Source organism: Panthera onca, chromosome A1 (genome assembly GCF_046562875.1).
Source record: "Panthera onca isolate mPanOnc1 chromosome A1, mPanOnc1 haplotype 2, whole genome shotgun sequence".
NCBI lineage: Eukaryota > Metazoa > Chordata > Mammalia > Carnivora > Felidae > Panthera > Panthera onca.
In genome coordinates, this window is record NC_138339.1 from 100,508,669 (window position 1) to 100,580,757 (window position 72,089).

At 43.0% G+C, this 72,089-nt stretch overlaps 1 long non-coding RNA gene across 1 annotated transcript; it reads right to left on the minus strand.

Annotated features, from left to right (window-relative positions):
- Positions 1-1,102: 1,102 nt before the first annotated feature.
- On the minus strand, positions 1,103-33,207 carry LOC132681262 (uncharacterized). The gene is made up of 3 exons (XR_009610968.3): positions 33,114-33,207; positions 30,993-31,213; positions 1,103-2,181 (listed from the first exon to the last, which is right to left on the minus strand). It is a non-coding gene; the product is annotated as an uncharacterized LOC132681262 (long non-coding RNA).
- Between the last annotated feature and the right edge of the window lie 38,882 nt (positions 33,208-72,089).

Consider the following 72,089-nt stretch of genomic DNA (forward strand, 5'->3'; position numbering starts at 1 on the left):
GAGAAGAAAGTTCTCACATCCCTTGCCATTAAAAAAGTATTTATTTATTCATTCATTCATTTATTAATTTATTATTTGTTTTTAAATGTTTATTTTTGAGAGAGAGAGAGAGAGAGAGAGAGAGAGAGAGTGCAAGTGGGGGAGGGGCAGAGAGAGAGAGGGAGACAGAGGATCTGAAGTGGGCTCTGTGTTGAGAGCAGTGAGCCTAATGCAGGGCTCAAACTCACAAACCATGAGATCATGACCTGAGCCAAAGTCAGACACTCATCGGTTGGAGCCACCCCGGCACCCCTCCTTGGCCATTTCTGCCCTGACTGGTAGCACTCCTCAGCTACAGGAAGAAGAAAGCTTCAGTGTGGAGGGAGAGAGAAGTTTTGACTTAAATAAAACTTTTGTTTTTAATACCTGAAAAGATTTTAAGTGCCACCGTGAGGCTTGTTGATAGAGGTGGAAGCAGCCCAGAAAGTTCTAAGGTGAACCCAGGATGCTGTATGGGGGCGAGGGGGGTCTCAGAGAGCTTGGATTGGCATAAGGATAAGCGGGATTTCTTTTATATTCCAACGAGTCCGTTAGGCTGCTTATGTGCCAGAAATTCTGTGCTCACCACAACCTAACACCAAACTACTGACCCTTTGCCTTGGCCTTGAATCTTACCCGAACATTCTTCAGCAAGGAAAACGATGTTGACTTGGTAACTGGTCTCTGAGTATGGGACCATCCTCTCTGAACGTCATCTTGAAGATGAGAATGATGGTACCTGCTCTCACGGGGTTAGGAAATGCTCAGGCGCCCAGCACACGCTTATTTCCCTGCCCTTTCTTTACGGGCTAATGAGCATACAAATATGGCACAATCAGAAAAATGTGAAAATTCTCAATTTTGCATGAGTGATGCCTGTGACTCAGCCTCCCAGCCTTTCTTGGGGTGGCTCCAGCCCACTGACTGCTGGGCTGAGCTCGCAAGTCTGTGTCTAGATGGCGAGCCCAGCCCTTTCCTCGGTGTCTTCAGCGATGTCTTATGCTCATGCTGAAAAGGGCGAAGGTTGCTAGCTCAGCTTCCTCCTTCAACTCTCACATATTTAGATAATAAATATCCTAATCAATGGATGTTGATGTAGTATTTATTTTAGCATGATTACTGTATGGCCAAAGATTACCTTTGATACTGGCTCCTCTTTTGTTCCGTACATACTACTTTTCAGCTCAAGGTCGAGAACATTGGGCTCATTTTTTCCATCCGAGTTAGTGGGAAGGATGAACTTTCCATCGAAGACTCACTGGACGCCTACCTGGAAGTTTGTGAATCCACTTTTACGAGCAGGCTGTGCCTTTGGGCCTGAGTGTGGTGGGAAGGGAATATGTTTCTATTTTCCTTGCTGTTCATTGCTCTGCATTAAAAAAAAAAAGAAAATGCCTCTTGACCCCTTTGACCAGAAAGTGGTGTTTCATTAAGACAGAGCACATATTGATTAGGCCAGCAGCAATCAGCTTAGGCCACACCAAATCGCTAGCTTCTCTGTGAGGGGACAAATGGCCTTACATCCCTTCCCGCTGGATATTCTCTCCCTGCCTACTTTACTCACCACTTCTGCTTCTGTCCTCATTTGCTTGTTTGGTTCAGAAGAAGATGGCCACCCCACTTCTGTGAGACGTGAATGGGAAGACCATGGAGGTGGCCAGGAAGCTAAAAATCACAGGGTAGCAAGTAGCATAGGGAGGCAGGGATATCAGAATGGTCTTGGGACCCCACATGGAGGACTGAGGTGTGAGGAAAGCTGAAATAAATAAGTGCCGTGGTCCTTCCTTAGCTAAACTTTTGATCTGTGATGGGAGGGTGACCACGAGTTTCTGGGTGGTATGGAAAGGCCCATTCTGGAGGTTCCTTGGTATTATTTGCCCACTGCCGGAGACGATACCTAAGCTTTGGGGGTGTGTCTGCTAAGGAGTCCCTATATAGGGGATGCTCTCTTTGGTGGCCAGATCTAACAAGGCACTGGTGTATCAGCCATATTGTCCTCCTCTCCCCCAGCTCAGAAAGGCTGAAGGAAAACAGCTCCTCAGGGTGTTTAAGCAGGTCTGATTCCATAAGGGTATGTGTTGGCCTTGCCTCAGACCGAGTCCTCTGGGAGCCAGAAGTCCTGAATGATGGTATTGTTGCATTTGAATACCTCTGAGAAGCTGTCTGAAAGAAAAGAAGAGATAAAGTTGAAATGTTAAACGTTTCCAACAAAAGCTATTAGGGGAGAATTTCCTGACTCAGCACTTGTTGACATTTTTTGAGGGTTTCACAGACAACAGAAAGTTACTCTTTTTTTGCGTGTGGTTTTTGTTGTTGTTGTTGTTTAGGATTTTTTTTTTTTCCGTTTTTAAAGCTTATTGGTTTTCATTGATGAGAGGGTTGTGCAACCCAGGGCCCAAGGCACTGCCAGGAAATGCCAGTAATCAGTGGGTGAGCGCTCATTCTTGGTGCCAGAGAAAGCCTGAGCTGGCCTTTCTTTCAGCCTCTGCTGAAGTTTGACCCACCCTTATCTGAAGACACCAGAGCTGTTCTCCAGGTAGCTCTGAGTCTCACCTCTCAGGAATTCATTTCCTCCCTACTCCTGTGGAGCTCTGGCTTCTTAACCAACAGGCCGTGTGGCCCTAAACTTGTGTTATGGGATGAATTATGTCCCCTTCCCACATTCATATGTTGAAGTCCTAACTGCCAGTCCCTCAGATTGGGACTTTATTTGGACACAGGGTTTTGGGAAAGGAAAAAAATTGTCCCTGCCCTTCAAGATTTTCCTGGCTGGTCCAAGAATCAAATTGACATAAAACAGATTAACAGGAGAAAAGGAAATTTAATTAGGTATGTGCAGGGGCTCCATAAGAATATAAGGCCCACAGACAGTCAGGCAATTAAGGCTTAGAAGGAGAGAAGGGTGTAGGGATTTGGGAAGGAAGACGATCCACAGAAAGATGAAAAAGAGTAAATGTTTGGTGAACAAATGTTGGCTGGGCCGTACAGACACAATGGGGCAAAGAGAGGAATTTTCACAGACTTGGCTATGTTCCTCCCTGTCTACTGCCCCTAGTTCATGTTATACTGTACTTATATCTGTGGTGATAGCTCCCTTCCTGGAGCAGGACTTCTATCTACGTTCTTTCAGGCAGTTAGGAGGAAAGTCGAAGTGTCTTCCTGAGTATTTTGTTTCTTAAAAATAACCAGCCTAAAATAGTCCACATGACAGAGAGACATATTTGAGGGTGGCAAATTTTGCTCATCTACAGGGTCTTTATAAGAGGTAATCGAGTTAAAATGAGGTCGTGAGGGTGGGCCCTAATCCAATGTGACTGGTATCCTTATAAAAAGGGGAAGTTTGGAGACTGACCCACACACAGGACGGAATCCGTGTGGAAGATAAATGCAGAGATCAGGAAGATAAATGCAAGATAAATGGTGTTTCTACATGCCAAGGAACGCCAAAGACTTCCACCACACTGCTAGAAGTGGGTGAGAGGCCCAGAATAGATTCTTCCTCACAGGCTGGGAAGAAAGTACGCTGCCATCTTTGACCCTGTTAGGTCAAAGGACGTTGACCTTGGACTTCTAGACTCCAGATCTGTGAGACAACAGACTTCTGTGGTTTAAGCCACCCGATCTGTGGCACTTGGATACAGCAGTCCTAGAAAACTAACGTTTTTCTCCATCTTCCTACTTATGGTTTTTCCCTCTGTCCCTCCTTTTCCCTCCCTCTTCTCCCCAACTCCTATTACATCATAATAAATTAGACCATGCTCTGGAATCAGACTGTGTTCAATTCAGAGCTCTGCCATTTACTAGTATTGTGTCCCTAGACTCTTGTCTGCCCGTGTTTCCTCGGCTGTAAAATGGAAATAATCATAGTAATACTGACTTCATAGAATAAATGGAAGAATTGACGGAAAGCCTGCTTTAAACATGAGAAGAGTCCAATCACTGTGCGGAATCCTAGTCTGAAGACTTCACGTCTTTTATCACTCCTGGGACTTTATACTGTGATCAGAGACATAAAACATTTGTGTGTGTGGGGGGGGGGGGGGAGGGGAAACAGGCACCAAAAGCACATTTGTGGGGGAACAGTTCATGAAGCAAGGCTTTATGTGATGATGGGGTCACAGGATCTTTGTGCCGGCTCCATCAAGAAGTTCTTGATCACAAGACCCCACGGGTTGTGCTTTGAAAACAGACTGCTGCCCGGGCCCTTTCCCCAGACCGGCGACAGAGTTTCCGAACCTTAAGCGAATTGACTGATGAGCCTTCGGAGCTTCAGTTTCCTCATCCGCAAAATTAGGGTGACACGTGTAGCCCGGTTTCTGAGGGCTGGGGTGATAAGCCGTGGGCGTGTGCGGCCGGTTGTGGTGCTGTCACAGGGCAAACACTCAGTCACATGCGCTCCTCTTGGTGAATAAACGTTCAAATATTCTCCCTGGTAGCCTGTGCCCCAGCTTGACAACATGTCTGTGATTCCTGCCGGTTTGACAAACTCTGGCGTCTCTGTCGCGTAAAGGCTGTGGCACTTTCAGAGTGCTTAACACCGAGCGTGTGGGCTGGGGGGGTCGCCTGGCTAGAGGGTTTGTCCTCAGGAGCAAAAATGGGACAACAACCTGTGGGTCACTGTTGAGGAGCTCCATTCTCTTTTTTTTTTTTTTTTTAATTTTTTTTTTAACATTTATTTATTTTTGAGACAGAGAGAGAGCATGAACAGGGGAGGGTCAGAGAAAGAGGGAGACACAGAATCTGAAATAGGCTCCAGGCTCTGAGCTGTCAGCACAGAGCCCGACGCGGGGCTCGAACCCACGGACCGCAAGATCATGACCTGAGCGGAAGTTGGGCGCTTAACCGACTGAGCCACCCAGGCGCCCTGAGGCTCTCCATTCTTTAGCACGTTCCAAGGCAGCACAGAGTTCCGGATCTTAATTTTCGGTCTTGTTCCGCATCTCTTGTCTCCTTCTTCTTCCTCACTTTCTGGGCCTCCTTTTTTTTTTTTTTTTTTTTTTTTTTTTGTCTCTTCATTCTCCAGCAACACGGCTAGAGGCTGAGAGAAAGACCTAGGCTCCAATTCTGACTCCTACCTACTCCGATCCTACCAGCTGTACAGTGGAAAGTGAGGCTCCCAGTGGCTCTCAGCTTCCTTGCCCTTATGAATGAGGAATTTCAAGTCGCACGTCAAATGCCTCTCTTTTGATATTGAAATGAAAGGCTGAGAAGCCCTGTTAACCCAGTGGACACTGCTCCGTCAGTGTCATTCACGATCACTCATGTGGCCTAACTCTGGTGGGGACATTTGAGGCCAAAAGGTGCTGCTCTTGGTGGCTGGGGCTCAGAGGCTATCTTTGGATAAGGTGGGTCAGCTCTGCTAAGGTGGCAAGGAGGGACTGAGCCTTCAGGAGGCTGGCTTTTGTGAGACTCCGGCTGAGGTATCTCTTTCCCAAGAATCTGAAGCGCTCAGGCCGGCACGGCCTGTGGATTCATGCTTTGAAAGAGATACAGCAACAACAGCTTGTTTGGGCCCACATCTTACTCCCGTATCTCCCACCGCTGGCCTGTGCCAGTACGATCAATTGTCCCTCTGTCTCGTTTGGTAACTTGGAAACTGTGCTGGGCATCTACGATAACCATTTTGGCTGGAACTAATGTCCTTTTGGAGGTGAGGAGGGAAAAAAGGAAAGCGATGTGACATAGACAAGGGACAGACGATTCTGTAAACGTTGGCAGGAGGGGACCAAGTTTTTAAAAGCAAGCCACTAGAAAGAGAATATTGTTCTACTTCATTCTTTTTTCTTCCTTCTCTGGGCTCACATTTCTAGGAGCTTTAATTTTCAAAATTTGAACAAGAAAGTGTATTATCTTAAATGTCTCCCATTAATCACCAAGTCCAGCCCAGTGGCGAGAGAAAGATGACTCATTTCCACAGTTGATTTCTTGGTAATGGTGGGTCAAGGCTTGCCCTTACATTTCCCCCTCCTGTCTAGCTAATGGGGAAAGCTTCCCCTTAGGAAGTACCCATCCTGGAGCAATTTTTCAAAGGAAAATTGCAGACGGGAATAGCCACTGACATGAAAATATTTCTCATAGGGAAACAAGGTGAGCAGAGTAGCACAGTGATTATAAATACGGCCTTACCTTAGAGACTTATAGGATTAAATTGGAGGACCAAATAAAGTGCAGAAAGTCTCATTTAGCAAGGTGGGATATGTTGAGTAGGTCTCAATAAGCAGTACATACTTACCATTCCCCTTCTATGTGCCAGACCCTGTGCTAAACATGTAACTTTTGGCATTATATGATCCTCATTATATTTTATGTGACAGGTGTCATTTCCCCCTAGTTTATAGAGAGGGAAAGCAAGATGCTAAGTGAGCTGTTTAAGGTCACTTATCTAGTAACCTATGGAATCAGCATCTTTTCCCATATTGTCACACTATGTTATTGTAGAATTATGTACCTTCTTCTACTCCAGTGGCTCTGGGATCCCTGGGAGAATAGCAGACATCGACCCGTGAGGAAATTAATTGATCCTCCCTTCCCCGACAGTGCTGACCAATATGGAGGTCTTCTCTAGAAACTTCTCTAGAAACCAATATGGAGGTCTTCTCTAGAAACTTCTCTAGAAACCAATATGGAGGTCTTCTCTAGAAACTTCTCTAGAAACCAATATGGAGGTCTTCTCTAGAAACTTCTCTAGAAACCAATATGGAGGTCTTCTCTAGAAACTTAGAGTTCTACAACACTGGTGAGTCAGAGTACAGGGGTTGCTTTTAGCCCCCCCAGGAAGCATTGCAGGGGTTAAGATGCTCTTTAAATGATTTTAAAGGGATGCCCTTTCTGGCCCTGGCGAATTTCATCTCATAAATGTCAGAGAAGCTGCTCTGTCACCCTGCAGGCCGTCTGTCCCGACTCCTTGTCAGTGCTGGGTCCTGGTGGGGCAGGGGGATGGGGTGTGGGTTCTACAGAGTGCCCGGTCCAGATGTGTGCGCCCTGGGGGCCTGGGGGAGGGCTCTCTGAATGTGGGGGTGGGAGGTAGTCCTGAAAGGCTACTTCAGACTCTGGGAATACAATGAGCAGTGAAAAGGCAAGTTCATTTTTATATGGGTGAAGAGAGCCATGCCTCTAAGAACGTTGGCAGAGATGCGAGTCTAGCTGTTTCTTGAAGTGACTGTGTTCCCAACTGGCAGAATCTAGAAAAACCCCATGGGGTTGGAACGGCCCAATCTGGTGACTCTTAAGCCAGGCTTTGGTCACCCTACAAGCCATTCTGTCTGCACGCGGTTGCATGGGGGTGAGGCTGCGAGGGGAGAGCGTGTTCGGGAACACCTTAATGATGTCAGGATGCTTTTCATTGCTCATTTATCACTTAACAGCTCAGATTTGTAATGTGCTACCCGCGTTCTCCCTTTAGCCCAGACAATGCATTCTTTCAACAGTGTGCGGCTCAGGGGGAAGAGCCCTGCTGAAAGCAAAGCGGGGGTGCCTGCAGCCTGCCCCCTCGGGGAGGAGGGGCGTGTGGGGGGCAGGTGGGGACCAGATGCCTGGCTGCAGCCGGGCTGGGGGATGAGCACATGGAACAGCCACTTCTGGTTCCACTTATTCATTTCTCTGTGCTGAAAGGTGTCATATAAATGCTAAATAGGACAGAGAGAGATGGGGGCCTATCTATTTGCATTTTGTCTAATGTGAGCAGAGGCAGAGAGAAAAGCGGCTTAGCCGCGCGGCTGTTCACCTGCCCCGCCAGGCTAAAACATCTTCAGTTCCTTTCAATGCAGCCCACGGCAGTTCCGCTCCGGTGCCGCGGCAGACGTGGTGCGGGGCACAAAGGGCCGCAAGCCCTCTGTCCTCAGTGGGTTTACGAGACCGGTGGGGGAGGCAAGTTTCACCGCAGGAACCATCCGAACACAATACAACCCAGCATGTGGCTAAGTGGGAAGTCACGGGAAACAGATGAGGTACCGCGGGAGGCTGTGGAAAAGGGAGGACCACGCTTGCGGGCCGGGCGGGAAGCCTTCCTAGGGGCAAAAGGACTGGACTTGCCCCGTGACCGCTGGCCGGAGGGCAGATGGGCAGACGCGGCCGTGGAGATGGTCTGAGCATTCCGCAGGATCTCGTCATCTGTTGTTCTCCCGATATGTCCCCTCAATACCCCTTCTCTCTCGAATGCTGGGTCCTCCTCCTCTTTTAGGACTTGGCTCCCATGTGACGCTTCCAAGAGGTCTACCTCAGCCATTGTGGCAAAGTGGCAGCACTCTCCGCTGCACCACCCTCTCTCAGCGTCTCCTCCTTCTTCCTACCCCCACTTAACACAAGGGGCAATTAGGGATTTGTTCGCCACTGTCTCCCCCATTGGATCGCGCCATCACCCAGGAAGGGACTCCGCACATCAGTTTCACTCATCCTTGTATTCAGAGACCAGCACGGTGCCTACAGCCTGCGGGGCTCAGTAAATACCCGTCGAATGACAGAGTGACACTTGAGAAAAGTCTCCTTTAGCAGACGTATTTGTGGGCCAATTGAATCGGAGCTCTTGTTTTACATACCGGGAAGAAAATCTATAGATTCCGTAGGTTTGGCATGCAGCCGGATGTCTTTCAGGAGGAAGGGTTTTCATTAAAACACACAACCACAACAAAGCAAGAAAAACAGAGCAATTGATGTAAGCATGCCAGTCAGGGCTGCGTGTTAAGAAGTAGGCTAAAAAGAAATAAAAATTTATGAAGAATTGCAATAGGGCCCTGCACAAACATGACCCACGATTATGCATAATTCAACGCATGGCATTTTAGTCTTGGACCCTGTCCCAGGTGGTTTATTCCTGGAGGAAGCAGGAGAATCTTGTGAAAACACAGCTTTACCTAAAACATGGTCCCAGCCATGGATCCAGGGAACAATGTCTCAGGGAGGCTCCAGGATAGTTGTAAGACAGGAATAGAGTTCTGATTTCATTCTCTGCTCAACTTGGGGCAGTGAAGAGATGAGTAGCCTGGATTATTCCCCTTTTTAAAACCAATTGTTTTGTTTGGTGAAGATGAAAAGAGCCACGTCAGCTCGAATACGGAACAAAAATTTTTAAAGGGAAATTTCCTTGGGTATACGGTGGCTGCTCTTTTATTTAAATTTAAACCGAGAAATACTTCATTTTAATTGTAGAAATTGGAGGCCACGAAATCAAAAATATCCTCAAGTTTCCTTAAATTATTAAAAATGATCTCTCTTCCCTTTGGTAAAATTTTATTTGGGAAAAGACAGGGGTGGGGAAGGGAAGAGGGGGACGATGGAGGGAGGATGATCAGAAAATAGAGAGACTGAATTTTGAATGTTGGCTTTGTGCAATGAACATCTTGCCATTTCTTATGCAACTTCAGCGGTAGAACCGGAAAGTTAGCATGTCTGTAGAGATTACTCCTCTCCACTCCCCCACCCCCACCTTCCACTGGCCCATGAAAGTCAAATTGTTGGGAGAAATACATTCTCACACTGAAAACAATATTCTGGTTGGCCTGTGGCTGATTGTCGAAGCTGCCATCCCGCAGTCTTTTGCAGGAGCTTTGAGATTCTACAGATCAGGTACTTTATGGTTTATAGAATACGAAAAATAAGGCTGTTGGTTTGAGTTAAAAAAAAAAAATTTTTTTTTATCAGGCCTGCCTACGATCTTCTTAACATTAACTGAGAAGAAGGCCGTGTTTTTAACCATTATGTTTGGGTTGAGGTGGTGATCCAAAGTTAGGCTCCATGAGATGCCGGTTCTTGGACTGGCCCCACCCTTCCCAATCCCACCCCTCCCCCATCCTCCCCGCCCCCTACTCCCAGGCCTGAGGTGGGTTTCTCAGAGATGCTGCTACAGCCAATCTCAGGATGACTGTGAGGGATCTATTTCATCCTTGCTCATTTGTACTTCAGAGTGTTGTGTGCAGGACATCGATCCATCCTCACATTCTGTCTATGGTGTTTGTAACTGTTCCAGAAGAGAACTTTTCCCAAGTCAAATTCTACACCATAAATATATAGAGACAGCCGAACCCTGAAAAGTACTATAAACTACAGGTCATTATATAGTTTGGATAGTCATTTACAAAAAGCAATGCAATTTAAAAATTTGTTCTCTAAGCTCTGAAACTGATTCCACACCCCCCCAACCCCCCCCCCCCCCCCGCCCCGCCAGTCTTCTTTATACATTTGTCCTTTCAAAAACTGGGATATTTGGTCCATCTAAATTAATAAGAATGTTGATTATGAATGATGCATGGTCACTGGGATTTACTCAGAAGATGTTAGAGAATGGGTATCAACAGTGGGGTATCTCTATTGATGGAGAAATCAAGACTCATCCCTTTTTACTCACTGTACTTAGAATTTATTTTTCCTTTAACTGTACTCCAAATACCTAGATCCGTCTGCAGTGCAAGTGGGATCTCCAACATAGAAACCAAAGGCACCATATGCCTTCTAGCCTACCTTCCTAAAGAACCATAAGGCGCTTACCAAACTTGTAGGCTTGTGTTTCGCATCGGGACGATAAAAAATGTATAAGTAGATAGAATGTATTAGGCTCAGTGATGCATTATTTCTAAGCTAGAGAATTAAAATGAAAAAACTGAGAATAGAGAAATAGATCAGTGCAGTGGTATAGAAAACAAATGGCTCAGTGTATATATGGAACTTGGTTGTTTATGTTAGAAGTGGTACTAAAAAATCAGTGGGGAAAAGGTAACTTATTAAATTAATGGTGTTGGAATGATTTCCAAGTAGGAAAAATTCAACTGTATTCCTTCCTCATATCATACAGAGAGGTAAATTCAAGAAATAAAATTATAAAACTATTAGAAGAAAACCTAGAATTTCTCTACTACCTCAAAAGTGAGAAGGCTTTCCTTAAAGTACCAGAAGTGCGTCCTATAAAGAAAACGATTTATAGATTTGACAACATTGAATCGAAAACTCCTATATGACAGAAGACAAAGATAGGGTCAGAGGCAAGAAGTGATGGGGGGGTGGTGGGGAGGGACAGGGAATTTGCACCAGATATAATGGGCACAAGATTAATGTCCCAATTATATAAAGAAACAAGTACATAAAAGAAAATAGAAGCCACTTTAAAAATGAGCAAAGAGAAAGGCAATTCAGATTAGACTAAACCTAAATAGCTAATAAACATATATACATATGTTTATTATATTTATATTATTTATATTTATATAAATATAAATAATATATATAAAACTTTTTCTTTTTTTAAAAAATTTTTTTAACTTTTATTTATTTTTTTTAATTTTTTTTTAACATTTATTTATTTTTGAGACAGAGAGAGAGCATGGACAGGGGAGGGTCAGAGAGAGAGGGAGACACAGAATCTGAAACAGGCTCCAGGCTCTGAGCTGTCAGCACCGAGCCCGATGCGGGGCTTGAACTCACAGACCGCGAGATCATGACCTGAGCTGAAGTTGGACGCTTAGCCGACTGAGCCACCCAGGCGCCCCAAACTTTTATTTATTTTTGAGATAGAGAGAGACAGAGCATGAACGGGGAGGGTCATCGCCCCAAACTTTTATTTATTTTTGAGATAGAGAGAGACAGAGCATGAACGGGGAGGGTCAGAGAGAGGGAGACACAGAATCTGAAACAGGCTCCAGGCTCTGAACTGTCAGCACAGAGTCTGACGCGGGGCTCGAACTCACGGACCGTGAGATCACAACCTGAGCCGAAGTCGGACGCTCAACCGACTGAGCCACCCAGGAGCCCCAATATAAAACCTTTTCTACCTTACTAGTAATCAGCAAAATGCAAATAAAGACAAGGAGATACCACGTCACATCCAACAAACTGGCAAAATTAAGAAGACTAATGATAGACAGCATTTGTGAAGAATACACAAATTACATAAGTGTATTAGTATAGTTTATTAGTTCATTAGTTTAACAATCGAGAGCAATCACTAGTTTTTACTAAAACCTTTGGCGCATATAATCTAAGACTTAGCATTTCTATATCTAGGTTCTCTTCTTGGTAGGGGTGAAGAATTGAAAACCTATGTTCCAGTCAATATAGAACAGGAGGGATTTTCAAAATACTTAGCCATAGAGTAGATACAGGCTCCAACCATTCAGAACAGATGCTGGCCATCGACCCGAGGAGAGTCCTACTAGGTGACGGCAGGGCTCTGAGGACAGTATTTGCACAACAGGTATGGCTGTACTGGTAGGGATGCATGAGCATTAAGCCCAAGTAATGTAGAGTAGAAGTCGAGGGTAGGGGTTCCAGAATCATCTCCTCTGGGGTTGAATTCTGGATCTGTTGCTTATCAGCTGTGAAACCTTGGACAAATTCCTTATCTGTGGCTGTAGTTTCCTCATTGTGTACAACAGGGGTTATAACAACCCATTTCTCATGGATTTGTTACAAAGATTAAGGGAGCTAATACATAAAAAGCTCCTAGAATACTTCCCCACATGCTTATTGAGTAAGCGCTCAATATATACAGTAGGAAAATGGAAACGAATAAATAGAAGGTACTGTATATTTATATAAGAGAATATCACATAGCAGTTAAAATGATTGAACTTTATGCACTAACCTAGATAGAGCTCAAAAAACATGTTGAGTGAAAAAAAATCTGCAAAAACAATTTATTTATGGATGCAAATCGGAAGTTAAAATGGAAAGGTCTGGACCGGGAGGATACCCACCAAATGAATACCGATTATCTCTGGGGAGTCTGTAGGGTACCAAATGGATTTCAACTAATTTTTTTTTTAATCTAAATGAAGAAAATTCTCAAAAAAAAGACAAAAATTCAACATTTGTTAATTCTGAGTTTGTGGCTAGACATTTGGAATATTCTCCGAACTTTTCTGTATTTCAAAATTTTTAAAAAGACATGAACAAAAGTAGGGCCAGGTGTCAGGAGATCTGAGTGCTAGGACCAATTTTCCTCTAAATGACTTTGAGCCAATTGACTTAAACCTTTCAAGATCTTAGTTTCCTCCTCTGAAAAATCAAGTTAAGAATACTATTTATTTCAAGGGAGAGGGGGTTGAGAATTAAATGATATTTGGGGGAAGTTCTATAAATGTTAAGGCTCTATTCACATGTTAAGTAAAATAAAATTGAGTTGTTGGCTTGATAATTCCTAAGACTTCCCTAACTCTAATGGCATAAAGCTAGTAGAGGTGTTTTGAGGAAGAAGCAAGATAATGTATACAAAGCTATTAGCCCAGGAGCTGACACATAGCTTGTAGCAGAGACTGCTGGATGCCTATTCAGCAAAGAGTGTTTCCTTTTCCTCACCAGTAGAGTCTGAATTTATTCTGGGTGGTGATGTGCCTGGATAAAGAAATACTTTGCCAAGTCTCCTATGAAAAGGAGTTGTTGACTGGGCTTCTCGAAATTTTTAAGAAAGCTCCCTCAGCTGGGAGAAGTTTCTTTTTGCCCTTTTTCTACTTCCCTTTTCTGTCTCAGAAAGTAAAGATGATGGCTGACATTCCAACAGCCATCTTGAATCCTGGAGTGACCTTGAACATGTAAGACATATGCTCGGCCTGATGGAGAAGAAAGACAAAAAGTGTCTGAATCCCTGATGACTGTGGAGCTGCCATTACAGCCTTGGGCTGCCCACTTGAGGACTTCTTTTACATGAGGGAAAAGAAATGTGTATATTATTAAGTCACTTATTTGAGTTTTTGTTAAAAGCAGCCGAACCTAATCCTACCTGATATATTTTTTTTTTTTAAATTTTTCTTAACGTTTATTTATTTTTGAGACAGAGAGAGACAGAGCATGAACGGGGGAGGGTCAGAGAGAGGGAGACACAGAATCTGAAACAGGCTCCAGGCTCTGAGCTGTCAGCACAGAGCCCGACACGGGGCTCGAACTCACGGACTGTGAGATCATGACCTGAGCCGAAGTCGGACGCTTAACCGACTGAGCCACCCAGGCGCCCCTGATATATTTTTGTCATTCTGAAGCTGTTTGCTTTCCTCCAATGCATTTTGAATAGGTAAACTAATAAAGAGGAAAATAAGGGCACAACACCTGTCCCTCTGCTATATGGAAAGGACAGGAAGCCCTCAATCACTCTCCTTCTTCCTCACTCACCTGTCTCTTTGCAATGAAGCCTCTCAAGGGTGTGCCTCCAGAGGAGACAAAGCTCAGGGAAGACTGTGTCAGGCCCAGTGTACCTTAGCTGGGCACATTAGCTCCCACTAGACCATTCTTGGCCTGTTGGTGAGTGAGGAGGAACCCTTCTCCCAGGAGTCTGAGGTGGTCAGTGTTTTATTTGTTTCTCTAGGTCATACTCAAGGGTAAGACAATAGGAGACAAGATAGCTCTCCCTGGAAGTGGAAAGGTGAGGAGAGACTATGATTACAGGTTCATTTTTGTCAAATCTTACACTTTTGTGATCCAAAGCTTTCTGTGACCTGATTCTGGAAATGGCAATAATGTACCCTGTAGGGAGCTATAAAGGAATACTAATCAATATTAACCAACAGGCAAGACCTCAGCTATACTCAGGACATATGGAGAGCTAGATTATCATTTTTTAATATAGTAGGAAGAGGAAAGAGAGACACAAGATATTTCCCTAAGCGTTAGTAATAAAGAGGACATAAAAAAGATCCATCAGCTCTTTGGACATGTGTGTAATATGCAAGGTCTCCTGTGAGCAATTCTCTGGAACCAAATGCAATAGCTCCAGCATTTTTCCCCAAGCTACAGAGGTTGGTAAGCAAGTATATTGAAAAAGTAGGCAAAAAGACGGAAAGAGAGAAAGGCAGAGGGAGAGAGAAAGAGCGAGAAACAGTAAAGAAGGAAGGAAGGAAGGAAGGAAGGAAGAAAAGAAGGAAAGAAATGAGAAGTGACAAGAAGCAAAGCAAAGAAGAAAAGGTCCAGAAGCTCCGATAAACTTTCTCCATTTCCTTGAATCAAATGGAAGAGACATAGGTTTAGTGGTTCACTGATGTTCAAAGGGTGATTTCCCTGAATTGGGGAGAGAGCCCAGGAGAGGTGAAATTTATTCTAACTAGAGCAGTGGGACTAACTGCGTCTGTACACAGGGGATTCTAAGTCATGTTCTTAGGGGTGCCACAGAATCTGAGGTGCTCACCTTCAGGAGGTAACTTGAGCCTTGTTCTTAGCCTTATCTGGGTTTTAATTCAGATGCTGCCATTTGTGCCATGGGCAGGCCCCTGAGCTTCTTGTCATCTGTTTTCCCCCATTTCCAAATACTGGGATTAGAACCCCTCATGCGGGGGGCACCCGGGGGGCTCAGTTGGTTAAGCATCCGACTTTGGCTCAGGTCATTGATCTCATGGTTCGCGAGTTCGAGCCCCACATTGGGCTCTGTGCCGACAGCTCGGAGCCTGGAGCCTGCTTCGGATTCCGTTCCTCCCTCTCTCTCTGCCCCTCCCCAATTTGTGTTCTGCCTGTCTCCCTCAAAAATAAATGAACATTAAAAAACTTAAAGAAAAAAATGAATCCCTCATGCGAACAGTTGTTGTGAAGCATGAAGGCTCTGTTGTGAGTGGAAATGCCTGGTGGTGGGCTGGACACAGAGCAGCTTCTCAATAATGTGACTCCTGCCCAGTACCTTTCCTCCTTACTCTGGTCCTGTGTTGGTGCACATGCCCTGGGCTGCCCCCACTGAGATGATCCCCGAGTCTGGACTCAATGGGCAGAGAATAACAGGCAGAGGCATATAAGGGTGAGGCCATGAGATTCCATCCTGATCTCCGCGACAGGGGATTGAAATGCGCAAAGAATTTAAAAACAGTTATTAAACCAGCTAAAATGGGCTTTGCTACCACCTTGGGCTCCCGATTCAAAATAATGTCACGATAAAATATCCTCCCTGAAAAAATCTTGTAATGATCTAAATTTGAAACAATAGCTGCGATTATTGTTGGTTAAGTTTTAATGCTATGTGTAAGCTTGAAATCAGCATGTTTTTATTACGTATTCTTTCATACACATTATACTTTATACGAAAGTAAATTCAGAGACTTCCTGGCTTTGTGGGAATAAGCTACATGCTTTTATTTCATGAACCAGTTCCTAATGGTTCGGAATCGGTTGAACTTATATATATCTGTTTCCCTACACCATCATACCACACATTCCTGTGTCACAACACTAGATTTGGGGTGCCTGGGTGACTCAGTCGAGTGACTCTTGATTTCGGTTCAGGTCAGGATCCCAGGGAGGTGGGATCAAGCCCTGAGTTGTGTTGAGCGTGAAGCCTGCTTAAGATTCTCTTTCTCTCGGGGCACGTGGGTGGCTCAGTTAAGTGTCTGACTCTCTATTTAGGCTCAGGTCATGATCTCTTGGTTTGTGAGATCCAGCCCCTTGTCAGGTCCTGTGCTCTCAGCTTGAGATTCTCTCTGCCCCTCTCGTGGCTCACATTCTCTCTCTCTCTCTCTCAAAATAAGTAAATAAACTTAAAAAAAAAAAAAAAGATTCTCTCTCTCTCTCCCTCTGCCCCTCCCCCACTCATGCACAAGTGCCCTCTCTCTCTCTCCATCTCAAAAAAAATTAAATTAAAAACACCCACTAGAGGGGCGCCTGGGTGGCTCAGTCAGTTAAGCATCCGACTTCAGCTCAGGTCATGATCTCACGGTCCGTGAGTTCGAGCCCCACATCGGGCTCTGTGCTGACAGCTCAGAGCCTGGAGCCCGTTTCAGATTCTGTGTCTCCCTCTCTCTCTGACCCTCCCCCATTCATGCTCTGTCTCTCTCTGCCTCAAAAATAAATAAACGTTAAAAAAAAAGAATTTACAAAAAAACACCCACTAGATTTGAAGTAAATAATGATTTCAGAAGAAAACAATTTGAATTATCTCATTTCTCTCATTGTCTTTGAGCATTTTGAGTGTTATTTCTGTTTGAAATTTGAAACAAGGACACTGATAAACCTGTGGGGTATAATGTTTTTGTTAAGTGTAAATTTTAGTTTGTACCTGAAATATCTTACTGAATGTGAACAATATCTTTAAAATTGAAATGTGGTCTTTAAAAAAATTTTTTTTAATGTTTATTTTATTCTTGAGAGAGAGAGACTGAGCGTGAGCAGGGGAGGGGCAGAGAGTGGGAGACACAGAATCCGCAGCAGGCTTCAGGCTCTGAGCTGTCAGCACAGAGCCCAACGCGGGACTCGAACTCACAGACTGCGAAATCATGGCCTGAGCCAAAGTTGGACGCTCAACCGACTGAGCCACCCAGGCGCCCTGAAATGTGCTCTTTTAAAAGTATGATTGTTTTTAAATGAAAGAGTGAATCCAGTAAATAAAATGTCACCACAATGTTATCATTTCATAGTTAGCCAATTTGTACTTCTTGCAAACATTTTGATTTGATTAAAATTTATTTAGAAGCTAGTGAATGATTCTTTATGTAAAGTAATATTATCACATATTATAAAGAAAGGATCAAAGTTCAAACTGTGATTTGAATGTAAAATTCTTGGACAAAAAGTGCTTTTTCCTTTTACGTACATACAGTAAACTTTTTCTTTTCTTTTTCTTTTTTTTTTACTGGCAAATTATAAAGTATAATAAAGGAAAATTTTCACTGCCTGTGAGATTTTCACTGGCTTTTCTGGCAATGCTATTTTTAATTTTATTTCAAGATTTTGATGAAAATAATTCGGTTGAATGGAGGAAGGGATGTTAACAATGATCTGTTTGGGGGATTAAATACACCAGGTAAGGCCAGTGATCATGTCCTGAGCATGGAATACCCGAGGTGGCTGCTGGGGCCAAAAGCATAGGGCTTCCCAGCTGCTTGGAGAGAAAACTCTTTCTTGTTTCAGGGCACTGGTTTTTCACAGTCCTGTAGACTCTAACCTTAAGGAAAATAGCAGCAGCAGTAGTCAAAACAAATAGCTTCTCCAGGCATCAGGCAGATATTTCCATCATTTTCTTTCCCAAATGGCCCAGACTCAGACTTCCTTTAGTCTCTTTCAGACAATCTAACAGTCTCACCTTAAAACCCACCCACTCAGCCATCTATGCAGGAAGGAGTGGCCAAAGCGTGACCCTTTCTCAGTGAAGTTCACTGATTGCTCCCTCTGGTCCTGTGCTGGGCTGTTTTTCTAATGCCCCCTTGACACTGAATTAAACTTTAATTCTATCTGGGGAGGAAGCTCTGGGTTGGGTTGTGTGGCCCTGCTGTACCATCCACGAGACCGTCTGGGAGTTAATTATGCTGTAACTCTTGCTGCTTGGAGCTCATTAATTCCCCACCTCCTCAGCCCCTTCCCTTCCAAGCTGTTTAGTTATTTGCAGCTGAAGCTGCTCATCACGCTGAAAGAGTCCCTAGGACTCAACTGCACCTCCAACAGTAACGAGAGCTCTTTCTGCCCCTATCAATGCTCTGCTTTGCTGGAGATGGCTCTTTGGGTGATAGAAGCCTGGATTTGCATGCAGCCAGGTCAGTGCCCTCTGTCAAGCTGTCCTGGGCCAGGCTAAGGGGATGCATCGAGTCACTGGCAGCCGGCAGCTAATCTACCTCCTGCATACCATTAACATAGGTGAACACAAATCCACATCAAACCTGGCTCCTTTTTAAAAGGCCATGTTTACAGCCCATTAGTAGTCAGGGCGAGTGAGAACAAGGCTTTTGGTGGCAAATATGCAATCCATCATAGTAATTAAACGGGGTTAAGTACGTACAGCACTAACCTGGAGAGATACAAAGAGTGCTCTTTTGACATCCCAACTTAAAAAACTGAATAATGGCAAGGAAAAGTTCTTGTCTATGCCCCCCACCCCCATCGGTCTCTCTTTCAGTCTATCTCTGCTTCCAGCACCTCTCTCCATCTTTGTTTTCCTCTGTGTTCCGGGTATTTTTGAATCTCACTCTCTATATCTCCGTCTCTCTTTGTTTTTCCAGCAGATTCCTTTCTCTTTTTATAAAATCCTTCTTCCTCGATATAACATTACAACATGTAATAACTTAAGTAAAGTCTTCCAGAAGTTAAAACAAAACAAAACAAAACAAAACTTCACCCCGCTGCCCCTGCTCTCAACACCTTGTGCCTTATTTTAGGCATCCTGCCAATTCTAGCCAGAGTAAGGCACTTGCCATGTGGTTAGATTTTTCCTCAAGATTTCAGAGAAGTCCTGGTACCGCCTTCTATCTCACCTCCTTTGGTTCGGGTTTTTTTGGCTCACAGGCAAAATTTCAAGCCACTCAGCTGATTATATCACCCATCCATCCCCAACTTGAACTTCCCCATAAAATATGGATCTCTGGTGCTTACAAAAGAAGTGACCAAAAGCGCATCTCCAGCCTGGAACATATAATTTCTACCTATACTCTGGAGCGTGTCATAGACCCTAGTGCTGATGTGCTGGGGTGGCAGGGATATTAGACTCATTTCACAGGGCCTTGTTTAATACACAAAGTAGTGCACACCAGTTTAGGATGGGAAAAGAAGAAGTGGACCATATCCAATTGCAGCCATGGTTGGGGGGTGGGGACTGGAGTAGACAGGACGTCATCACCTGTGATACACCTCTCTTCCCTCTAACATCGAGGAAGTTTATAAATTACTTCTCATTAAAAAAATAAAAAATTGCATGTGGTCATAATGTCAAGCAAAGCTGGATTACAGACCAGCTTTAAAATTTGCCTCTGTAGAAGAGATGACTCCGGGAAGGAGAAAGCAAACACTACGAACCGCATTTCTGAAGGTCCTGCTCCAGGCAGACGAAACAAAGCAAGAATTTAGCATCTTCAAAAAAATATATGCGGAATCAACTTATTTTCCATAAACACATATTTTATGCTACAGTAGCCGTGGTATACCCTTCTTCTAAACTGACAAGTTTTACATTGATTCAGGGGGCTTCCCTATTAATAAGTGACTGCAAGAGGGGTCCCTCTGTCCATTAAAATGGACTCTTTAATTAGGACGATGATGTCTGAATTTCTTGTGACATTTCTTTTATTTCCTTAAGTTTATTTATTTTGAGAGAGAAAAAGACAGAGAGGGAGAGGGAGAGAATACAGCTGATGTGGGGCTGGAACTCATGAACTGTGAGATCATAACCTGAGCCTAAATCAAGAGTTGGATGCTTACCCGACTGAGCCATCCAGGCACCTCATGACATTTCTTAACCATGAGTGTCTGTCCTCAGTTTTTTTCCCCTTTACCTCTTTAAAAAGTTATTAAATATAGATACTTATAGAGAAGTGCACAAACTATTAACGTACAGTCTAACAAAGAATGAAGAGGAAACTGCCTTGATCCATTTCAAGGAATGGAACAGCATTACAACCCAGAAGTCCCCATACCCCCAACCCTCTCATCTTTCTGTGGAGGCTTCTCTGTTCTTGCATTTATGGGGATCACAGCTGCCCTTTTCTTTATAGTTTGATTATATGTATATATGTATATATCTATATATCTCTATCTATCTATCTATCTATCTATATATATCATTAAATACTATAGTTTAATTTTGCCTGCCTTGAACTTTATATATAGAAAATCATAAGAGTATATATTATTTCATGTCTTGGCCTCTTTCAGTCCACATGTAGTATCCCACTGTATGAACATACCACAATTTACCCACTCCCACTGGCTCTTTACTGCTATGAACATTTGTGTTTGTTTCCTGGTACACGTGTTTCTCTAGGATTTTTAATCTAGTCTTGATGATGCTTGATCTGGAAGTCTTAAAAGATCAGGAGGAGTTTTTAAGGCCCCCACAAGAAAAAGGACATTCCAAGCACAGGAAACAGGGTGTGGTAAAGCACAGAAGAGTGAAACCACATGATATGTTGGGGGAATCACAGTCCTGTATTATCGGGGTGTGACACAAGTAATTCCAAATGGAGTTCCCAGTATGAGCACGGCAGTAAGTGTTACAGGTGCATTTATAATCCAGGGTAATAGACACATGTCGAGTCTTCATGGTGTGAAGGGGGACCATGTAGTTTGACCCAGTTCTTGTAGGACCAAGATCAATTCTGGGCAGTCTTATATGCTAGGGATCATCAGATTTTAAATGGCAAACAACATTCATCTTGTAGCCAGGTCTGAGCTGGTAAGCAGGTGCCCAGAATACGACGTTTTGAAGAGTCTGAGGCTCTGTCGGGCATCAGCCAGAAAGTCTTGACTGATGGTGTGGAGGTCATGTGTCACGGATGTGCTGACTTTTATTCAAATGCCCCTCTCTGTGGTAGTTCGGGCGCTGCGGAGGAGCGCTTCAGAACAGCTCATGCTGTTTCACATATTGTTTACTTTACTGCATGTATAATGCTGCTCTATTCACCAGAGTTGCCATTATAAACGGCATCAGCCATCTGTGTGCCTGGAAAGAACAGCTACTGGGGCAAACTAAATTTGACCCCCTCCCCCGGCTTTCAAATGACAGGACTAGGAGGTACTGAATATCAAGGTCTTATTTAAGGAATAAAACGATAAGCTTTGAGCCTTGCGTGCTCTCATTAGAGCAACCGCATTTATTAAGAGGCGAACAAACAACAATTTATGTGTTGAGCCTCTCTCTCTGTCTCACTCTTAAACCAAAATGATCTCAACACTCTGGCCCACAAGCCGAAACGGTACAATGCATTTATAGCAGGTGGCTTGGTTCACTACTCTGACATTGTCAATTTTCGGGTATTAAAAACAAGCCCTCTGAATTCGAACAAGGCTTTGCCTCAGGTAACCTGGTTATGGAACACGTGTGCCTTGGATTCGGTGACCAGGAAGAAACAGGTCTATATGCTAAATTAATATTATCAGTGGGTTATTGGCACACCTATGGAAGGCAAAGAAGTGGCAGCCACACAGGTGGACAGACCACAGTCGCACGAGATGGTTGGTGCCTGGCAAACCTAAGGGATCTTTGACTTAATAGAGACAACAAACGAGACACTTGCAATGCCATATGAGCACGTCTAAGAGTAGCTCCTGGTCATGGTAGGAAAGAAAGGTCCCAAACATTTTAACACTGATATGCAGGCCCAAAAATCCCAGTAGAAACCATTCTTTGTTATGTGAACTTGGATGCATTCTTCGTCATCACTGAATTTCACTTTGCTTGTGTGTAGAATGAGAAAAATGCCTCATAGTGTTAAGTGAATCTAATCAAAGGAGATCATGTATATAAAAGTCACCTTTAAATTATAGAGCACTGAACAATATTAGGTATTATTATTATTATCTCATAAGGTTATTGCAACGTTCAAAAGAGATTATGTACAGGAAATCACTTGGAAAAACCTGTCTGGAAGGGTAGAAACATAAGGTGGTAGTTGCAGTAACAGTATCAGAGCTTTTAGTTATGGGGGGCTAGAGATACTGTGAGAAGTACGTTAAAGAGGGCAGAAGAGCATTGTGGGAATAAAAAGTTAAGAGCATTTTTTAAAATGGGATACGAGCCCTGGAATTTTCCAGAACGGAAGCATCGGTGTCAACAGAGCTGTACACAGGTTAAAAGTCATCATTCAGCTGAGTCCATGTGGCATCTTATATTTAATAGGCACTTTTGATCATAGGAAAGGGAGACTGACTCAGGTTACAAGGAAGAAATGGAGATTCATTGATGGCTACATGCAGGCAGAAATCTGTACCACACCTCATGGGAAACTACAAAGAGCCAAGTCTCATGGCAAATGGAATGTATAGCAGGAACTGGGAGGTTATGCAGGATGAAAAGCAACTCTAGGAAGTGGATTATCTTGTTGCCCTAGAGCGGCAGGAATTGTCTAATTTCTGCTGTTCGTGTCACTACACAACCGAGTAGCTCATCTTCTCTTCTGTATGTCCCTTGGTTTCTGCTTTCTAGTACTCCAGACTTACCTTCGCTCCTGCCTACCCAAGGTTTCTCTTGCCTGTGGCTTCTGCTCTTCTAGGTTTCTGCTGTCAGCTTCTGTTTCCTTTCCCACCTTCCAACTCATGAATCTCTCTCTCTCTCTCTCTCTCTCTCTCTCTCTTTTTCTTTTTCTAATTCACAGACTCTTCAGGCATGAGAATCTGAGAGGTTCCACTTGTCCCCATTGTCTTTACTGGCTGTGACTTTTGTATCAGGCCAGCTCAGACTGACTGCTCTTAGGTCAGGCATCTGTGCCTGGACCAGTTACCTGTGGTCTAGGAGGTAGAGTCACATGATAGGAATATAGTAATTTATGCTTCAAGAACCTATTAGCTCGGGCCTCTTAGTGGGACCCTCTTGGATCAGTGTGAATCAGGGGTGTGTTGGTGGGCATGTATTCCAAAGCTTCAGTATGTACGTGAGGGAGCTAGGAGTTCTGCGGTTTACTTCTCATTACTAAGTCAATCGGAGCAGTGCGAGGAACTTTCTGTAAAGACAAACAAATGAAACGCCCCCTTCCCCATACAAAAATATGACGACAATAGTAAAGAAGGTGAAGAAGAAGGAGGAGGGAAAGAGAAGGAAGAACAACGTGAGGCTTCTGAGGTATCTTGTGGGATAAGCCTTTCTATGAAAGCCATTCTGGAAAGAGACAGGAAATGCGTGCTCTAAAGTGTTAGGAATGGTGTACTTGGCCAAAGCCGAGCATTATTTTGGATTCCGGTTATTTTACCTAAAGTAGAGTCTAAATAGCTTCTTTGACATTGTTAAGAATCCCAGAATTTTGGAACAGAAAGAAAGCTCAAGGTAACCCCCTTCTCATGTTGCATGGCCTATCCCCTTCTCTTAGAGAAATGGAAGTAAGGGTCTCCAAGGCTGAGTGGCTTGAGCAAACTGAGGGTGCCTCTGCTCTGGGACAGCAGAACAAAGGAGCGATTTCAACCGAGCGATTCTCTGCCCTAGAACTGCTAACTCTGGTCAGCTGGATTCCACTTGGGCCCCTGTAGAGATGAAAACATCATCGGCTTGAAAAAGTTACCCCTGCCGTTTGGAGCAGCTGGCCTGGAATTCTTGTCAATATCGCCCGTATAAAATAGAAATCTGCTTTTCCTGTAAGAGTGTGGCATATTTTCTATGATTTGCCTTCAGCTCTTGAGTGTTTACATGCCATTTCTGTATGTCCCATCCTCGCCTCCAATACTCAGCCTCAAAGTTGTTACCGGAAGTCTAGAAGAGGAAGCCATCTTGATTTCCGGGTGCTTGTGAAGGCTGTGGCCCCTCATAGCAAAAGCAAACCAAACAGCAATAGCAAAATGCCCCTGCTGGCTTAATCAAACTCTCAAATTTAATCACACAACAATGGCTATCCTGGGCGAACCTTTTTCTAAGTTTTGCATTCTGCCAAAAAAAAAAATTTTATGTATATTATATAAATTATTTATAGTAAAAATTATTATATAAATTTACATATTATATATATATATATATATATATATATAATTGAATGTATTATAGCAGTAGCCAAGGTTCTCATTATTCTAAAGTGATAAACAAAACAACCACGATGTGTGTTAGGTATCTGCTCTTTTAACTGTGTGGCCTTGGGCAAGTTACCTAGTCTTCGTGATTTACTTTGTTTCTCATCTGAACACTGGGGTATTTATTTTCTTAGCACTGTGCCTGGCTTATAGGAAATGCTTAATAAACATTGCCTAGTAATATATACCATTTCAATTAGTCATCATAAGAAGTTTATGAGGAACACAGCTCATACGACATGAAGTAATTTGCTTAATTTCTAGAACATAGTAAGGATGGAGTTAGACTAGGGAACTAATTTTTTTACTGCAGTTAGGTGGTCTTTTTGCTTCAAACACCCCCTATAGTTAGGAGGATGTCCTGGAAAAGGTCTCAGTGCTGGAAGATTTATTTCTTCCCAAAGTGGGCTGGGCAGGGGGAATGCCAGTGAACAATCTGGATCTGAGTCTCTTCACCCAGGATTCGGGAACCCCAGTGTAGTCCCTGCCTCAAGGCCCCTCTCGTACTCGGCACTTGAGGGCTTCCTGAATGCTCACCACCCCTCTGCTCTGACAGGTGGAAGGATCTGGGACTCTGGAGGTATTTGACGAGAGCCGTGCTCCTGCTCCACCTCTGCCTATGGTTTGGACTGTCCACCATGCCCTAAGGGGCCTCAACACTTCATGCCACACAATCTAGGCTCCTCACCTTGGAAAATCAACACAGTTGATTTTCCCTTTCTTCTTTCGGTAGTTAATGTGCGTGGAATCACTCAATGAGATTTACTGAGGGCCCCCCCCAAAACTTGATAGGCTTTTCTTAGGTGACAAAAAAAGGTGGCCTGACTGGGGAAAAGCCACACTGTTGGCCACCCAACACTTTGTGGACTAAAGTTCTGAAAAGTCCAAAGCATGGCACAGGCAGGATTTTATTGGCACCTGGAAATAGGCCGATCGGCAGCTTGTTCTCAGAAGCCAGAGGCTGATCTGCCCGCATTTGGTGCCCTGGGAGAGAGGAGTGAAAACCTAAGTGAAAGGAAAACTGGGATTCGGAGAAACCAGGAGGAGTTTGGAACAGGACTTTTGTGTAGGTCATCTGGAAAGTGTGCCCCGTTAGGACTTACGCATAAAAATAGCCTCAAGAAGAGGATAGGGGCGGGCTGGGGTGGAGAAGTGTCTGTGTGCCCAGAAATCCACCCAAACGCACACATGGCCACATGCAAACACCTCAAACAAATGTGTCCCCAAGGACTTAGACTCCAGCTTATTATGTAATCGCTGAATTTGTGGGCTTGCTTGTCTAATTCAAGGAAAGATTTAGACTATTTCCACTATCCTTCCAGAGACCGTGGCTAAATGACCAGATGGGAAAAAGCCTACTGCCTGACCTAACTGCCAGCAGCCCATGAGTGTCCCAGACGGTGCAGATTTGTAGCAAAAGAATTATTATTACTCCTTTTCCTCCCATGAAGAAACAAAAGCCTCCACTCTTGACCTTGGCATTCCCTTGCTGCTGTCTTCTCTTCCGTGACACCTACACTTGATTTTCTTTATCTGAGGTATTCCAGTGAATATTTGCTGAATTTTAATTTAGATTGAATGAAATTCAGAAGGCTGAAGCTTTCCGAATTTCAGACCTGCTGAGAAAGGTGTGTGTGTGTGTGTGTGTGTGTGTGTGTGTGAAAGAAAAGTTCTCAGCTTGTCTCATCACTGAAAGTCCTCCTGAGACCTCTGAGCTCAATTGGAGGAATAAGGCAGATTGGTTACCCTGTCTGATGGGTTTTATCAAAACGTGAGAAAACATAGTAATGAAAAATGGTGGGCTGAATTCCTTATCATTCAGGGAGGGGTTCTGTACAGGTAAACCAGCCCATAACTCACTTGCCTCACGACAGTTTTTATTGCTCTGTTTCAGTGCAGTTTTGAGGAGGGAGGAGAATTGCCCGAGACAACAGATGTGGGACTCTTTTCTTTCTCCCTGTCCTGCGGATAGGCCTAAGGCTCAGCCCAGTGACTCACTGTTGTGGTATTATATGGCTCAAGATTAAGTGTGTGCTGTGGAAAGTGTGGGGCAGGATTTATCAGTGAGAGTTCTTCCTTTGAAGTATCAGGGCAGGCTACTTTGCTGATGGTTTCTGGAACCTGGCCAAGCCCCAATATGCTGTGAAAATAGCCGTCTTAGGTTCTCTTGGCACATGAGCACATTTGCACTTGATTCTCAGACCTCCACTGCTTTCTGATGTTTTCTGAGGCGAGTGTTCTTGGGAATTAGGGCCCGGGGCCAGATTGTAACCCTGCCTGTTTGTGCCTCTTCACATGCCCCATCCAAACATAGTTTTGATGGCTCCAGATACGGGTTGTAACATCAACTTGAAAATGACTATCCTTGAGTTCCAAAGTGCAGGCTTGCTTTGAGTCGCTTTTGGGCATTTAGGTATAAATTTCTCGATAACTCACATTTCCTGCTGCCCTGCCCCCCACTAACAAAATGTTGACGCTTAAGGGGTTTTACTGCAACATTGCTTTCCACCGCAATGTGTCTTTGCATTTCCAGCTTGAAACTAATGCAATATGCATGATGGAGAAAAACCTCAGCGATGTCATTACGACTCTACCAGTAAATTAAGAAGAAAAAAAATCTATCCTTCTCTGGTGAAAAATCCATCATCTATCTGCCTGCATCTTTCTCCTCCCACCTCTACCCATCATCATACTGTTATTAATTTTGAGAACAAAGGACATAAAAAGCTAATTATGTGAGATTCCCAGACACCCTTCCAGAGGTTAAAATATCAGCCACATTTCTCATCACCCAGCTATGTGTAATAAATAGCTTCCTTGTAAATGCAGATTTCCCAATAGACTCCCCACTTCAGGTTTCCCTCTAGCCTGGGAACCAGACTCTGTCCTTCATCTAAATCTTGCCAGCCTGTGTTGAAGAACCCATGTGTAACCTTGCTGAGCATTTATTTCTCTCACCTTTCTGAGAGGGCAGACCCTTTAATAAAAACAACTTGGTGTGACAGGGCTTGAATCTTAGAGAGGGCTCAGGCAGCTGTCAGGTCTGTATCCGTGGACCTCCTGCTTGAAAACATAATTGAATGTAGTTGCAGGCTGAGTTCTGTTGTGAGTTGAGTTGTGTCCCCGGCCTTCAAATTCACACATTCAAGTCCTAACCCCAGTACCTCGGAGTGTGACCTTCCTTGGAGATAGGATCTTTGCAGAAATAATCAAGCTAAAATGGAGTCATTAGGGCAGGTCCTAATCCAGTATGACTGGTATTCTTATTAAAAGGGGGAATTGGGGGACATTCACACACAGGGAGAATGCCATGTCCACATAAAGTGGTCATGTACAAGTCAAAGAGAGAGACCTGGAACAGATCATTGCCTACAGCCCTCAGAAGGAACCGACCCTGCTCATACCTTGACCTTGGGCTTCTAGCTTCCAGAACTGGGAGACCATACGTTTCTGTTTTCTAAGCCACTCAGTCTGTGGTACTTGGTTACGGTGGCCCTAGCAAACTAAAACAGGTCCCTTGGGTAGCAGACTGAGGAAGGGGTTAGCACGAAGGAGGTTTGTAAGGGAGTGCTCTGGGGATACATTCCTGTGGAAGAGAAAGAAGCAGACTGGGAAGGAGGAGACATCAAAGTGGGTTGTAGTCCCAGGGAAGGCCTCAGCTGACTCCACGGGAAGTTCAGATCTAGGATGGCACTTCATAGTTGGAACATGGGTCTGGGCCTTTGTGGGCTCCTGTCGATCTATCATTGGGTGTGGGCTTCCTCTGGAAGGAGGTATGACCTTAGCTAAGGCAGTTTTCTTCAGCTGAGGTAATCCGTGAAGAGGGCTGACAGTGGGAACTGTCTTTTGGGAGCAGTCCCAGCGGGTGGAGGCATGAGTCAGTCCTTCCTTCCTCCGGAAGGACCTGGGTGGCACTTCACAGCATCCACCATGACGCCCGTTATAATAGATTCGTTGACTGAACGATGGCTTGTCGAATTTCATGATTTTCAAAATGGAGTTTAGCTTTCTAAGCTGTGGTGCTTTGTTGAGTCCTCCTTTCCTCCTCTGCCTTAGAGATGAAGCAGGCTGTGGCTCCCTGTCCTGGAGCCTCTTCTGGGAGAGAGGTGGGCTGTGGGAGAGGTATCACTCAACATCTGGACAGAAAGACAGAAACTGCTCTGGATGCTTCAGACAGAGAGGGATGAATAGAGAAAAAAGCTTACAAAGGTGCTGGAAGGTCTGGAGGGAGCGCGAAAGGAGGGAGATATTCCCCAGAGATCAGGAGGCTGGTTTTGCCTGGCGTTGGAACCTCGAAGCTCACACTCTCTGCCCGGCTGCTGCTGCCGTCACCGCTGCTATCGGATCTTGCTGTTTGCTCTGAACAAGAACTCAGGACTCCGCATTTTGATGTTGGTGAGATGAGGCTGACACTGCCAGAGCTCAGATTTACCTGGAAGCTTCCGGACCCCATGGTTGCTGTTCCCATTACTACTGCTGTTAGTGGTACCACCAATACCAGACAAAAAAGCCTCTTTTTCCCCCTATCTTCTAGTTTCCCTTGTTTCCAGGGGACAGGTTCCCAGTCTCCTGCCATTGAGAGGAAATCATGGAAGAAGGGGCAGGCATCTGGGACAGCAGACAATCATCCTCTGAGGGGCTAGTCTAAGAGACATCGGTCAGCGGATGGTCCTGGGAGGGCAAACCAATGACTGGAGCACTGCAGAGAAATGACCCCTCCCCAGGAGCAGTGTCCAGCTCTGGAATTTGACTGATCATCTGCTGCTGTCTACTTCCTGCTCCACATCCCTCTACTCCCTCTGAGAACAGAACTTGCCCAGGATATCTCATGCCTAGGCCAGCTTGGTAAAAAGGAGATTTGTTTCTTTTCTTTTTTTTTTTTTTAACGTTTATTTATTTTTGAGAGAGAGAGAGCATGAATGGGGAAGGGTCAGAGAGAGGGAGACACAGAATCTGAAACAGGCTCCAGGCTCTGAGCTGTCAGCACAGAGCCGGATGTGGGGCTCGAACTCACGGACAGTGAAATCATGACCTGAGCTGAAGTCGGCCGCTTAACCGACTGAGCCACCCAGGCCCCCCGAGGAGCTTTGTTTCTAGAGATGTTAATTACGATCTGGTAGAAACCAAGTTTACCAGCGCTCAGCCAATATGCTCCTGACCATACCATGTCATTGCTGCAGCAGTGGCAATGACCTTCCTTTTCCTTTCTTTCTGATTCCTGACAGGAATGCTGGGTCACCAATAAGCACAATGGGACATTGACCACAAAAGGGCCAACTGGATCAACTAAACTACCCAAGTACTTCAATACCTGGGCAAGCTGATGTCTCAGTTGAATTTATGGTTATTTGATTGAATTCACCAAATAAATGTTCTCTGGACATATTCATGTCTCTGGGACATTAATAAACTAATAGCATCTACCTTATCATGAATAAAACTTCTTGTGTTTATTATCTCTTAACTTTTTTGAAGTGATTTTGCATCATTTTCGCCCTTGTTTCAGCAGCCTTATGATACATCCTAAGCTGTCCTTCTTCATTCATCCATTTGTGCCTTCAGGAAATATTTACTGGGTCCAACTATGGGCAAGGGTTTGTGTTATGTATAGCAGCAGCAGAAGAAGAAGAAGAAGAAGAAGAGGAGGAGGGGGAGGAGGGGGAGGAGGAGGAAGGGGAGGAAGAAGAGGAAGAAATATCCCTACTAAGGAATTTATCTTCACAAAGTAGGAGTCTGCTTTTGCAAATAAAGTACCTAAATTCAGAAAGAAAACTAGGCACTGATACCAAGACTTCAGATTGGCAAACCCAAGCCATTCGAAATAACTCCCTTCTTACTGAAAACTAACACGACACATTCAGTAAGCATTCAACTCTGAAGATTCTAGTTGATGTCTCTTGGTATCTCAAATGTCATCTGACTATAGATTGATACGCATTTGGTATCAGGTTGCCATGATGCAATTTCATTTGTCCTCATGGAAGGTGACCAAGCAAGGCTTGGTGTTTTCCACATCGCTCAGCTTTGTAGATACAAAATAAGCAATATATTGTATTCCTTCTGCCTAAGCATGTGGTTGGTATAATTTTTTCCACGGATAGCTGAATTCAACAGCCTGTGCGTGGCGGTTCAAGATGAGTACGAAATGGTAGGCGATGAAAGCTGTTAGAGAAGATCCCTGGGCTTCACTAGGCATTGCCACCGGAGCCAGTCAGATTACATGGCGAGGTCAAAGGTGCTGCCAACTCTTACATACCAGATTCTTCTCTCCTGGGAATTTAACCCACAACCAGACCCCCCATCGCTCCTGAATTTAAGAGATGTGGTGAGAATTTTTATCCAACCAACACTGTAGTTAGTAACTTGTAACTACCACCAAGCATCTTGTTCTAGCCCCCTAGCAACTTCTTTAAATCACGGAATATTCAGGATATCTCCTCCAATCATACTCCTGGCTTAAAATAATAAGCAGAACCCATTCTCCTCCCTTTGGAACTGCTACTACGCTCAGCAGAAGCACTGTTGTCATCATGGTTTCCTTTTGATGCAGGTGTTACAAAGGGGAGAGAGAGAGTGTGGTTGGAGGAGGCAAAGAATAAGAAGGAAAAGGGACTTACTTCGATATTCCTTGTCTGTAGGGTGCCAGCAAGATTTCCTCCTGCACGTTGGGGATGAAGGCCCATCTGGTGAAAGGTCATCCTTGGCAATAAAAGCTTTGTTCAATTCACTTAAAAATTGTGAAGTGTGTCCTGTGCGCCAGGCTTTTTTTTTTTTTTTTTTTTCATTTTAGCTCCTAGAATTATCGACTAATTTTTCCCGATACATCTGGGATGTTTCCCTAAAATAGCAAAGAAGAGAAGACAATTTTGTGGTGCCACGGTTGTATATGGGCTTAATTTGAAACTATTAGTTTCATTAGTCTTTATATTCTAATTATATCTCTACATTTCACCCTGTAACACTCTGTTGCTCAAACAAGTTGGCTCAGAAAATAATTGCCATGTTCTTGCACAGCGAATATACAAAACAAAGGGCCATTGTGCCAGGGCTGGAAGGAGTGTTTTTTGATTGTTTCTCATTCCCTTCAGCGTTTTCAATAGGAGCCAGCCCTGAATGTTCAGTAAGGCCTCTGCGCAATTAATTGGGAGCCATCAAGCAAACCCTGCCAGGGTGTGGGCTTACCCGGACAGGCTTCTGACTAGTCATCTGCTTCTGTCAGGACTTAAGGACATTTATCAAAGTTGTATTAGGCTGTTGGAAAATCTGTTGTCTAATTCTCGGATGTTCTTTCCTTGGTAGAGGTACCTACATGTTGCCACCAGGACATTTGACTTTGTAACCATCCCCCTTCATCTTGTAAGTCAGAGGAACGCAGCAATAATGTAATATGTTGTGTTTGCAAGATGATGGAACTCTATAAGAGAGTTAATCTTTACAGAGCCACAGACTAGTAGGGAGCCTCCATTAGAACCACTTTGAAATGAAGAAAATATAACAGGAGAAAAGGAATTAATCTCTTAGAATCTCTCCATTCATGATTTAGTTTTGATATGGAGTTCAAGAAGAATTAATTATCCCAGTGCACGTTGGCCATTTCTCAAGATACATTCTCTCTATGAGGATCAACATAGGGCATCACCTCTCCATGGCCATCTTTGGAGACCCTAGGGTTCTGCTTCCAGATCAACAATCCATGATATTTCTCGAGCATCTGAAATGTGTCCAGCCTTGTATTTGATGATGTGGCAAAGAGACGGAAAACATTATTCTTAATCTTTAAAAACATCTCTAGTCTGGCTGGAGAGGTAAGGTTTATGCAAATGAATTAAGAAAACTATCAGATAGTATATAAACCAGTGCTACGTGTTCATGGGTCAGAGTTTCTTCTCTTGCCATCAGAACAGAGAAAGGGCAGAGAACATAAAGGCTCAGAATAACCAGGGAAGGCTTCTTGAAGGAGGAGAGGCTTGAACTGTAGAGAAAAGAAAGGTCTAACAGGTTCTTTAGATTTGTGAACTTCCAATTTCCTCAATGCCACAGTGGAACTTCATTTCTCCCATCAGCCAGAGTGAACCGTGGAATACAGAGAGTTTTTGCCTCTGTAGTGATAGGCAGAGAACACAAGGCCATGTCGAGATACAGATGATGGCAGGCTCCCTCCTAGTTGGTGACTCACACCTCCACCCCGGGGGTGCAAGGCTCAGATCCGTGACAGAAAATTACAGGCTATGGGCTTTCCAGCTTTCTCCTGAATAGACGAAATCAGGACTATTGTATTTCAAGATGGGGAGATTTTCATGTAGCACAGAGGGCATTCTGATTGAGAGTCTGATCTGGCTAGAAAGGAAAGCTCGTATAAGAAAGCAGTAGGAACCAAGGTTTGCTGGGAAGGGTGGTAGCCTACTGCTAAAGGGTACCGAGGTTTGACAGGATGCAGTGATTAGGGGAGATTAGTACCTTTTGCTGGGCAGGCTAGTACATGGGCAAAGAAGCCTTTTAGATATACTTGAATGGAAGCGTCTTACTAAAAGGACTGGAGGCAGGGAGGAAGCCAGAGTCAGGGAGATGGCTTAGAATGCAGGTTGTAGGAGGGGGTAGAGACAGCAAAGTCAGAAAAAAAAAGGGCAATCAGCAAGATTTTGCAAGTAATAGCCTTGACGACCAATGTACACAGTGGATGAGGGAGACTATGAACAAAAAGGAGGAGGGTATGGAGCAGGCCTTGATCTTAGCGTCACCTTGCAGCTTCCCAGTGCTCTGTCTTCAAAAGCGGTTTTCCCACCTTGCACACCTGCTGGGTGACAATTCATGTGCCACTCACGATCCCAAAGTAGTATTCTGAAAAAAAAAAATCTTTAGGGGTGCCTGGGTGGCTCAGTCGGTTAAGCGTCCTACTCCAACTCAGGTTTGTGGGTTCGAGCCCCGCGTCTGGCTCTGTGCTGACAGCTCAGAGCCTGGAGCCCGCTTGGGATTCTGTGTCTCCCTCTCTCTCTGCCCCTTCCCTGCTCGTGTTCTGTCTCTCTCTCTTTCTCTCTCAAAAATAAATAAGCATTGAAAAAAGATTTAAAATTAAAAAAAAACAAAAATCTTTAAAAATTTTTGGTAAAATACACATAACATAAAATGTACCGTCTTATCTGTTTTTTGAATGTACAGGTCAGTAACGCTCACTCACACTGTTGAGTACCTGATCTCCAGAACTGTTTTCCTATTGCAAAACTGAAACTCTCTAGCCATTGAGCTGCATTTCACTCTCCCACCAGCCCCTGGACACCACCTTTCTACGTTCTGCCTCTATGAATTTGACCATTCTCATATAGCATTTGTTTTTGTGACTGGTTTCTTTGACTTAACGTAATGTCCTCTAGATTCATCCATGTTGTAGCCTTTATCAGAATTCCCTTCCTTTTTAGGCTGAATATACTATTCTGCTGTAAGCATATGCCATATTTTGTTTATCCATTCATCCATTGATGGACACTTGAGTTATTTCCACCTTTTAGCTATTGTGAATAATGCTACTATGAACATGGTGTACAAATACCTTTTCAAGACACGGCTTTCAATTCTTTTGGATATATACCCAAAAGTAGAATTGCTGGATCATGTGGTAATCTTCCTTTCAATTTTTGAGGAAACTCCACACTGCTTTAGACAGCAGCTGCACCATTAAATTCCCACCAACAGTGCATAAGAGTTCCAATTTCTCGGGGCGCCTGGGTGGCTCAGTCGGTTAAGCGTCCGACTTCAGCTCAGGTCATGATCTCGTGGTTTCTGAGTTCAAGCCTGGCGTCGGGCTCTGTGCTGACAGCTCAGAGCCTGGAGCCTGTTTCGGATTCTGGGTCTCTCCCTCTCCCTGCCCCTCCCCCATTCATGCTCTGTCTCTCAATGAGAAATAAATGTTAAAAAATAAATAAATAAATAAATAAAGAGTTCCAATTTCTCCATATCCTTGGCAACGCTTATTTTCAGTTTGTTTGCTTTAGCCATCCCAGAGGGTATGAGGTGGCCCATCGCTGTATATTGAGGATGTGCAGTTTCTTTCACTAGCTGTAACTCTCTTTCTTTGCCATTTAAGAAAGTGTAGTGGAATACATGGGTTTTTGGGTGACTTTGAAAGGCTAAGCAAATTTAGTCGGTTCTAATTCAGTTTTTGTAAGGGAACTCATTCCCACACTTTGGTATTCTCTTATGAGTAATAACTTACTTGTGATCTTCCTTATCCATGATTGAGACAGAGCAGTCATTTATGACATTATGTCATAATGACATTATGACATTTATGACATTATGACATCACACTGAGAATCACTCCTCACTGAATTCTTACACACCCAGTGCAAACAACACATTCTCTCCTAGATTGATGCTACATAAAGGAAGGGGAAAAGCAAAAAGAGCCAATCACGTAACAAGATTTTATTTCTTCCCAAGCGGTTTAGTCAGAGACACTTATCAGGAACAACATCCCTCTTCAGCTACAGAAACTCTGAAGAAGGTTTGGAACCCACATCAGAGCATCTATCACTCCTCTCATGTCACTATTTAGTAATTATATTTTGGGGGAGTGATACTTACCTGTCCAACTTGGCCATATAATAGCATCCAGAGAGAAAAAAAATTATAACAATAAAAAAAGTTTTTAATTTTTTCTGAGGTGTTATCCATTGGGATAGAATTTGATTTAATGGAAATTTATGTGGGTTTTTTTTTTTTTTTTGCTTTTTTTTTTTTCCAGCAAGGAATTTACAACTGAAGAGTGCTATAGACCAATTAAATAGTATTCCAAATACACAGTGGCTTTTCTGGCCCTGCAAAGACTATGAAAAGTGCTAGACATAGCAAAAAGAAAAAAAATGGAATAGAAAAAAGATAGGCCTTTGGCCAGGGCATCTGGTGACAACTTTTTCCCAGAAATTTCTCCTCAAACCAAGGGGAAGAAAACAAGGTATGTAGGTAGGATGATGTCAGGCCAACAAGAATAGTCCGGTGGATTCTGTGTCTGCATGATTTCCAGTATTGCTCTACCTGACTGCTTTATCTGTAGTCATTGACCCCTTAGGTAATGACAATGGAATTGTTTTTTGTTTTTGTTTTTGTCTTCAGCTGTAGTTTGAGTTTTTAAGAAAGATTTGAGTTTTGAGTTTTTAAGAAACTCGAGGCTGAGTATTTTAAGGCAGACGATAGGACTATGAGATCATGACACCCCTGGGAAACTCTTCCTCTACTTACCTAGGGAAGAGAACCTAGGGAACCTAGGGAAGTCAGAGATTCTGTGCTCAGTCTGTCCCAGTGTCCTGTGTGTGGAGCATTGCTAACCATCCAACTATGCAGACGGACTTCCTTCTAAAGGCTGCCTCACTGGCCCTCCCACACTCAGCTCTGGTTCAGATTATTTTCTAAGACTGCTTGACGTTTCTCTTTACCCCGTTTTTTCCTTTATTAAAAATGTAATTTGGCTTTTAGGAAACCACTTCTGAGAATAACAGTGAACATACACTTAAGAACTACGATCCTGGAGAAGTGATATAGGGTAGTAGTTAAGAAGATGGATTCTGGGTCAACCCATTTGAGCACCTGTGCTCAAATCCTGGGTCTCTCTCTCACAAACTGTGTGACCTTGGGCAGGTCACTAAACCCTCTGGGCCACAGGTTTCATATCTATAAAATAAGGAGAGTGATACTGTGCCCTGCCCCTTCCCCCCAGTACCTCCAGCGTTGTTGTGAGCACTAAATCATGAGAAGCACTCAGAAGAGCATGTACATGTATATGTGCCATGTAATTATTAGCTATTACTGCCCTCCTGGGCCCTCAGGTCCATTTCCTCCTGCCCAGCTTGCACAGGGGACAGTATAAAATCCAACTCTATGATCTGTACTTAATTCACACTTTTAATCTCTTCATATTCCACTGAGGTGAAGTCTGAAGGTTTATTTGCCCTTAAAGGCCTCTTCTCTACCTACTCCCGAGTTATTCTTCTCTTTCCTTTTATTTATTTTCCACTTTGGTTTTTTTGTCTTCTTTTTTTGATGTACCCTCCCACCAGAATATATTACAACCTTCCCCACCCCTCTATGCCCCAGGGTTCTGGAGGAAACAGAAGTTTAACTCCAGTATACACGCTTTTCTTTACCTGAAAACTGGAGAAATTAATTTAGCTTTATATTTGTTAAATCTGCTGTACTTTTTTTTTTTTTTTTTTTCATCTCTGGAAAAGGAGAGGAAAAAGTTGCTGCCTTGCAATTAGGGCAGTACACAGAGACACACACAGCACACACATTCATGTATTTGTGTTATCCTCCTATAGAGTTGGTCCAGTCTGAGAGCCAAAGGCAACTGTGGTGGCCCAAGAAGTTCTGGCAAGAGAAGGAGACTGATGGCTCTTTCTGAGGGTGCTTTAGGGAATAATAGCACTACCTCTGACACAACCTTCCAGAACCTCCAGAACCTTCTCTGCTTCTCTGTGGGCTGCCTCTCCCCACCAGTCTCAGGGGTCTTTCAGGCTCTGACTTCCCTCCTAGCACCTCCCACGATTTCTTTGAGGTCCTACTGCTCAATGTGTCCCACGTGAGTATGAGTGTCAGTCCCGCGAGAAGCCCTACTTGCTGGCACTACCTCAGTCTCTGCCCATGGGCCTGGTGCCTGGCAACCACCCTTCCAAATATACCCAGATGGCCAGATAAGGCTTGATGACAACAGCCTGCAGTGCTGTAACAGGACTTCACCACGTGGAGGCCACTGCTTCTACACCTTGGTGCCCATTTCACATGGGGACCCCACTCAGGCAGAAGATCTGTTCTGTGAAGCCGGGGGCAGCTGAGATGTGGTCCTAGAGAACAACAGTGGGACACTCACCTCTCCAGCTCACTGCTAAGGAAGGAAAGAGAGCCTGGGAGGGTTCTCGGGATTCCCAGGCGGGGTCAGTGCAGAAGCATTACAATGAGTCAGCTTTCTGGTTGCAGACCAGGAGCCCTGCCTGGGAAATAAGCCCTTCAGTAGCGATATGACAATTGCTCCTTTCTGTCAAGTGGTGACTGTGTTGCCAGCACAACTGGGACACAAAACCCATGCATATTTACACATCTTTGTTTAAAACCGGGCATGCCGCAGTTCGTTATTGATTTACGATAAATTGAACTCTGCCCTCATTTTTAAGAAGCAAGGACGTTAGATTCTCTATTTGCACCCTCAGAATGCAAGGTGGCACCTGAAATACTGGGTCCATATGATGCATCTCTTTGAAGCTTTAGTTCTAAATGCATAAGTCACCCAAGATATTTGCCTTGGACTAACCATCCAGGTGATGTGCTAACTCTGTCTTTAGGAGATTATGGTAGAAAAGTTTAAGAAGTGCTCCTTGTGATTTGGTGACTGTTGACTTTGACTGTCTCTATAGCCATTCTTGGAAAAACAGTGATCTCTTGTGGACCCATGCCCAGCAAACTGGGAGACAGGGATTTGGAGAAAATGCTGATGAGATTCTAATCTGGTAAAATTTCCAACACACAGTTATGTAATCATAGTTATATTCCCACCATGCTGGTCAGTGTTGCTTTAATGTAATAAAAGAAATACAGATGGCCCAGAAATGGTGATGAGGTCAGCTTGCCCGTATGCTGAGAACCAGTGTTCTTCAACATGGTTCTCTCCAGATTTTAATTTTCTACACTAAGCAGAGCATATACATTCACATATGAATTATACTGCACAAATATGTGTTAATTTATGATTATATTGTGTCTGTGTGCAACCATACCATTCGGAGAACTTTCTAATGTGTGGTAAAATTGATTTCTTTGATCTTTATCTCTTTGTCAAGAGCCCAAGCAGGAAGATTTGCACTGGGTACCAGGGAGCTGGTAACACTGGGTGGTTCACATACCACGTGAATGTTTCATATTTTCACAAGCTCTAAATACTTCTTTCGGCCACCCAGATCAGCCAGTTACACACTGAGGTTCAGTTGTTGATTCTCACCTGCAGAGCAAGAAAAGAGGGCCCATGTCCGTTGTTCTCCATTGACTGGGAGGAGTGGCAGGCTCTTCATTGACAAGTTGGGCAAAGGCAGATGTGTTCTTATTTTTCACATGGGAACACTGCAGGCAGGTTTATGTTGCTGCAGATTATATGCGCAGTGGCGGCTTCTTCCCCATTCTTATGCACTGGGCCAAGCTACAGTCCTGAGCTTGTAGAGAAAGGACACATATGGGGCTTCCAATTTTTCAGTCATTTACCAGCGCATGACTTTGAGCAAGAGACTTAACTTCTTGGAGTACTGAAGAGGTGATACTTATCTTTAAATGAGATCATGTGTGTGCTATGGACTAAGCACAGAGCCTGGCACATAGCAGGTGAACCAGAAGCTCGAAGACCTCCATAGTAGATAGCTGCAACGGTGATAACATTATTTTCTTTCCCCCAAAACAAGCATAAGAAATTCCCCAAAACTCAGAAATCTAGCCAAAGCAGAAGGTTGAATTCCAGCGAATTCTGAAGACAGGAGAGAGCGTCATCTACACAGACACCATGTGACTGGTCACCCCTCTTGGGCTATACCAATGAGACATGAGGCTAAGGCTTTAGCACAATTTCCCTCTAAAACATCTGCTCATAAAGAATATGTCCATCTTCAAGTTGGTAGATACGCTCAAGGGATTTTAACTTACCCTATGAAGTGTAGATAACACCAGTTTATCTTTTAAAGAAGATACACTGCTGCCTCCATATCATCAATAATGAGGCCCTTACCACCCGAGAGTGACTTTCTCCTGAACTCTGGCAGAGCCGTAGGCCCTACAGCCGTGATTCATCTTCTGTTTAGTAATTCGGCAACTCCCTTGGTTGTGCATTGCTGCCTCAGTGGAAGGAAGAGGCAGAGAAGAAGGGGACGGAGGGGAGGGTAATGGGATGCTGGGCTCATTGTTGTATTTCAGGAAATTGTTATCCTTCGTTACCCCTAGGGGTATGAGAATAGCCCTATTTCTGCACCATATTTTATACTCAATTAATTCCTGGAGACATCACCAGAGATTGATATGTGCATACTGAATAAGCTTGGGATTTTTTTATTGTCGTTATTTGTTTAGATCATATTTTTTTGCAGACAACAGTACTATATTAAGTATTCATTGGGGGCATAGAATAGCTATCCTGAAACTATCATTCTTTATTTGATTCGGTTCATTAGTTCTTATCACAAATGCCATTGACAATGGGGACCAAGAGCTGAGGGTCCTACTTAAACCTATTTTTGTGTGTGAGATACTGAGATGTTTGCTCATTTTTAAGTTTCAACATTTTTATAAAAAATAAGGGTGAGAAATGATCATTGGACAGCCTGAAACCTTTGAGAACTCCTGATGTGAAGACACCATGGCCATATAAGACATGGCAATGGACACCTAAGTCCCCAGGCCCTGATTGGTTCAGGTGGCATCTGGCCATTTCAATACTTAGTTGGTTTCACTGCCTAATAATGTAGGAGTTTATGTGTTTTATAAATTATTATTGGACAGTTGTTGATAGGTGGTATGGAATCCATACTGCATGTGCCAAAGAAGCAGACCAGGCCCCACTTGTGAGTTTCATGTTCCCCCTGGAGGGTCAGAGGTACTGAGTGAGTCAACCACTCATGCCATTTGGGCCCAGATCCCTCCCCTTTGTGTTGGCTGTTGGAAGGACTGAATTGATAGGCATTAGAAGTCTGCACAAAGACCAATAACCTCCTCTCTAGCTGTTCCTTAGTAATAGGTTTTTTTCTCCTTCGTTTCTTGGTCAGTTGATAAAGTCAAGTTTTTGTTAAAGTTCTTGAAGGACTCATCAGTGCCTGAAAAGCTCCAGCCAGTGCCTTCTTCCACATTACCCTATGCTTTGTGGGGATACTTTTCTTCCTTATCTGGAGGAGTTAGAAAGCAAGCAGGTTTTCCCTCTGAGTTTCTCTTGCTGTCATTCTGGGTTCTATTAAGGTACTGGGTTAGATTTCAGAGGAATTGTTTCATGCTTTGAGCAATTAGTACCTTTTTAAAATTCAGACATCTTTCAGACCCTGTCCCACAGATTCCTCTGAAATGCTTTTGTTAGGATGGTTTATCTGTCCTGGATCATGTTTTGCCAGCTGCTCAGGCCAGCAGCATAGAGGAAACACTTAGGCATATGGTTCAGATGCTTGCATTTTTATCTTAGTAAAATCTATGTGAAAAGACCTCAGACTTTAAAAAGTCAATCAGAGCATATGATGTCAGAATGTTTACTGTTTCTCTCCTGGGGCATTTTCTTGGCATCCCAGTCTGATCTAGGTGTGTCTAATTGTTCCAAAGGCACAGCTGTGTGAGTTTGATTTGCCTGAAGGAAAAAAAAAAAAGCGCCATATCTTCCAACGTCATGGAACAATCTCTAACTTCCCTCTTCACTCTCACCTTTGAATTTCTATGAAAACTCCAGACTTTAAACTTTTTTCGCGGCTAAATATAAAGCATCTTTTCCCAGTCAGCCCCAGAGACTGACTTTCAGTATCTTTGAACTAGCTCTGAAGAACAAGGGCCATTCAGAATTGGCCTCATCACTTGGACTTTTAAGCACATTCATAGCTCAGAGCTAAAAGGGAGGAAAAAAGAAAGAGAAGAAAGGAAATTTTTGCTGATTTTTCTCTTTGTAGATGCTTGTGTGACCCTTTCCTGTAGGGCTTTGTGGGGGTGTTGCAGCAAAAGATAGCTTTGCTTCAGACAGCAATTCTGTTGAAACACAACAGGCTCATTTTCCTGGAGCTGAAATAAGCATTTCAACATTGATGTTTAAGGCTCCCTCTGAGCCTGATCTCAGGGAAGCAGGAAGCTACTATTTTTAGTTGGGAAAAATATCAACATAAGATGAAGAGAATTGGGTCATGGCCAAGTCTCTACTGCTTCTTCAGGTTACTCAAGGTTAATAATGTCAAAGATACTTGCTAAGCAATGGGCATAGCCCTCTGGGCAATTTTCTGACATGATTAGGTACTCAAGTAATGTAACAAAGCTGGCAAAATCCAGTGAGTGTAGACACTTCTAGGAAGAACCTTCCTCTTGAGAACTTTCTGCTTGGAGTAGTATGCTATGGCCCCGCCCTGTTACCTCCTCATCTGCTGCAGAAAGAGTTCAAGGTGTGTGAGCCTGGGAGGCTCTGCTCCAAGAGTTGGAACGCCTATGGTTGTCAACTTTTCCCACAGCTGCCTGGCCCCGTCCTCCTGCTTCTGGAGAAGTCCTCCCTTCTTGCTTTGGAGATTGCCACCCAAACACTGCTCTGACAGTGACTCAGCCACCAAACCTCCCTCACTGACCCATTTGAACTGCTGTTATATTACTTATAAAGTAAATAGCCCATTCTCAATTATCAACACTCAGAAGAAAGCAGTGCCATAACACAAAAGACACACCCAACCAATTTCCAAAAGTTTTGTTTTTGAATTGCTATATTTTCTATTGGTAGGGTGTGATCTTTCTTAAGATCAGCATAAATCCTACCAAAGCAGCCTTTTCTCACCATTTTCACGAGACATTATTATCATTTTTGGCAGGTGTCAAGAGTCAAAGAAGGCCCTTATAAAGGTTTATCTCAGGGGCACTGTGTCAGTTACAAGTAACAAAAACTTCAAAAAGGCTTAAGCAGAAAAGGGAATTTATTGATGAGATGTAGTCAGGGTATAGGAATGAGAGGCTTTGGGACTCAGTTGATGTAATCATGGCTACTATTGTCATCATCATATTTTGACTTGGTCTTCCATTTTGTTAGCTTAAAACTCTCAATTCCATGTGACAGCATGGAGTTAGGTTCAAATCCAGCAAGCAAGAACAATGACAGGACCTCCGTTAAACACCTCAGCAAAAATCTCAAGATACCTCACTGACCCTTAGGATCACGTGCCCTTCCTAAGCCAATAAGTATTGAGAAATGCAGTGGTCTGTTGGGCTGGCCCAAATGAGCCTGGGGTAGAAAATCATCTCCCCCAGAACTCCATGGACTGGAAGTAGGACATAAATAGGTTTCCAAAGGAAATAGGGACTGTTTCCACAAAAAGGGGAAGTGGAAACCGAGTGTCACAGAGAACACAAGCATGTCCACCATAGGCACGGGTACATCTCAGTAGCTATGCTCAAACGGTGCCGACTTCATGATGGACACTGGAAGTCTGGGTGAAAGGAACAAAAGAGGCAGACAGGTGCCAAGATGAATAAAACAGAATCTTTGTCAGTGAAGAACTCAGCATTTTAAATTTGGTTTGGGCCAGAGATAGCAAAGACATGGTTCAGGTGCTAACACATCTGCCTCTTGTGCCCATGGCAGACATCACCAAGGAGCCCTTCCTGTTGAGCCCGGATGTGGTTTTAGAATTCTTCACTCATTGCGCTCCTGGAAGCCGCTACAAATCAACGGATACCGGTGCCTGAGAAGATACTTATTTTGCAACCTTAGACTGATACTTAGTGAGTTGGACAAGATGAACATTTACTTTCAGTATGGTTGGGTAAAGTGGGCTGGGTGTGAGCTGGAGAGGGAATACAGCTGGTCAGCAATTTATCACCAGCCGCTAGTTGTCTGGAAAACCCTGAGGCTGTGTGAGGATAACAGCAAGCTGATTATATTTCAAGGTCTGCAGATATCTAGCTTCCTTCAAATAGGTCAATGAGTATATCACACTCATTTCTTTTCAAAGCATTTTAAATAATACTAGAGGAAAATAAGAGTGGATAACTAAGCTCTTTTTTTTTTTTTTTTTTTTTTTTTTTTTACAATTTTGTTGAGTGAGATCTTTGAGGGGTGGGTGGAAATTCTTCTTTGACATAACTATAGCAGAATTAATCTAGCTCTCTACTCTCAATATTTAGAAATCACATTCAATTAGTTTAATGGGAGAGTAAAAGGCTAAATTTTCCATATAGTGATGCACGAAGCCAGGAAAAAGGATACACAATACAAAATCATGACTGGATACACAAACGTTTTGGAGGCACATGCTTTCTTTTTTTTTTATTTAAAAAAAATTTTTTTTTTAACATTTATTTATTGTTGAGACAGAGAGAGACAGAGCATGAACGGGGGAGGGTCAGAGAGAGAGGGAGACACAGAATCTGAACAGGCTCCAGGCTCTGAGCGGTCGGCACAGAGCCCGACGCGGGGCTCGAACTCACATACCGTGAGATCGTGATCTGAGCCGAAGTCGGACGCTTAACCGACTGAGCCACCCAGGTGCCCCGGCACATGCTTTCTTAAGGCTCTGAGGACAACCATGAAAGCAGGTTAACTGAGAGAATATGAAGTGATACCTTAAACGTGTCTAAAACATTAGAGGTAAGCAAGCACGTTTCAATTCATCTAGACAACAAATTAAATCAACAAACATTTATTGAGCTTTTACCAGGTACAAGTTATTCTGAAATGCTTTGTGAGATATAAGAGGATAAGCTCATCCCTTTCCAAAGAAGAGGTAGACAAAATGAAAGACATAAGATTTACAAAATGAAAACTTAAATCACAGCAAAGCATTTAAGAGTAAAAAAAAAAAAAAAAAAAAAAAAACAATTGAAGAGACGTTAGTAAGGCAGTCGGTGGTTAATTGCCAAGTGAATTATATGAATAATTACAGGAAAGTTTTAGGAAGGAGTGATTAGTTCAAGCTAGAGAATGAAGAACCTCATTAAGGAAGGGTGGAACTGACCTTAGCCTTGGGAGTCAGAGTCGGGTTAGGAAGGCAGTCCTGGTGCAGAAAGCAACCTACACGAAAGCAAGATGGATAGAAGGAGCAAACCACATTTGGAAGAGAATGAGCAAATACACGTGTCTGGGGTTGACGTTTTGTGTAAAGGAGTGGGATGGAGAGGAGGTTGTAAAAATATATTGGGACCAATTGTGGAGGCCAAGCTGGTTTTAGGTGTAATCACGTAAGCAATGAGGAGTCATGGAAGGTTCCTGAGTGACAGAGTGGCAGGGTCAAGCTGTTTGGGGGAAGGACGATTTGACACAGAGGTGGGGGATAAAATGGAGGTTAACAGATACTGGCTGAGGAAACCATCAGGTAACTTTTTCAGTAATACTAGGAAAGTAAAAGGGGCCAAGTTAGTTGTGTTGGTGGTAGAACTATTATCACTTTGTGGAAATAAGAACATGATGTGGTCACCGATGAGACACTTTCTGTAGAGGAGAGAGGAGACATAACATTGAGATTTCAGTCTCAAGAGATTGGAATAGTGGAGGAATCTGAAGAGGAGACCATTCTGGGCTCAGAGGCGAAAAATAGGCCTCAAAGTGGAGGCTTAGGTGAAGGCCCAGTGACCAAGTGCGATGTCCAACACCTCACTGTGTTGATGGCCTGTGAGGTTTTGGTTGGAGTTTCAGGAGTCATCTGCATGGAGGAGATGTTTGGAATAATACTTATCATCCAGTTTGAACAATTATCCATACCTGGTCAGGCCTGTTTCATCCGCTCTCCACCAATTTATTTTCTGGAATGAGGGAGCATGCTTGCTGCCTTCTCCTATGTCTCACTGAGGGTCCACCCTTTTCTTTCTAGCAGAGAGCATGTTGTTTCACATTAAATTTGTTTTTTTTTTCTTTTTAATTTTTTTTAACGTTTATTTATTTTTGAGACACAGAGAGAGACAGAGCATGAACGGGGGAGGGTCAAAGAGAGGGAGACACAGAATCTGAAACAGGCTCCAGGCTCTGAGCTGTCAGTACAGAGCCCGACGCGGGGTTCGAACTCACTGATCGTGAGATCATGACCTGAGCCAAAGTCCGACACTTAACCGACTGAGCCACCCAGGCGCCCCTCACATTAAATTTGGGATGAAAGTGATAAAGCTGAGGTTTGAGGAAGAAAAAACTCATTGTTTCTGTTTGGAATTTTTAGACTACTTGTTTGTTAACTACAACAAAAGAAATTGGTTGATATATCCTATTCTTGGGCCTTCTCCAGCTTCAGTTCAGGATGTCCCTGAGCTTCAGACGCTATATGCATGTGGTACGAGCTGTGCCTTGGAAATCCCTGTATTGTGTGCAGCCATCCTGCCTTTTTCGTTAGCTCTGGCACAGATGTGTGACAGGCATCCTCATGCTGACAGTCACTCAAATAGGGACCGAAGTGTGGAAAATAGGCAGGAGCGAATAGCTCTGGTCTCTGTGGGAAGCAGGGGTCAGAGTAAATTGACCTCTGCTTGTCTTGCCTTTGGAGGTATCCAAAGCCATAAAGAGAGAGATCTACTCACAAGAGTCCACCTTCAGGACATTACCACCAATGCCTTCCACAACAAAACGGCAGTGGAAAGGGTTCCTAGAGAAAATTCTTTTTTTTTTTTTTTTTCTGGTACTTCCCCTCCTTGCCATACTCCTCTAAAATATAAGCCAACAACCCCAGCAGTGTGGGAAGTGGCCAGGTAGCAACGATTGGTTAAGAGCATCACTATGGTTGCTTCCCGAATCCATTGTGGAGTTTCACTTAGTGGCTGCCTTTCTATCCTTGTCTACCTCCCAAGAAACTCTTTGGACAAGACTGCCTTAACCTGATGGTAAAGAATGTGCAGGGCTCCAATAGAACATGCTGGAATTGGATCCTCCATGCCTGATGGGAGAGGTGGAGACTTCGTGGGCTGAGCTGACGTGTGATGACCACCTACACTGAGGACTTTTGCTTCCGAACTTCCCAAAGTCCTCTATCAGCCGATGTACAGCCAGCTTCTGTGTGGCCCAGGTTTCTACCTACAGGGAAATAAATACAGGCAGGGCAGACCCCTGGGGTTTCAGTCCTCTGTCTCTCATCAGGCTAGGGTTCAAAGAGGAGAGCAGAAAAGAGCAGAGGTGAAGAGCTAGGGTATCAATCACCGGCTTCAGTCTTATCTTTACCTTGCGTATAATATCGGAATAGGATAATATTCACCTCAGAAGGCTGGGATGGGACTCAAACATGGTGATGCATGTGAAGGGCGGGGCAAAGCATCTGGCACATGGTGAGTGCTTGATAAACATGAGCTCCCACTATGCTCTAAGCACCATTTTTCCAATGAAAGCATAAGGGTATTTTAGGTTGTCAGAATGCAACATTTGCCAGGCTTTTGAATACATGAAGTAACTGGCCAGGATTTGATTAGTGTTTCGATCCATACACACCTCTGACTTAAGTTTCCAAAATCCAGTTGCCATTTTATGGCATCGATACCTCAGAGGCATCACCCTGCATGGAGCTTTGGGACAATGGTGGACTTTGTCCTGCCACAGATGTGCATGCAGCGGTGGGAGACACATAAGGATGAAAAAAGGTTTTGGTAGAAGTTACGAAGAAGAAAACCCTCCTTTTACAGTTTGCAGTAAGGTAAGGGGAAACTGGATTGATTTTCCCATTAGACCATTTTATATTAAAATGCAGCCTCTTGGGGCACCTGGGTGACTCAGTGGGTGAGGCATCTGACTCATGATTTCGGCTCAGGTCATGATCTCATGGTTCATGAGATCGAGCCCTGCATCAAGCTCTGCGCTGACAGCATGGAGCCTGCTTGAGAATCTCCCTCTCTCCCTCTCTCTGCCCCTCCCCCTTAAAAATAAATGAATAAACTTTAAGAAAAATAACATAAACTACAGCCTCTTAACCACAGACTAGTGGAAAACACAGTGCCCTCTCCACATGGATCTGAAACTCGTGGTTCTCTAATAGTCACTGCGGATGTCATATTACTCTTCCCGGCATCCTTCGCCTGACCACTGGCCTGTTGTGTTTGCCTCCTCTCTCCAGTCTGCTGCTTGTGGCCACCTTCGTCAGGGCCCTATTTTTCCTTATACTCTATGTCTCTCTTGGAACCATTTTCTAGAATGAAAGTCCTGTGTCCACCACTTACTAGCTGTACAAAGTTGGGGCAGATTCTCACACTTGTCCACTTTTCTCCTTCATAAAGTGGGACTGTGGACAGCCCCGCACTCATGGGACTGTTGTGAGCAAATGAGATGATGCACATAAATGGCCGAACATAGAGCCTGGCGCTCGTGGGCACTCAAGAAATATAGGCTGCTGCCATTGTTATCAGCAGCAGCAACAACATTTCTATTACCATCATCAATTCCTGAGCAAAAGTCTTATCAACAGTCTTTCTTATGTTCCATGTTGTCTCCTGAATTTACATCTTTAGGTCATGCACTTGTCTAATATATTTTCAGATGCCTGGGCCTCCAAAATGTCTACTCACCCAGTTCAGAATGTTATGTCTGTTTCGCGCCTGAGCACCTCGATGAGAAACGAAAAACTCAAACAAATGCTCAGGTATTCAACATATCACGTACCAGCCACTTAGGTTGTTCTAAATATCCAGAGGATTGACTGACATTTTTAGTCTGAAATCTGATGCCTGTCACCAGGCAACACTGCCTTATCCTGAATAAGGTTTCGAACAGACAAGGCACTTTCATATAACTGGTTTGTCATACAAAAGACATTTTGAAGAATCAAAACAATTTTCAAAATTGTTTTTTTTTTGCCAAGAATTGAGTAAATCACCATATATTCCTGTGAGATGAAGGATCAGATGAAGATTAGGATTGAGGTGAGGAGATCTCTTGCAAGTATTGGCGTATAGAGTTCCACGATTTTTTAAAAAGTTTCTTAAGGTATAATTTACATTCAATACAATTCACCAATTTTAACTATATGGTTTAATGAGTTTGGAAGATGCACACCATCATATCAAGATATAGGAAATATTTCCATCATCCCAGAAAAGTCCCTCATGGCTCTTTGCGGACAGTCCTATCTACTACTCCTAGCCCTTTCCAACCATTGGCCTCCTTCTATCACTGCAATTCTACCTTGTCCAGAATTTCATAGGAATGAAATCATATGGTTTGTAGACTTTATTTCTGGCTTTTTTTTTCTTTTAGCATATTTTGAGATTCACCCATGTGGTTGCATGTATCAGTAGTTCATTCCTTTTTATTATTGACTAGTATTCCACGATACCCTAGTTTGTTTTTTCATTTACCAGTTGATAGACATTTGGGTGGTTTCCATTTTTTGGTTATTCTGGATAATGCTGTGATGAATAATTTCCTGTACAAGTAACAGCATGGACATGCTTTTATTTCAAATGAATAAATACCTAGGAGTGAGGAAGCTAGTTTGTATAGTAAGTGTATGTTTAACTTTTGATGAAACTGTCAATGTGTTTTTCAAAGTGGCTGAACCATTTTACGCTTTCAACAGCAGAGTAGGAGAGTTCCAGCTCCCCATTCTCAACAAGACTTTACATGGGTGATCTTCCTTATTTTAGCCATCCCAATGGGTTTATAGTCGTATCATGTGATTTAATTTTTCATTTCCCAAACCACTATGATGTTGAGCATCTTTACACATGGTTGTGGGCCATTTGTACATCTTCTTTGGTGAAGCGTCTCTTAAATCTTTTGCCCGTTTATTTTTTAACAGATTGTTTGTCTTATTATTAGATAATAAGAGTTATTTACATATCACTAATGTCCTTTAATAGACATATGTCCTGCAATTATTTTCCCCAATCTGTGACTTGCCTTTTCATTGTCTTAACAGTATCTTTTGGAAAGCAGACGTTTTTAATTTTGATGACGTTCAATTTATCACTTAAAAAAAGAGATTGTTCTTTTGGTATTCTACCTAAGAATCTGCTTACTCCAAGGTCATATTTTCTCTCATGTTTTCTTGCAGAACTTTATGTTGTTTTAACTCTTACATTTATACCTAAGATTACTTTGAGTTAATTATCTTCTAGGGTAAGGCCAAGGTTGAGATTCCTTTATTTGCACATGGATATTAATTTTTTATCCAGCAATATTTGCTGAAGACTATCCTTGAATTACCTTGACACACTTGATAATTTTAAGAACTGAATGTTTTATTTTTTTTTTTTAGTTATGCCAAAGTGTCTCCTCCCAAAGGATGTGGCAAATTTTTGTGTACCATTTTTAAAAATTAGAATATTAGCAAAAAGTTACCCCAAGTACAAGAATATTTGTACAATATTGTTTATAATAGAAAAAACTGAAAACTAAATATCTACCAATAGAAAGCAAGTTAAATAAACTTGCGGCATATTCATATAATATTGCAGCCCATAAGAATTCTAATGTTGATCTACATGTATGACTAGAGGAAGATATTCACAATCTGCTTTAATGGAACACATATGGACCACAAACAGAATGCCTTATATTCTGTTTTTGCAAAAACAAAAACAATAAAAATTACCGTCATTTATGTAGGTAGAGAAAAGAAGAATATGAGGTAGTACACAGTGTGTTTATTTTTGGATGCTGGGATTCCAAACAATCTATTATTTTTTTACATTTCTCTTTCAGATGATATAGATTACCTTTAAGATCAGAGAAAAACATTCCTTTACAAAAAAGAATCATGGACTCTTGGTTCCGACTTTTAAGGATTCCGCATATATGTGGCTTAACATATCAATATGTGATATTCTCACCTGAAATGCTTTTTGAGGTGGAAAACCAGGTACCAGCTGAAATCTGGTTTGCTTAAGCTAGAGAGACCCACAAAAGGCTTACTGAAGAAAATGAGGCATTCGAAGCTTCATTTCCATTAAAATGCAAATTAGAATTAAGGTTACCCATATGGTGATGAATCTAATTTTCCCCCAATGCTCTTTCTAACCAAATAAGAGATAATTTCTATTTTTAAATTCTTTAATGATGTAATTGCTCACAGTTATAAGTATATGTAATACACTCTATTTTTCTATCAATAGCACAAGATTGATGCATCTGATCACTCACATGGCCATATGGTGTGATGAGACACGACTCTACTTTTAAAAGTTTTATTTTCCCAGAATATATTCTGCCTTCAGCTGCATGTACATCATCACTCAGCTTTTTGGAAGGTGTCTCTCAGAACTTTGACTAAAGTCAGAACAGAGCTAGACTGGAGTGTTCCATGAAGATAAGGATCTGTAGCACCTAGCACTATACTGGACTCCCAATGGGCCCAGATAAAATGCCCGTTGAGAAAAGGAATTGGAAAAGAGAGTGACTCTTGGTTTAAGAACGAGGGTCATGTTTATACTTCGATGATCAAAGAAAAAAATGTTTTAACTTCAGGGGTCCTTGCTTACGTCTTTTGTGATGTGAAAATTAGAATCCTTGACATTATCTTACTTACCACATGACAAACCTTATTCCTCCTGGTTTTTTAATGTGAGGAAATTGACACCTGGATAGAAAGTGTCAGAATTGAGACTCTTCCCAGGTCTTCTCTTTAAAGTCCTGTGCACACATTTCCTTCCTCCTCCTCCTCTTCCTCCTCCTCCCTGCTAGTCCTCAGCCCCAGGTGTCCCTCATCTCCCACTCGAGGCTTACTCCAAGAAAATAGCCAAGAAGCCTCTAAATGTGAAACTGTATATACATATGGCACAATGGACCAAAATGTTTTATTCACATCTTAAGGAAAATAATCTGTAAAAAAATGTGTAGAATGACCCCAGAACCAAGTGAGGTGAATCTGGCCACTGCTAGTTATAGGCAACTCAGAAAGAGCTTATAGCATTAACCAATTAACTAATTCAGTGAGTATTGATTACATACCTACCATGTATTAGACACATGGTAAGTATATCACATTCTTGCTCATACTTAGTGCGCAAATTTGTTAGTGATGGGAGACTAATTGGCATAAACACATGTTGAGTTATTAGATAAGAAACTTTTATATGTAGATAAGAAATCTCAGAGTTATTACATAGGAAAATACATGTAAAATAAGTGATATATTTACATGGTGCTTTTCAATTTTCAAATGATGTATTCATCTGGTTGGATTTGCACAATATCTAGGATGAGAGAAACAGGTGTTAGCCCATTTTCCAGACAAGGAAACTGAGGCTTGGGAGGCCAAGGACTGTCTCTAGCTAGTTAATATGTGACCTTACATTTTCTGAATCTTAGGTCCTCCTGCAATTTATTTTAAGGCTTTGTTTGGACAAGCTCATTTTTTTGTTTTAAGGGAGGTAGAACTATATCTGTTTGCCAAAATAGAAAAGCAAACTAATAACTAGCTTGGCAGAATCTCCTTTTCTTAGAATGGACATAGCAAGCTATAACACATAGTGTTTGAGGGCCATGGCAAAGCAGCCATGTTGTGATTACCCCCTCTCAGTGCGGTTGTGGGAAAGGCAGACACTGGCATAGCACATGGGATACATTCTTTCTTATTTTAAAAACCATATAAAACAACCCAAAGAATTGGGTTCAATCTGATTCTTGCAAACGCACACTCTGCTTATGAGTAGAAGGCACAAACCCAGATGCTTCAGCCCCATTTGAGAATGGCTTTGGGAGAGTGTCAAGAGTGCTGTCATGCTTTGAGCCCAAGCAGTGGCTCCTAGGGGGGACCAATCAGAACAGATTCCATGGTACCCATCACTGACCTAAGTTCATGGTGCTTGTGTTCTGTAATAGATGTCACAATGAAGGAGAAAAAGTGGTGGGAGGGGTGGGTTACTTGGGAACCAGAAAGGTCAGATAAGATGGCACCAGGTGTAAGTGTTGCTTACAGAGTTGAACAGTTTGGTGTGGGTGTGAGGATAGCTCTTTAGGAACCATTAATAAAGATAAATATTGTTCCTGGAGAAATGTTAATGTCAGGACATGGTGGCTATTAATGACATCATAACTAGACCCTGTGCCTCCTGCCATTGTTTTCTCTTTTTAAATTTTTGGTTATTTACCTCCTCTCTGATGCTTAAATTCCAGAATATAGATTCATTTTGGTGAGTTGAACAAACAACCCAATTGACTACAGTGAAATCAGGAACAGAAGCTCTTCTTTGAGAATGATTTATTTAGGGTACCAAGACCTGCTTGTCTTTATGACCTTGCTACCAATATTCTCCATTTGCTCACCAATCAACACTGTGGAAGAGATATGTGCCAGGCACTGTGCTGGGCACAGTGGGGGAAATGAGGTGAAGGAGAGCCAGCCCTCTGGCCCTTGATGGGTTTACAACTGAGCAGAACACACACATGACATAGGCTATCATGATGAGGGCTGTCAGCAGCTGAGCCCAGCACAAAGACTCCTCCTGTGAAGAAAGAATAAGGTGGTGTGGAATTTGAGCTGGAACTTAAAGAGTGGGGAAAATATGACAGTCTGAGGAATGAGCAGGGATTTTTGTACTGGCAGTGGTCAAAAAGGATGGAACCCTTTCTCAGGAGCAGTAAATTCCCTGGTTTGACTAGAGTCAAGGTCTAAGGAAGGAAATGGCAAGGCCTAAGAGTGACAGGTAAGCTGAAGCCAAATTATGATGGTTTCAGGTGTCAGGCTGAGGAACTTTTACCAAGCAGTGGGGGGTTAATGAAGGACTTTGGCTGAAGGCAGATGCAAACAAGACTGTGCTTTTTACTGATTAATCTAACTGGATTGAAGTGGAGGAACATGGTGAGAGAGATCGGTGATGTGGGAGACTACTGCAGTAGACCAGATGGGATACCATGTGAGCCTGAGCTAAGAAAGGTGACGCATAGCTCGTGAGCTATTCAGAAATGAAAATCAGTGGGCCTCGGGGGCTGATTACATGTGGAAGATGAGGGACAAGGAAGAGTCACTGATCAGCCAAAAGAAGGGATACTGGAGGAGGAACATGTTTTAGGAAACGCACAGTGGTTTCAGCTTGGGACATATGTTGATTTGTTAGGGTGCCATAACAAAATGTCACACACTGCGTGGCTTAAACAACAGAATTTTTTCTTACAATTCTGGAAGCTAGAAGTTGAAGATCAAGGTGTTGGGGAGGTTTGGTTTCTCCTGAGGCCTCCCTCCTTGGCTGGTGGATGACTGTCTTCCAACTATGTCCTCAAACGGTCTTTCCTCTGTGCGTGCACCCCTGGTATCTCTCTGTATGTCCAAATTTTCTCACCTTCTAAGGACACCAGTCAGATTGGATTAGGGCTCACCCTAATGGCCTCATTTTAACTCAATCACCTCTTTAAAGGCCCTATTTCCAAATATAGTCACATTGTGATGCAGGGCTCCTTATCGCTTCTCAGCCTTTTGGCTAAGATCAAGTGTGATGCAGGGCTCCAACATAAGAATTCGGGGAGGACAAAGTCAGCCCATAATACAACATGTGAAATTTAAGGTGCCTTTGGATATTCCAGGGAAGCTGTCCAGTAGATGATTTGCATTGTCGGTTGAAGCTCAGGGGATGGGTTCAGCTGAGAACGCAGAAGTGAGCAACATGAATCAAATACAGGGGCTGAGGTCAGGGGAGAAGATGAGAAGAGCTCGTTCTGGGAGGTCATGACAACAAAGACAATCATGAAGTAGTGTGTTTTCCATTTATCAACAATGGGTTAGGCCTTCTGCAAGCTTGGAACAATTCAGTCAAAGAGTGATTGTTGTTGGTATAATTCCACCTTACTTTATAGAAAACAAAGCTGAATCTGGGAAAGTGAAGTGGTTTTCTAAGGTCTGATAGCTCATAAGTAGCAAAACCAGCATATAGAATTCAAGTAGGTCTGCATTTAAAGATGTGTGCCTGGGCGCCTGGGTGGCTCAGTCGGTTAAGTGTCTGACTTTTGATTTTGGCTCAGGTCATCATCTCATGGTTCATGGGATTGAGTCCTGCATTGGGCTCTGTGCTCACAGCACCGAGCCTGCTTGGGATTCTGTCTCTCCCTCTTTCTCTGCCCTTCCCTCCCCCATTCACGCTCTCTCTCAAAATAAAGAAACTTAAAAAACAAACAAACAAAAAAGATGGGTGCCTGACTGTCTCTAGGGAGAGCAAGTAGAAGGAAAAGAGAAGAAAGTCAGGGACAGAATCAATATTTAGAAGGAAGAGAGCAAGGCAGAGGGACAGGGAAAGGTTGGTCAGAGGACAGAAAAGCTAGGAAGAAATGGTGAGCTGGGAGCCGAAGGTGGTTGAGGGAGTATAGCCAACAATGCCGAAGGTGGCAGTAAGAGGAGAGGTAAAATATGTTGGAGGTGGGGACAGGGAGGTTGCTGGTAACCTTGATGAGAGCTGGTTTTCTGGGGTGTTGGAGGCAGATGATAGGTGGCATTGTGTTGAGGAGAGAGGGAGGTGACAAGAGGAGGTGGCAAGCCTTGTCATCATGGGAAGGAGCAGGGAGAAAGTACTCTGTTGGGAAGGGAAAGCAGAATCAAGGCAGAGTTATTTTTAGAATGGGACAGATAGATTGTAAAATCTTGTGGCAAGGGAAACATCCTTGAAGACAGGGGAAAAGAAAGATTTTTTCTTAAATTTTTATTTATTTAAAAAATTTTTTTAATGTTTTTATTTTATTTTTGAGAGAGAGACAGAGTGCAAGCAGGGGAGGGGCAGAGAACGAGCGAGACAGAATCTGCAGCAACATCCAGGCTCTGAACTGTTAATGCAGAGCCCGACACAGGGCTCAAACTCACGGACTGAGAGATCATGAAGAAAGACTTTAAAGAGCAAAAGGCTCTGGAAGACATAGGGCTGGCAGGGTGGGATTTAAGGTTGAAAATGGCTTTTAAAAGGAACAGGGGCTCTTCCTCTGAGACAAGAAGGATCAGTTAAGGATGGGTGATGACAAAGAGTAGCCCCAAGGTTGGCTTGGAATAAAATAAACAGAATGGAAGTTTCTGAAGCAAGTTACCGGCAGAAACGATGAGCTTCTAAACCACAGCTATACCAATGAAGAGAAGGTTCTCTTTTCTCATCATAAGAGAGTGGGCTGCTTCTTAAATTAGGGCAAAGCTGAACCAGAGAATGGACCCAAATTGCCTCCATTGAAGGAATTATTGTCCCCAAGTCAATAAATATTTGAATGTAGACACCAAGAAACATTTCCCATCAGCTAATATTGGTAGAGTGACCTCTCTGTGCAAAGCATGATACATTCTTCCGAGAGTGATTCTACAAAGTTTTCCCAACCTGGCTTTGTGTGTAAGTTAATCCCATTCTTAACCTCTGATATATGTAGGAGCAAATGTAGAACCTGGATTAGAAATGGTTTCATGCTGGTCGCTGGTCTTCTCAACATTGTCTTTCTAGCTGTTTATGTTTGTTAGAGTTGGCCTGAGTAATATGCTAATCATACAATAAAGGGACTCAGCCTCTGGCCAATCTGGCTTGGCACTATGAGAGCCGACTAATTAGAAGGTAATTTAATGACCCTGCTTTTAAATCATCCATGTGATCTAACAGAGGATTCTGGGCTTTTCAAAGTGATAGGCATTGTTTGGGAGAAATGCAGGTATGAGTATTTAACAGAGTGGGAGTGAGAAGGATGGAGACCAGCTGTACTAGGAACCTTTCCCAGGCTCCCACGAGAGTAGTCACCAGTGGTTGGAGCGTCGTTTTGGTCATGTTTGGAAGCCTGCTTTGTGGGCAATGAGAATGGCCAATTTCTTCTCAGAAAGTCTCCTGTTGTGGGAAGACCTTGGCCTAAGTGACCAGATCTAGTATGAAGTGGATGTCCAGATGGTGGAAAGCAGAGGAAGGTTTTACAGATGCCACAAATCATGTGGACCACACATAAAACCGAAAGGGAGCATGGTGAAGGCTGTCACCATTTTCCCCAGGGGCTGGCAATAGCTCACTGGTATATGCCTCCTGGAAGGCATCTGAAAGTTGCCTTCTTAAGTACTCAGAAGCAAATTAGTGCTGTGGAACTTGGCTCAAGGATTCCTGGGTCTGGTGTTCCAGCCTGTACCGTAATGTACAGGAAGCCTTCACAGCCAAAACCTGAGCTTCCAGACAAAACTTTAGACATACTTCCCTCATAGTCAGTTGTCACACACCTTTGGCATTAAGAAGGCATTTGTTTTATTTATTCATTTTTTTAAGTTAAAAAAATTTTTTTAAGTTTATTTTTGAGAGAGAGACAGAGAGAGTGAGTGGGGGAGGAACACAGAGAGATGGAGAGAGAGAATCCCAAGCAGGCTCCACGCTGTCAGCATGGAGCTCAATGTGGGGCTTGAACCCACGAACCATGAGATGATGACCTGAACCCAAACCAAGAGTCAGACGCTCAACTGACTGAGCCACCCAGGCATCCCAAGAAGGCATTTGCTTTAAAATGACAAATAATGCAAGAGGAATTTGAAGAACATTCAGCATGGTATTCTCTGGAAGGCAGAGCTGAGAATGCAGGTGCCTGGGAAAAACATGCTCCAAAATAAGATTCTTCAAGGCCAGTTATGGAATATAGAATATGTAGTTTGAAAGCAAAGTTCTATTTTTTTTTTTTTTAAGGAAAGACAGTAGAAGCATTGAACTACAGGAGATATTTGAGGCCATTATTCTCTCCCCAGTGAAAAGGAAGAAGAAACACATTGCATGCCCCTGTTAACCGCTTGGTCCAGACTAGCCCAGACTGGGACAGACGAGGAGCTCTGTCAGGGTTTGCCGAATGAATGAACAAATGAACTTCTCTCTTTCTCCCTTTCATGCACACCCACTCATGGAGTTGTCTGCAGTAGCTACTTAGCAAGTGCTTTTGAAATGGATTACATTAAAACACAGGCTCAATATATCTGAAAGACATTTAAATGAAAATTAAAACCCTAAAGTCAATTAATATGTGTGTAGGTGGTAGCATGGCAGGGATAACTATTCCAGAAACTTAGACTAAGGAATGCTACCAAATACTGCCTGCAAAACGCACCTCCGAATTTCCCATCAGTCAAAGAAAAAAAACCCAAAAAGATGGATTCATGAGTTCTTATTTTTAAAAAGTATGCCATTTCACAAAGAGAGAAGTTTCCTGAGCATCAAGAGGAAGTTGGTGTAAGGGTTATTATATGACAACCAGCTATAAATATGGCTACTTTTTACATTGATTCTTAATAAAAAGGCTCAACATTTACAGAGGTGTGAAGGAGTGCTAAGGGAACTTAGCAGTATAGTCTGGTCTGACTTGTAGGAGTGACTGGCATTTCTATAGGAGGCATTTCTTCCAGGTATTAACTTGGGATGGCTGGGGGGGGGGGGGGCTCAAAGTCCCATGATAAACAGAGACCACAACCATGGATGCTCACTTAATTCAAATATGGGGGTGTGCGGGGTGGGGGGGGGGACCAGCAGTTTGAGAAGTTTCACTGATACCTTGAAATATTACTTGTTAAAACACACATGACATATTATGATGCATGGTATATAACCAAAAAAAAAAAAATCACAGTAATATTTTTATGATGAAATCTTTAAAGAAATTTCTTTACTTAGCAGGACATGTCAGGCTATTACCCCCAGACCGTCTGATAATTATATTTGCTCTCTGCTGACACTAGGAATGATTTGAAAGCAAAATCTGAAAACTTTCTCAAATATGAGACTTTTAATAGGACCTATAAGGTTGACAATTCAAAATTAGGATCCCCAATAAGAATGTGAAAAGCAGACACTGTAGATTGAGAAAGGATGCCCGTGCCCTTGTGTCAAGCAGACAGGCAGGAAAAATGAGATTTTGTTGTTAAATGCATGCATCCCTCATCATTGCTTCTGAGCAAAGAGGCTTTATTCCAGCCAACACACAAATGCTGGCAAACCTAGACATGCCGAGATTGAGAAATAGATAAACTGTGAGTTATATTCACTATTCTAGTTTAAAATCTGTGTGGTTCTGTGAAGGGTTTTGCATTTGCCCATAATACTCTTTGCTGTCATTTTAATCTTCACATTAAAAATGGGTCTTTACATTTAATTACTTTGGGCCACTGCCAGGGTTGAAGAACAGAACTAAGGTTTCAAGCAAGGCAAAGACTCCTTCTGTTTTGTTTGGGGAAGAATTCTGTTTAAACCCAGGGATGCGAGGGCAGCAGATTCTGCTGCTTTTCATTACTGGGGCAGTCCCACATTTTTACAATTATTTGGTTCAGAACGTAACTGGTGTCCCTGCCCCAGGCATGTTGTTGGTGAGATCCTTGGAAAATGCCCCTTCCGTATACAAAACTCTCCAATGGTTTCCCCTCACACACTTGGAATAAAACCCACAGTCTTGTCCATGGTCCACAAGGCCCCACAGGGTCTGGCTCCTGGCTGCCTCTCTCCTCCCTTTGCCACCCACGCCTAGTTGGCTCTTCTCCAGCCACAGTGGCCAACTGCTCCTCAGATGTGCCAAGTTCCCTCCTGCTCCGGCTCTGCTCTCTACCCCAAGCACTCTCCCCAGCTACCCATATGTCTCCGTCCCTCACCCGCAAGTACTGACTTAATTTTCACGTTCTCACTGTACATTTCCTCAACTGCCTTATTCCTTTAACCTTACCAAAGCTTGCTTTCTCCTCAAGGGATTGTTGCTAACATACAATCCATCTGTTTGGTGACTTGGTTCATTGCCTATCTTTTCCCACTACAGTGTAACCTCCGTAAGGGACGGGAGCTCTTCTGTTGTGTTCATTGTCATGCTTCCATTATCTAGAACAGTACCTGGCCCAGAGTATGTGCTCATTTTTTTTCTCTGAAGGAATAAGTCAATACCTCATATCCTTGTTTATCTATGGATGATGACAGGCACTAACAATTCATTGATTTTTCTTAGTTATATTGAAATCATAGGTACTAATGTCAATTACAATAACAGGTCAAAATTAAAATATTGAGGGCAGTTATGTGACTCTGAAATAATTCCTTCTGAAAGCAAAGGCAGAGCATGTGCCTCCTCAGCTCCAACAATCAGATACTCTCTACTGGACTCTCCAAAATTTTATGAATTGCTCGAGGGCCCTCATTATCATCTAAAATACTGTGACCTGCCCAAGGTCATAGTAAGTTATTGGCAATGTGATTACACTGGAATCCTGGTGTTGTGGTTCCCATGTTGGTGCTCTGGAGTAGTATATGAACGATTTCCCATGGAGTCTACTCACATGCCAGCTCTGCTCATGTTATTTTCTTGGCATAACAATAGTTATTATTTATTAAATCTATACTATGTCTGTGTTGCGTGGCATTCCTAAATTTGATATGATTCTAACAGCAACTTTCATAAATGGCACTGTTACCCTCATTTTACTCCATAAAAAGGGGAATGGAGAGGTTGAGTAACTTGCTCAAGAACTCACAGCTAGTGAGTGCCAGAATCATGTTAACTTAGGTTTTTTGGCTTCAAAGCCTATGTTCTTTGTTATACCTTGCTGCCACTACACCCAGTACTAGGTTTTTGTCCATGACTCATCTACTAAGAAATTGTGACCTGGAGTGGTGGTCATTTAAAATTATTTCAGTGATGGAACCCTTCCCCCAACTAGGCAGGTTACAAAAGGCACTACCTCTTTAATCAACTGCTTTCTGAACCCCAGGGAGGTCAGGAGACAATTGTAGGGAAAATGTCCGGGAAGGTGGGCAGAGCTCCTTTAGAGCAGGATGAGCTCAAATTATTTCCATAGTCACCCAAAACCCCTTAATTTTCCACAGCTTTTCTACCTCTTTCCTTAGCTCATCCTCATCGTCCACGCACACACAGTATATTATTTATGTCACAATGATCTGGAAGTTTTTCTGAGAATCACATTTCATTTTCTGGCTATTTTTAAGGACTACACAATCATCTCTTCATACAAGGTGCCTCTCTAAGCACTGGCAGACAGAGAACATCTCAAGCAGTGGTCACAAATGTTTAGAATCTCTAAAGGTCATATCTATTGCCTAATGAATGTTTGGTTTCTGATAATGGACTTGTGACAAACACCTATCATTTAAATACTAATCACTATGATTTACATTGAATTCTCATTGGCTGCCTTGCCACTTGATGTTCCAGAAAGTCCCTGCTGGGTAAAAGACATAGAATCATGTCTGGCATTGAGATGTTGAAAGGAAAACAGTACACTTTGTTCTTTTGGCGAGTTCCCATTTAACTGACAAATCTGTTGAGCTGGAGAAGTTTTGTTTAAGTAAGGAATAAGGAATGATTTAGTTCATGTGACAGTCTAAATATGTTATTTCCAAGATGGGCTGGGAAGGAGATGTCTGACCTCTTTTCTGTAAAGAAGGGGAGAACTGTAGCTTGGTGAGAAAAACATGAACTTTACAAGGAGAAAGAATTTTTAATTCCAGTGTCATTGTTCATTATTATTATTGCTGTTATAAGGAATGATAATACATCACACCTATAAGCCGTATTCTAGATGCTTGCCTGAATTACCTTATTTAATCACCACGACAGTTCTATGATGTATTATCATTAGGTATTATTAGTCATCTCCTTTTTATAAGTGAGAGGATTGAGGCTTAGATGGTGAATCGGTCAGGGTCCTGGCACAGGCAGCAGAGTCGAATTCAGGTGGTTCCAATAAGGAACATTTAATAAAAAAGACTCATTATGGGGTGGAGCAGGGATAAGGGAACCAACAAAGGATGTTGAGGCACCAAAGACTGTAGCCTGGGTAAACTATTACAATCCCTAGTGCTTAAAGGGCAAGAGGAGGAAACAGGGAGTGCTAGCATGTGCAGAAAGTCTGCCTGGTGGGAGCTGACATCACAGGGGAATGCTTCAACAGCCAGAAATGTGAAAGCACATCATGGAGGAAGCAGGGAGGAGCTTCTCTACTCTCTCTCTCCTTGCCCTGATCTCCTGCCTCTGCCTCCTGCTGACTAAACCCCATGGGAAGCCAGAGGGCAAGGGAGGATGCTGATGGTTTGCAGATCAGCTTTCTCCGGGGAACAAGCAGCTTAGAGGGTGAGAATGAATTGAGGGTTGGACACTGAAGCAGCAGAATGGACCCTGCCCTAAATTCGGTTTTGAGACTGATGCTACCATACATACACTAAGAGACTACGAAAAGGTTTAACTCTCATAATGAGGCTTTCTGGGAGAGCATGGTGGCCCCAGACAGGTACGAAAAGAGCTTGAGAGAACAGGGAAAGGAGACTGGCGTGGTATTTTTACGGTGGTTTGGGGCTTGGGCCAGAGTGAGAGTCCCCATGTATGGTCTAAATTTCCAACCAGCCCCAAAAAAGGGAGCATCCAGGCTTTCTTTTTTTATTTTTCTTTTTGATTTTTTAATTTAAATCCAAGTTAGTTAACATACAGTGTAATAATGGTTTCAGGAGTAGAATGTAGTGATTCATCACTTACATGTAATACTCATGCTAGTCCCGACAAGGGCCCTCCTTAATATTCATCACCCATTATCCCCTCCCCCCACCCAACACCCCTTCAGCAACCCTCAGTTTGTTTCCTGTATTTAAGAGTCTCTTATGGTTTCCCTCCTTCTCTGTTTTTATCTTATTTTCCCTTCCCTTCCCCTATGTGCATCTGTGTTGTTTCTCAAATTCCACATGAGTGAAATCATATATTTGTCTTTCTCTGACTCATTTTGCTTAGCATAGTACATTCTAGTTCCACATTCTCACAAATGGCAAGATTTCATTCTCATTCTTTTTGATCTCCAAGTAATATTCCATTGTAGGTGTGTGTGTGTGTGTGTGTGTGTGTGTGTGTGTACATACATATATCACATCATTATCCATTCATCTGTCAATGGACATTTGGGCTCTTTTCATAATTGTAAATAGTACTGCTATAAACTTTGGGGTGCCTGTGCCCCTTTGAACCAGCATTTTTGTATTCTTTGGATAAATACCTGGTAGTGTAATTGCTGGGTCATAGGGTAGCTCTATCTTTAATTTTTTGAGTGACCTCCATACTGTTCTCCAGAGTGGCTGCACCAGTTTGCATTCACAGTAACACTGCCAAAAGGTTCCCTTTTCTTCACATCCTTGTCAACATCTGTTGTTTCCTCGATTGTTAATGTTAGCCATTCTGACAAGTGTGAGGTGGTATCTCATTGTGATTTTGATTTGTATTTCCCTGATGATGAGTGATATTGAGCATCTTTTTATGTGTCTGTTAGCCATTTGGATGTCTTCTTTGGAAAAGTGTCTGTTCATGTCTTTGGCCCATTTGTTCACTGGATTATTTGGTTTTTGGGTGTTGAATTTGATAAGTTCTTTTTTTAAAAATTTTTTTAATGTTTATTTTTGAGAGAGAGAGAGACAGAGAGAGACAGAGAAGAGTGCAAGTGAGGGAGGGGCTGAGAGAGGGAGACACAGAATCAGGAACAGGCCCCAGGCTCTGAGCTGTCAGCACAGAACCCGACGTGGGGCTTGAAGTCACAAACCGTGAGATCATGACCTGAGCCGAAGTCAGACGCTTAACCCACTGAGCCACCCAGGCGCCCCAAGTTTGATAAGTTCTTTATAGATTTTGGATACTAACCCTTTATCCAATATGTCATTTGCAAATATCTTCTCCCATTGTATTGGTTTCCTTTTAGTTTTGTTGATTGTTTCCTCTGCTGAGCAAAAGGTTTTTATATTTTTTTATTTTATTTTTTTAATGTTTATTTTATTTTTGAGACAGAGACAGAGACAGAGACAGAGACAGAGCATGAGTGGAGAAGGGGAAGAGAGAGGGGGAGATACAGAATCCGAAGCAGGCTCCAAACTCTGAGCTGTCAGCACAGAGCCTGACATGGGGCTCAAACTCACAAACCGTGAGATCATGACCTGAGCTGAAGTCGGATGCTCAACTAACTGAGCCACCCAAGCTCCCCAAAGCTTTTTATCCTGATGAGGTCGTAAGAGTTCATTTTTGTTTTTGTTTCCCTTGCCTCTGAGACATGCCTAGTAAGAAGTAAGCTTCAGAAAGGAAGCAGCAAAACTTTTTCAAAACAAAGCAGCAAAACAATGTCAAAGAGGTTGTTGCCTGTTTTTTCCCTCTAGGATTTTGATGGTTTCCTGTCTTACATAAGGTTTTTCATCTATTTTGAGTTTATTTTTGTGTATGTTGTAGGAAAGTGGTCGAGGTTCATCCTTTTGCATGTCGCTGTCCAGTTTTCCCAACACCATTTGCTGACCAGACTGTCTTTTTTTCATTGGATAATCTTTCCTGCTTTGTTGAAGATTAGTTGTCCGTACGTGTTTAGGTCCTTTTCTGAGTTCTCTATTCTGTTCCATTGATGTAAGTGTCTGTTTTTGGTCCAGTCTTGATGATTACAGCTTTGTGATCCACCTTGAAATCCAGAATTGTGATGCTCCCAACTTTGGTTTTCTTTTTCAGGATTACTTTGGCTTTTTGTGGTCATTTCTGGTTCCATAGCACCCAAGATTTCTCATCAACTTGACTAAATGTGGGGCAGAAGAGGTAGAGTCTTAGAAGCTCAGAGAGATTCAGCATTGTGCCCTAAATCATTTAACTACTAAGTGATGGAGCTGGATTTTCAACCCAAGTCAGTCTTTAGCTAAAACTCATGCTATTTACTACCACATTAACTGAATTTGCTACCTTGAACAAATTACTTCACCCCCTTAGTCTTGGTTTTCTCATCCATAAAATGGAAATCATATCTCTGTTTCTGGTCCATGGCAGGTGTTCCATTAATGACAATTATTATTGTTAACCATTTTGTTTCTGTTGAACTTGTGTTTGTTGACACTACTTGCTTCTCCTATCTTGCCTATCTCCATCAGGATTGGATACCCTGGTGTTCTAGTGTCTCTTTGTGAAACATCTGGGACACAGCTACTTGCCTAAGAAGTATATCCTTAGGTACTGAACTATTGCCTTTTTCTCAAGATAAGGTTGAGAATAATCCTCTTCCCAAGTGGATCAAGAAACCACTTTAACATCCATTTTCCTGGTAAGCTTCAGAAAGGAAGCAGCAAAACTTTTAGTAATTCAGACACCACAGCAATGTGACCAAGGAGCTAGGAAGTGAAAGCGATATCACTCTGTTCTTGTCTATCACCTTTGAAATACTGTCTTTCTAAGGTCCTAGTGAGAAAAGTTTTGAGATGGACAATTTTTCCCCAATGATCCTATAATGTCATGTGGTTCTAGAATCTTCTATTCCTCTAATATTACTCCAGCACACACAGCCCACAGGGCTACAAGGTGTTTTGCACATAATCTCTTTTTAATTCATCTTATTCATCTTTGTTGAATTAAAACAAACACATTAAAGACTGATTTTGAAGCAATGGCACATTGCCACCAAAGGCTTATGTAGTGTGTGTGTGTGTGTGTGTGTGTGTGTGTGTGTGTAACAATGAGGCTAATAAGATTAATTATAAAAAATAAGGGGTGTTTCAGAAAGTATTTTGCTAGGAGCCATATTTTCACATGTGGGGACTGAAACTATTTCTGAAAACTTCCAGGTCCCTAGACTTCATGCATATGAACAATTGATTAATCAGGTGATGACATCAACCCACAGCCTGGAACTCGGTAGCTATGGGGCCTGCAAATGCCCATTCTTTCAGCCAAGGGGCTGAGGATGTAAGGCAAAGATTACTCTCAAAAAGCTGTGACGGAAACTTTACTGAGAATTTTAAAAATCATCATTGAAAAAAAAAAAATCCTGGCCTTTGTCTTTCAGCCAGCAGTCCTCTTGTGGATGGGAACAGATGCTACCCTGGCTAAGTAAAAAGCACAACATGAGCCTTTTTCTTTCTGCCTTTTAAACCAGTAAACACCATCCACTGTGGACCAAAACAAGACAGGTGGCAGCCATTCGAATTGGAAATGAGGCACTGAGATAATAGATTGTGGGATCCACCGTGGCCAGCCTCAAGGGAGTGGCTCCGGTCAGAGGGCTCATTGTTTTTCTCTTTTAATGAGCAGACTCTATAAAATGTACAGCTCCTGATGCCACTTTGATTCCCTAAATTTTATTAATTGTTCTTTTGTGTGCTCTTATTTGCACAATTTACTTTTGATGAACCACGAGTGTTCGTCATGACTGAATAGAGCTGCCTCTCACAGAGACCCTGGGCTTTCTGTGAAGCAACAAAGAAGTGGTTCTATACTGGATGATTTCCAAGGAGTGTGTGAAGTTCTGAAAGTGCCTGTGTCACCTCCTTGGCACAGTTCCTCAGAAGCCAGGTATCTTTAGAGCTGGAGGAATAGAGTTGGAGTTTACAAGTGAAGAAAGCCAGAGGATCCTCAGCCATATTCTGACTGGGAAAGGCACAGTTGTGTGGTGCGGTGAGCAGGGAATGGGTGTTTCTGCTCCTCAGTCAGTGTCTCATCTTTCTGGGATAATGTGCAGAACAGCCCCTTGCTGCTCTGTCTTCTCAGTCCCTTGATTCATGCGAAGTGTGGTGGGGAGACTGGGGAACAAGGCCCATGTTTCAGATTTCTACCCTTTCATACTGTGCCTCATCTTTATATGCCCCAACAACAATACACCCACACCTGCTGGCACTCTGGGCTCAGTGAGTGGTTCCCCTATTGCAGTAAAGCTCTCAGGTAAAACAGGAATGCCTCCTAATGGTGTCCACTTTCTAGCCCCAGTAATGGTAACTTTGATAGTTTCACAGAATCTTCTGTGCTTATAACCAAAACTGGGTGGAGTGGATTTTAGTTACCAAGAAAGAGCTGGTTTTTGGAACTATTGGGGAGCAAGGAATATCTTTTTGTTCACTGGAGCCCCTCAGATTAAGCCAAAAGGACTCAGCATTAGGCAGTGTGGAACCATGACAGAAAAATGGGAGCTGATAGTATCAAAAAGCCCAAAGTTTTCATATCTTTGGATCTAGTAGCTGCAACTCTAAGTGTCTGTCCTAGAGAAGAAATATTCAGAAATGTAGACAAAGCTGGATGTGTAAAAATGTATGTTATAGGAGTGGTTTGTGTGTGTGTGTGTGTGGGGGGAGAATAATTATTCTAAGGGCTGGCAAATAATCCCTTTAAGAGAGAAAACTGTCTTGGGTTAGCGTCACAACTTCTGGAGTAGTCATGGATATAAAGACGAGGTCCCTCTGGTGATGAACAAGAGCAGACAAAGAGGTAACTACTCTTCTCTGCCTTATGATGTTTGTGGAAATCTAGGGGTCAGGAAAATAGAGGCAAGAAAGGAGAATTCAGAACAGATCATCTGAAAGGGGGGTGGCAGAGAAGTTACAAAGAAATATCTGGCCTGGGGCACCTGGCTGGCTCAGTCGGTGAAGCATGTGACTCTTGATCTTGGGGTTGTGAGTTTGAGCCTCATGTTGGGTATAGAGATTACTAAAAAAAAAAAAAAAGAAAAAGAAATACACTTATAAAATCTGGGATTATGGGTAAGTTGAGGGAGTGGGTAGCCTTTAGGCATCGATCTGTAAGAGTTTATTTGAATGGGGGAAAATGAAGGGAAAAAGGGGACAAGTTGGATGGGGAATACAGAGGTATCCACCTGGATTCCTTCTTGGGCAGAGCTCTAAGGCCTAAGCAGAGTAATTATTCTCACAGAGGATTTCTAGAGTCTGGCTACTCAAAGCATGTGTTGGGGCCAGCAGCATCAGCCTCACCAGGAGCATTTAGACCCACCCAGACCTCATGAACAAAGATCTGAATTTTAACAAGGTCTCAGGTGATCTGTGTGCACTTTGAAGTTTAGGAAGCACTGCCCTGGGAGACCCATGGTATCCAAGTACATCTCAGAGAGTGAGAAAGAGCAGCATCCCTCTATATCTGCCCAGAGAATTGCTCTGGGTTGGGACACAGTACTGGAAGGAGCCAATGGGGCCTTGGATTTTCATGAAGGGTGAGAAGCAGATAGAACACATTCTTCCTGCCATTTTTAGATGGTGGAAACCAATTAAAAGGACTAAGAGAAAAATGTGCAGTGATTACTTTAAAAGAAACATGAGGTATGCTAGAAGGTCTCAAAAATGATACTGAAGTTTGGAGAAAGGAGGGATCTTATACACAAGCCCTCTTTGGGTTAATACTGTCACCAGGACCACTGCAATGGTCTTGGGAAGACTCGGTGACATGTGAGGCTGGTATGATCCTCATTAGAAGCAAAATAGACAAAGGAATATTATATTGCCTATAATATTGTTTTTAAAATATGCTTAGAAAAAAGGATGGAAAGGGAATGTACCTCTATCTCTGAGTGGTTTGGGATTTTACTTTCAGACATTTTTGTACTTTTCAAGTTTTCCACGATGATCATAGGTAAATACAAGTACAAGCAATGCAGCAGAATGTAAATCGTGTCTGCTTCTGAATGGCAAGAGTGTGGATTTAGCCCTCCTTGCATTCTTTTTTGTCCTTTCCAAAGTTTGTCCGTGGGTTATTAATACATGTGTAATCAGGAAAAGAAACAAAAAGGAAGCATGAAATGTAGAATCAAAAGACCTGTGTTCCAGGTGGACCCCTGACCTTAACAGTTGTGTGTTCTATAGTCACATAACCTTGCTCGAAGTCTCCTTGCTCATGTGCAAATGGGACACTGTCACTGATCTTAAGGGATATGAACATGATGGGTGTGGAGGACTTTGTGAACCAGTAAGTGCTAACAAACCTGAGTCCCAAGGCTGGCTTGGTGCTATCATGTGGAACCCTTCGTCAGCTCTCCCCCAACACCCGGTGGGAGGGCAATGGAGAGTGTCTGGTTTCAGCCTCAGCAAGGCTTATCTCTCTCACAAATGAGTGGATACACAGGCCCAACGTGCTTCCCCTTTGGCTACTTTGACTGAGATAAAATTCTCCAACATTCCTTAGTAAAATGCCACCTACCATCTATCAGGCAAGAATAGCCTTTCACATTGATACCATTAGGGTTGGGCCATGATGTTTTCTGTTGATCACCCATTGCTTGGTGGAACAGTGACATTCTTTAGACAGATTTTTGGGTTTCTATATGAGGAATTGTAATTCTAGTTTCAGAGGAGAGCAACAGTAGCAAGAAACCCAAAAAGGATCTACCTCTAAAATCTTGAATAGTTCTCCGAAATCACACTGGTTATAGCTAACAAGTAAATAGAATAGTCTATAAGCCCAATTCAGCATATGTGGAAAACCTCCTTCCTACACAGGCTAAATGTTTCGCTAGAGATCTTTATATATAAAGCCATCTTGGCCCTACAAGCCCAACTCATAAATCATAGAGGGTTGCTGGGTCCAGAAGTATTTTTGACTTGCAGTCTGGGGTGCTGCAGTTCAGGACAATCAGTAGGCTGAGTGGAGAGGCCTCATGTCCCTTGCTTTCTCCTAATATGATTATTGATGTGATGTGAAAACCGGAAGGGCACTGGCTTAGAAGGGTGCTTGGAGGTAGGTCCCCTCCCTGGCGATCCAGTGTCTGATGACAACACAAGACACCTCACCAGACCAAAGCCCTACTGACCGCACTTTTGAATTTTGTGAGGCAGAGAAATCTAGGGCAAGATTTGCTCTTCTTCACAGTTCTAGGGAGATTTCTTCCTTTGCAGTTGTGGGATGCCAGGCCTTTTGTTAAGACACAACTATAGCCCAGATCACTGACTTATTTCTTAATGACCATGATCCTCATCAGATACAAGCTAGGCCATTTGTTGGCGAATTTGCCCTTGTTTGTAGTCAATGTGGGATCAACAAATATTGACTGGGCAAACTTTTCCTGGGGGCTGGCCAGGCAGACTCTCTTCCCTACTCTGTTTCTGTGGCTGTTTCACGGAGCTTGGCTGGGCAGAGACTCAAAGAGTCAGCTGGGGAAGAAGGGCCTGCCAGGCAGTGAGAAAGAGACCAGAGACCCTTGTTGGCATGTAGACAACCTATTAACTCTATACCCAGCCAGGTGAGGAGGGCAATATAGCCTCTCTCTCTCTCCTTTCCACATCCTTGCCCTTCAGGCTGCACACCATCTTGTCATTACTTGTTTTTCCTTTCTAGGATGCATCCGATGTTAATTTTCACTAGCTTGCATCTGGAATAAAAAAGGAAGTGGGTTCATGATAGAGGGGACGCTGTGTGTTTTTTCATGGGTGGGTCTTGAAAGCTAGACTCTGGGCTTCTGCAACTTGGGGAGAAAGGTCTGGTGCACAAGGAAAAATCATACAAAAAGTAATTCTAGCTATATTTGTAGGGACTCTAATTTTCCAGGCATTGAGATGGGTATGCAAATATGAGTACATTATTTATTTCTGCTTCATTCTGACATTCATGTCATCAGAGTCTCAGAGAAGAGAAAGGGGTAAGACTGAAAAAAGTACTCAGGGAAATAATGACTGAAAACTTGGTAAATTTGACACACACAAAAAAATGAGAAACATTCACTTTCAAGTAGTTGAGAGAATTCCAAGCATGATAGATCCAAAGAAATCCATACAAAGACACATTAAAATCAAACATCAGAGGGGCATCTAGGTGGCTCAGTCGGTTCAGCATCAAACTTGATTTCAGCTCAGGTCATGATCTCACAGCTTTGTGGGTTCAAGCCCTGCATCAGGCTCTGCACTGTTAGTGCTCTAACAGTGCAGAGCCTGCTTAGGATTCTCTCTCTTTCTCTCTCTCTCTGCCCCGTCCCAACTTGCACTGTCTCTCTCTCTCAAAATTCATTAACAAACTTAAAAAAAAAACAAAACAACCCAAACATCTTGAAAGCAATGAGAGAGCAATGTCACTTTACCAACACAGGAAAACCAGTTTGAATGACAGTAGATTCCTCATCAGAAATTGGGACAGAGTGGGGGGTGGGGGGAGGGCAAAAAAGAAGTAGCACAACATATTTTTAAGAGCTGAAAGAAAAGAACTGTGAGTTCTATATGCTACGAAATTATCCCTCAGGAAGAGAGAAATCAAAACATTCTTGGGTGAAGGAAAACCAAAAGAATCTGTTTCTAGCAGACCTGCTTTGAACGCATGGCGAAAGGAAGTTCTTGACATAGAAAGGGATGAATTCTGAAGCATCTGGAAGGAAGAGAGAAAAAGAGTAAAAGAGTAAAAATATGAATAAATAAAATGGACTTTCCTTCTCATAAGTTTTCTAAATTAGATTTGTCAGTCAAAGCAAAAAGCATAACATGGTCTGATGTGGATTCCAATGTATATAGACGAAATATTTGAGACAATTATACCATAAATCGTGGCAGTGGCAGGAGGGACAAGAACATAAAGGGAGGTAAGGTTTCTACACTTCACTGAAACTGGTAAGATACTGTTGCCAGGAGATCTTTGTGGTGATCTGTATCTTGATTGTGCTGGTGCTTATAGAAATGTATACATGTGATAAAATGGAATAGAACTATACACATACAGTGTATCAATGTCGACTTCCTGGTTTTAATATTGTGTTAGAGTTATACAAGATGCAACCATTGAGGTAATTAGATTAAGGATACATGCGAACTCTCTGTCACAGCTTTGCAATTTCCTATAAGTCTGCAATTTTTTCAAAATAAAAAGTTGAGTGAGAGAGAGAGAGAGAGAGAGAGAACGAGTAGAGGGCTACAGTTCTCATGTTCCTTTGGTTGTAATTGTTTGACTTTAGGGTGTCTAGGAAAAGTCCAAGTGCTTTTAAGATACCCGAGTTCAGGGGTGCCTGGGTGGCTTGGTCAGTTGGGCGTCCGACTTCGGCTCAGGTCATGATCTCGCGGTCCGTGGGTTCGAGCCCCGCGTCGGGCTCTGTGCTGACAGCTCAGAGCCTGGAGCCTGTTTCGGATTCTGTGTCTCCCTCTCTCTCTGCTCCTCCCCAGTTCATGCTCTGTCTCTCTCTGTCTCAAAAATAAATAAAAGTTAAAAAAAAAATTAAAAAAAGATACCCGAGTTCAGTTCTGGCTGTATAGAGACTAGTAATTGAATGGAGGCATCTGTGGGTCAGCCTGAAACAAGACGATTTTGTGCGTAGAACACATATTGGTTTCCTGTGCCCTTTCAAGGGAATCGATACACTGATTTTCATTTATCTAGCCATATGTAGCCAGGACATGGTTTATTTAGAGAGTCTCCTCTCCCTATGCATCAAAAGACAGGGAGGCCCACAGACACAGTTTTCCTAGAGAACAGGTTACAAGATAGAGAGCCTTTTGGAATTTCCTCTTCTTCCTCCTCTTCCACTGTGCCCACCGTCTAGCCTGTATGGCTAATGTGTGCAGCGTGTACACTTGGACCCTCTGTGATCCCTCACAGCTCCACCTCCAGACTATACTTCACATTTCCCCACTCCTTTCTTTATCCATTGCCATCTTCCTCGTCCAGGTCACCTTCACTGACCCCGTGAGTTACTTCAGTATTCTCTTCTTGGTCTCTTTCTTCCATCTTGCACCCTTTCTCCATTCTCCGCACATCAGTCTGAGTGACATTCTGTGTACATCGGGTCATGCCACACCCCTGCTCAGCACCTTGAATAGCTCCCCTCGTACTCAGCATAAAGTTTGCACAGATTACCCCGGCCTGGAGGATCCCACATGACCTGGCCCTTGCCTATTTCTCTGACTTTATCTCAGAGATTCACTTGGTCTTAGGCACACGGGCCGCTTCTCAGTTCCTCCACTGTCCAAGCTGTTTCACACTGGAAGTCCTCAACGCTCTCCCTGGAATAGGCTTCTTGTGCAGCTGACTCAGACTGTGCACCAGAGCTGGAATGCTCCGCCTCTGAGTGGCCCTCTGTGACCCCCTGCTTAAAGCAGCTGCCGCTTCATTGACTCCCCATTGCACGAGCCTATTAATTTTCTCTAAACATTTACCATGCTTTCTCATGATTCTCGTTGTTTTCTTGTTTATTGTCTATCATTCTCCCAGAAAAGTAAGCGACATGAGGGCAGGGACTTTGCATTCCTAGTCACTGTAGCAGCCCCGATTCAATAAATATTTTGTCAAAGAAGTGAATGAATGAAGAATTATAGACTATTAGACCTGGCAGGGACCTTCTTTCCCCAAGACAAGAAGCCCCCTGGGGACCCTTGGAAGAGGCTGCAGAGAGAAGATAATGACGGTAATCTGACAGGTGCATGCAGCACCTTGGGGTTTGCAGAGCATTTTGAAT